This window comes from Heteronotia binoei, chromosome 5, assembly GCF_032191835.1.
Source record: "Heteronotia binoei isolate CCM8104 ecotype False Entrance Well chromosome 5, APGP_CSIRO_Hbin_v1, whole genome shotgun sequence".
NCBI lineage: Eukaryota > Metazoa > Chordata > Lepidosauria > Squamata > Gekkonidae > Heteronotia > Heteronotia binoei.
Genome location: NC_083227.1, coordinates 39,690,695 through 39,762,783, shown reverse-complemented (window position 1 = coordinate 39,762,783; position 72,089 = coordinate 39,690,695). Strand labels below are relative to the sequence as shown.

At 44.6% G+C, this 72,089-nt stretch overlaps 1 protein-coding gene across 1 annotated transcript; it reads right to left on the bottom strand.

Moving 5' to 3' along the window:
- Positions 1-26,866: 26,866 nt before the first annotated feature.
- Positions 26,867-52,998, bottom strand: LOC132572320 (E3 ubiquitin-protein ligase TRIM39-like). Its single transcript, XM_060239229.1, has 9 exons — positions 52,669-52,998; positions 50,490-50,700; positions 46,682-46,796; positions 44,153-44,574; positions 40,425-40,520; positions 39,844-40,074; positions 36,155-36,177; positions 35,332-35,447; positions 26,867-29,827 (listed from the first exon to the last, which is right to left on the bottom strand). Exons 4-9 carry the CDS (start codon positions 44,567-44,569, stop codon positions 29,280-29,282), a joined length of 1,431 nt encoding a protein of 476 aa, XP_060095212.1. The 5' UTR covers positions 44,570-44,574; positions 46,682-46,796; positions 50,490-50,700; positions 52,669-52,998; the 3' UTR covers positions 26,867-29,279.
- Positions 52,999-72,089: the final 19,091 nt, after the last annotated feature.

Here is a 72,089-nt window from a genome sequence, read left to right as displayed (position 1 = left end):
GGACTGGACTGACAAGGGAAAATGTGCTTTGCCAACCTCCAGGAATGGATTGACTGGCGAAAAGGTACTCTGCCAGCCTCCAGGACTGGATTGACAGGCAAAAAGGTACTCTGTCAACCTCCAGGAATGGATTGACAAGCTAAAATGTGCTTTGGCAAACTCCAGGACTGGATTGACAGGGGGAAATAAGAACATCAGAACATAAGAGAAACCATGTTGGATCAGGCCAATGGCCCATCCAGTCCAACACTCTATGTCACACAGTGGCCAAATTTTTTTTATATATACACACACACACATATATACACACTGTGGCTAATAGCCACTGATGGACCTCTGCTCCATATTTTTATCTAACCCCCTCTTGAAGCTGTCTATACTTGTAGCCGCCAACACCTCCTGTGGCAATGAATTCCACATGTTAATCACCCTTTGGGTGAAGAAGTACTTCCTTTTATCCGTTTTAACCTGACTGCTCAGCAATTTCATTGAATGCCCACGAGTTCTTGTATTGTGAGAAAGGGAGAAAAGTACTTCTTTCTCTACTTTCTCCATCCCATGCATTATCTTGTAAACCTCTATCATGTCAACCCGCAGTCGACGTTTCTCCAAGCTTAAGAGCCCCAAGCGTTTTAACCTTTCTTCATACGGAAAGTGTTCCAACCCTTTAATCATTCTAGTTGCCCTTTTCTGGACTTTTTCCAATGCTATAATATCCTTTTTGAGGTGCGGTGACCAGAATTGCACACAGTATTCCAAATGAGACTTATACAGGGGCATTATGATACTGGCTGATTTGTTTTCAATTCCCTTCCTAATAATTCCCAGCATGGCATTGGCCTTTTTTATTGCATTCACACACTGTCTTGACATTTTCAGTGAGTTATCTACCACGACCCCAAGATCTCTCTCTTGGTCAGTCTCTGCCAGTTTACACCCCATCAACTTGTATTTTTAGCTGGGATTCTTGGCCCCAATGTGCATTACTTTGCACTTAGCCACATTGAACCTCATCTGCCAAGTTGATGCCCACTCACCCAGCCTCAACAGATCCCTTTGGAGTTCCTCACAATCCTCTCTGGTTCTCACCATCCTGAACAGTGTACCTTGCCAACCTCCAGGACTGGATTGATAGGGGAAAAGGTAGTCTGCCAACTTCCAGGACTGGATTGACAAAGGAAAATGTACTTTGTCAAACTCCAGTACTGAATTGATGGGAAAATGTACCTTGCCAACCTCCAGGACTGGACTGATAGGGGAAAAGTGCTTTGCCAACCTCCAGGACTGGATGACAGGGGGAAATGTACTTTGTAGAACTCCAGGACTGGATTAGGCAAAAAGGTACTCTGACAACCTGCAGGACTGGATTGACAGAGAAAAATTGACTTTGTCAAACACCAGTCCTGGATTGACAGGAGAAAATGTGCTTTGCCAAGCTCCAGGACTGTATTGACAGGCAGAAACATACTCTGCCAGCCTCCAGGACTGGATTGACAGGCAAAAAGGTAGTCTGCCAACCTCCAGGACTGGGTTGACAGGGGAAAAGGTACTCTGCCATTCTCCGGGACTGGATTGAGAGGCTAAAATGTACTTTGCCAACCTCCAGGACTGGATTGACAGGGGGAAATGTACCTTGCCAACCTCGAGGACTGGATTGATAGGGGAGAAGGTAGTTGGCCATGCTCCAGGACTGGATTGACAGGGGAAAATATACTCTGCCAACCTCCAGGACTGGATTGACAGGAGAAAAGACCCTCTGCCAACCTCCAGGTCTGGATTAACAGGGGAAAATGTACTTTGTCAAACTCCAGGACTGGATTGACAGACGAAAAGGGACTCTGCCAACTTCCAGGACTGAATTGACAGGGGAAAATGTACTTTGTCAAACTCCAGTACTGAATTGATGGGAAAATGTACCTAGCCAACCTCCAGGACTGGATTGATAGGGAAAAAGGTAGTCTGCCATGCTTCAGGACTGGATTGACAGGGGAAAATATACTCTGCCACCTCCAGGACTGGATTGACAGGAGAAAAGACCCTCTGCCAACCTCCAGGTCTGGATTAACAGGGGAAAAGGTATTCTGCCAACCTCCAAAACTGGATTAGGCGAAAAGGTAATCTGCCAACCTGCAGGACTGGATTGACAGGGGAACAGGTAATCTGCCAGCCTCTAGGACTAGATTGTCAGGGGAAAGCGGAGGTTGACAGCCTTTAGCACTAGACTGATGGGGGGAAAGGGAGATTGGCAGCCTCTAGGGCCACATGAACAGAGGGAAAGGGAGATTGGCAGCATCTAGAGCCAGATTGACAGGGGAAAGGGGAGATTGGCAACCTCTAGGAATAGATTGACAGGCAGTGAATTCCACATGTTAATCACCCTCCTTTTATCCATTTTAATCTGACTGCCCAGCAATTTCATTGAATGCCCACAAGTTCTTGTATTGTGAGAAGGGGAGAAAAGTACGGTACTTCTTTCTCTACTTTCTCCATCCCATGCATAATCTTGTAAACCTCTATCATGATACCCCGCAGTCAACGTTTCTCCAAGCAAAAGAGCCCAAAGAGTTTTAACTTTCTTCATAGGGAAAGTGTTCCAAACCTTTAATCATTTAAGCTGCCCTTTTCTGGACTTGCCAACCTCCAGGACTGGATTGATAGGGGAAAAGTTAGTCTGCCATACTCCAGGACTAGATTGACAGGGGAAAATGTACTCTGCCAACCTCTAGGACTGGATTGACAGGAGAAAAGACCACTAATGCTATACTTAGTGCAAGAGGCTGTCTAGTGCAAGAAGTTATCAATCTCCCATTTCCCCTGTCAATCTGGCCCTAGAGGCTGTCAGTCTCCCTTTCCCCTGTCAATCTGGCCCTAGAGGCTGTTCATCTCCCCTTTCCCCAGTCAATCTGGCCCTAGATAGAGGCCTGCATGGTTAACAAACAAAGTAATGGAAGCTGTAAAAGGTAAGAAGGACTCCTTTAAGTGGTGGAAAGCTAGTCCCAGTCATCTACACTTTCCCCCAGCAAGCTGGGTATTCATTTTACTGACCTTGGAAGGTATAGATGTGTTATTATAAGTTTTTGTCTGTGGGGATTTAAAGAGTTAAGATTTTTTGAATATTTGACTGTACTTGTATATCGTTTTTAAAAGTGTAATTTAAAAAAGAGAATGCAAAAAAAAAATGTAGTCTTCAAGGGCAGAGCTTTTTTTGAGCAGAAACGCAATTCCGGATGGCTTGGCTTCAGGGGGTGCGGTCTAATATGCAAATGATCCCTAATTGGCTTTTTCTACAATTTTTTTTTTTTAAAGCCGTGCTCAGAGGTCTGCAAGACATCCCACCGTTTCTTGCAGAATTATTTCTTAAATTAATACATAATCGTTGCGTTCCACAGTAAAGTTAAGCCTCCTTCTCTTTTGGGTTGGACAGGATTACCTTGGAGGTCCCTTCCAGCTCTATGATTCTATGATTCTTTTGGCTGCTGGCTCCAGCAACCGGTAATGTGATCGCTCCTCGGCGCAAAAAAAAAAGGGGCTGGGCCGCAGGGCGGGTCCTCGAGCTGAAAACTGCGGAGGCGGAAAGCAAGTTGAGAGCGCCTGCGAAGTTTTGGAGGTGAACCAATCCCCCCCTTTCCGACATCTGCGGGGTGCACTGGTAGTAAAGCCTGCTTCCACTCTACTCCTCGCTCTCTTTTCTCACGAGTACTTTCTCCCACCTTCTTTCGCCTTTTCTAGTAAGAACGTCTCTCTCCCTCCTTGATTTGTTCCTTTATGTGCCTGCTTATTTAGTGGCCGCGAAGGGGTGGGGGATGGGTGGGTTGCAGGTGATAGAAAACTGGTGGTATAAAAATATGCGAACCAAAGGCTGGCGAGGGGAGGAGGCTGCCGCACCATTGCTACCCAATCCCCCTCCCTCCGTGAAGACGTCCTTAACTTTCGTTTGCTTTCTGCTGTTCTGGAGGATCTTTGTGTGGCGTTGTGCTCTGCTTGGCCACCAAATAACGTTTTGTGGATCGCAGTGGATTTAATTTCTAAGGAAGTATAAGTAGTGAAAAGAGGCGAAAAGTCTGGGAGTTTAAAAAAACAAAACAAAAACCCACTTGTGCTGTGCGATCCAGTACCCGAGTAGGATAGCAGCAGGAGTGTCTAACCACTGCCTGACAGGCAAAATTCAATAGGTGATGTTTCCTTGTGGCTTATCTCCAGCGGCTGTAATTTCTGCAAAGCACGGTAGTTGTGCGGGGAAATGGAGGGGTTCCTTAATTGAATCCACGAGCCCCACCCCCTGACCCCACTCGATTTCAGCCCTTCCTATTAGTTCTCTGCTTGTAAAGGATGCTGTACGAATAATTCTGGCAGAATGCATTGCAGTGGAGAAGAAAAAGTAGACAGGCTTTTGCCTACAGCAGTGATTCTTTTTCCCCTTTGGTATCCCTGTGCTTGTAAGAGGTGGGACCCAGAAAGGAATACTCCTCCCAGGTGTTGGGCTTGCCTAACAGATGCCCCAAGGAAGGGTTGAACTATTTGCAGATAGGACAAGAGTGATGCATTAAGTGTCCCTGGCTGGCCACTGAAGTATCTACACCCTGTGATGAAACTAATATTAATGGGGCCCCATTCTGTTCTGGATTGGACATGATCCTTCTGCCACCCATCTTAATTCCAGAAGAACCCCCCACCCCCACCCCGGAATCTCTTTATTGCATTCTTTTCTGCATTCTCCTGGTTTTCTGTAAAGCAGAGACCAGCTTTGCCTTGGAGAGAGAGAGAAACATTTTCAGTGAAAATGTTGGCAGGCAACTGAGTTCCCTCCTTACATTCTGGAGTTCAAGAACATCCAGTATTCCTTTGGGGGCAAGCCAGAGTTTGTTTGGATTCTGACAACACCCCAGGTTGTTGGGAAGTTTTTGAGTAGGAGAGGAAGCCTTTCCATTTCCCTCAGCCTCTGCTGCTGGTAGATTCAAGGCCCCATCCAATGTGTTTTGCAATTGCCTACAGATCTTAAAAATGTAATTTTCAGGTGCATGGGGGCCTGATTCAGAGCGGGGGGTGGATCTTTCTTCTACATGATACATTCCCTCAACCTGAAATGGACCCTGAACCTTTACTTGCTTACAGAGACACAAAAGTTCATGCCAGTGAGTCAGATTTTGGGTCCAGGGCCATTTCAGTTTGCAGAAAATGGGAGGAGAGGAAGCTTATTGCTCTCATCTTGCAGATTTTTTTGCAGTGAAACTAGGGTTGCCAGGTTCAATTAAAAAAATATCTGGGGACTTTGGGGGTGGAGCCAGGAGACCTTGGGGATGGAGCTGAAAGCAAGGATGTGACAAGCATGATTGAACTCCAAAGGGAGTTCTGGCTATTACATTTCACTGCACACCTTTTAAAGCCCTTTCCTCCATGGGAAATAATGAAGGATAGGGGTACCTTCTTTTGGGGCTCAGAGAATTGGACCCCCCAGTCCAATCTTTTTAAAATGGGGTTGGGGGTTGAGGAGAGGTGCCAGATGCTATGCTGAAAATTTGGTGCCTCTACCTCAGAAAACAACCCCCCAGATACCCACAGATCAATTCCCCATTACACCCTATGGGAATCTGTCTCCCAGCAGACATTTCCCTCCCCCCCCACTCCGCTTTCTGATGACCCTGAAGTGGGGGGAGGGCCTCCAAACCAAGGAATCCCCTACCCCCACTTGGGGACTGGCAACCCTAAGTGAAACTGGGCTTCTGAGTACCTGAAAACAGAGTTGGATATATGTTTATGTCCCATATTTCTTCCCAATGGGGACCCGAAGTGGCACACAATACCAATTTCCTGTCCTCCATTTCATGCTGAATAATAACTTTGTGGTTATTATTGAGTAGGTTACGCTGAGAGAGTGACTGGCCCAAAGTCCCCTGGCGTCCTCACACAGCAGAATGTGGATCTGAATCTCTGTTTCCCGCATCCTAGCTCTGCACACTGCACAGGGAATTCCAAACGCCATGTGCATGTTTGGTTTCTCCCTCTAAAGCAACCAGTGGTTCTTGACGTGTGACAGAAGATTCTGACTAAAAAGAGTGTCTGATCCATCCAAGTGAGATGCGAGCAGGCAGGCAGCCAGCAAAAGAAGTCTTACTTCGGAACACAATGTGCAGGGAGCTAGATGGGGGGGTAGGAACACTTAAGCTGTGCAGAGCTGGAAGCTAAAATGGCTTCCACTGCCAGGCATGTGGTCAGAGTGCCAGATGTGGCTTCCACTGCAGTGTTCCCTCTAAGCTGAATTAGTTTGAGCTAACTCAGTTTTTTAGCTTCTGGCTCACACACTTTTGTCTTAGCAAACTAATCTATGCAGTAGCTCACAAGATTAATGCCAGTAGCTCATGAAGTAGAATTTTTGCTCACAAGACTCCACAGCTTAGAAGGAATATTGGTAGTGAGCTTAAGGTATTGGAGCCATGGGGCTGGGTCCCAAATCTTGCCCTCCCCCAGAGTCTTTTGCAACGGTAGTGACATTGCCAGAGGAAAGGGTTGATCACTTGTGTAATTCCAACAGTGGGCACACACAGGGACCCTACCAGAAGAAAAGCTAAAGTAATGGGGTCATCCTAAGGTAGGCAACCACATACTGTAAAGCTTCACCCAAATCCAGGATTTGCTGGGTTCATGTAGCCATACCAGGTACAATCCTATCCTAACCATTTTTGTAGCACTGGAGTGCTGCAACTACACAATAGGGATATTGTTCTAAGCATACTTAAATAGGGAGGGGGGAAATTCCTTTCAGACTGGTGGAACTGATTGCTCAGTAAACATTGTTTGTCCATGTTGTAACTCCAGAATAGGAATAAAATGTGCAGTCCAAACTGGACAAGAATGCAGTGTTACCTAGCTTTGGTGCAAGCATTGTTGTGCATACAGCTCTTCACCGGCACTCAAAACAACAGTGCTTGGTGCTTTTGGTGTTCAGACTGCTTCACACACATTTCTACTCTAGTCTTTGCATCATCCTTGCAAAATTGGCCAGTATTTTTTGCCCCTGTGTTGACAGGTTGGGAGGCAGGATGCTGAGAGAGAGTGAATTGTCCAGAGCCAACTAGGTTACCAGCCTCAAGATGGGACCTGGAGTTATCCTGGAATCATGTTGATCTCCACATTACAGAGATCAGATCTCCTGGAGGGAATAGCAGTTTAGGAAGACAGACTCTATAGCATCACATCCCTGTGGAGCATTGCTCCTCTCCCCTCCCCAGACTCTGCCTTCATGAATTTCCCAAGCAGGAGATGGCAATCCCTAGAGATGACAGTCATTGCCTGAGCCCATGTTGCAAGCAGGTAAGCCTAAGTGAAGGCCCTTAAACAAAGCTTTGGAGTCTTGTTCACAAATAACTGTTGTGCAGGTCCAGGACATGATAAGTATGTTACTTGGCACGACAAAATACCTTGAACATCCCCTGATTTGCAAGTCAAGAGGGCTTTTTTTTTTTGGTAGAGGTAAATAGGTCAGTACTATATTGAAATGGTTCAGAAAGTTGAATTGGCAAAGGATAGAGATTGTGGGCTACACTACAGCAATGCTGATCCTGGGAACTTAGGGAGACCTACTTATGAATTTCCTGCATTGTGCAGGGGGTTGGACTAGATGACCCTGGGGGTGCCTTCCAACTCTGATTCTTTATAATGTTGCCTGTCAGTGTAAGTATGCTCTGGCAAAGTAGTTTCTCTACACCATTTAACATGTCAAGTTTAAATGTTTATGGTTTGTTTCAATTCTGTTTTAGATTTTTTCTTATTTTCAGCTTTCTGTCTCCCAAACCCTATTGGACTGTTAATTCGATGTCCCATCCTGTTGACTGACCATTGACGTATGCTATGTGAACATATGAAGCTGCCTTATACTGAATCAGACCCTCGGTCCATCAAAGTCAGTATTGTCTTCTCAGACTGGCAGTGGCTCTCCAGGGTCTCAAGCTGAGGTTTTGCACACCTATTTGCCTGGACCCTTTTTTGGAGATGCCAGGGATTGAACCTGGGACCTTCTGCTTCCCAAGCAGATGCTCTACCACTGAGCCACCCACCCTAATGTAATCCGCCTTAAGTCTCGAGAAAGGCACACTATAAATAACCTAAATAAATAATACAGTATTTTAAAACAAATAGAAACAACAGTATAACAATACAATTTAAATCATGGAATTCCTTATCCAAATAACAGTCAGATGTGGACGTCTGCCACAGTTTGCCTGACTTTGGTCAAAGCTAGTAAGAAGTGGCCATTTGTGAGCAGAACCACAACTTTTTGTAAGTGCCTGTAGCCGCTTAGCAACTCTATGGTTCTTTGATAATTTTCAAGGCCATGCTGAAATTTAAATAAATCATTTAGCCAGGGAAGACCTCTCTCTCCCCCAACCTCTATGGAGGTGTCTATCTATTTTGAATTTTGTGTTTAATACAGAGTTAAAAGATGATTTTGTGTATCTGGCAGAGGAGTCTCTAATTTTAAGCCATCTTTTCCTCATCAGCTCTCAACAACATGAAAGACGATATCAGTGTTTGCGAACCACTACTGGAGGCTGGAGACTACGACAACCTTGTACCTATACAAAGACACTCCTATAGAGAGAGGCTCTGGGGTATTCTTCCACACCGTTCGGTGGCACCATGCCTTAACTTATGGAACCACTTCGATTATGGCATGGCCTGTTTCCCTACCAAGACTACAAAGGAGAAGGCTACTTTGACGGAGGTCACTGGGCCTCCAGTCAGGAAAAGAATCTGGGTTTTGCTTCTGGTCCTCATCTTCCTAGCTGTTGTGCTAATTGTGCTGAGTGTCTTCTACATCTTTTTCATGTGGTCACCGTGGAGCCAACCAGCTCAGGCTGAAGTTGATAGGATCAGAGCTTCTGAGAACACTACGGAGGCCATCTTGGTGGTGCCAGAAAAGCTTAGTGTTGCAACTCTTCTGAAAGCTCAGAGCCAAGAGTCACCTCAGGGAGCCATGAGGAATTGCTTGGACGAAGCTGTTCTGAAGTTCTCAGAAGAGCCAGATGTGTTAAAGAAGAATGCCAGGATGGTCCTGCAGTGTAATGGAACAAGGTGGGAGTTCCTGTCTGGAGAAGGAGGAAATGACATCGAAGTGGTCTGGATTAGTGGGAGGGTAGACTACCTTGTCCATGAAGCCAGCCCTGAAGTCCATGTAGCAAGGCTCGGCCGCCATCCTTTGCCACTGAATCTTACCACTATTATTGGAATCCGCAAAGATCTGGCCACCCAAGGTGCCTCAGAGGATCTTCAGGGCTGCCTTGATAAGGCTGTGCAAGAATTTCCCCAGGAGCCTATGGTGGTGCAAAACAATGCCATATTGATGGTATCATGTGGGGCAGCCCTGAGCTTCATATCTGGTGAGGGGCAGACCGAGATCAATGTGTACAGAGAAGGCAACACAGGTGCGGAGATTCAGTATCGAGTGAAAGCTACCGGGTGGTGGGCTTGGTGGGCCAGGCTTTTCACAAGAGGCTCCACCTAACTCAGTGACTGAAGGTGAATGATGACTGAGCAGACTGGAGGAGGCAGCATTGTGAAACTCTGCTCAGGATAGACAGAGTTAATTATAAAGCAGCTCCCTGTCTTCAATATTCAGGATCTCGGGGTGGGAGGAATTAAATCATTTCAGTCTTAGAGACTATAAGATCATTTTTAATGGGCATAATATTTTGGGATTCAATTTTGAAACTTTTTTTTTTAGGGATTCTTCAGATCTTAAGCAGGACTATATAATATTTTATTTTTTAAACTGAATGGGTAGCTTGCTTTTACTTGCTGTGATTTTTTTGCAAATCTCAAAACCATAATGAAGTTAAAAAATTATTGTTAAAACTGAGGGGTTTTTAATGAATCTAACAGCTTGCAAAATCTCTTAAAATTTAAATACATGCTAAGATAAGCCTAAAAAGTTAAGCTGTTTAATTAGAATTTGAACTATTGTAGTTAGAATTACTTATATACATACATATACAAGTTGCACACACATATAAGAAGGCATATGAAAAGGAATATAAAGAAACCTTGATTATTTTTGCCCTTTTTTATAATGGTAGACGAGGAGGGCCCCTATCGTTTATCCTTATGTATTGAGATGTCCGCTAATGAAATAATCCACTGAGAGCTTTTTCTTTTCTTTTGTATTCCAGAAAAGTTAGGAGTGCAGCTTGATGGAAGTGAGATGAATTCTCCTTATAGATCAAAGGTTCTTTTCTTAGTTTAGTGTGAAGTTCTGGGAACAATTAGTCTCTAAGACTGAAATGATTTAATTCCTCCCACCCCGAGATCCTGAATATTGAAGACAGGGAGCTGCTTTATAATTAACTCTGTCTATCCTGAGCAGAGTTTCACAATGCTGCCTCCCTAATTGTTCTTTGTTGTTGGAGATGAGTGCTGTAAAAATTCTTCTCCCGTGTTTATTTTTTTTTCTTAGAAAATCCACCCTTTTTGATTGTTAGAGCTAGCTTTTCAAGTAGGTTGCTAAAGTTATCAACACTTGCTAATAAGACATGCGCATCATAACTGTACCCATTTAATTCAAAGGCCTTTCATGGTTAATGAGAAGCTGGTTTTAGTTTTGTTAACCTTGAGATTCCTTTGTAACTTAGATAAGAGAAATGTTGCCAATATACAGCTGCTGTTGTTATATACAGCTACTTCTTGCCTAATAAGATAGTATTGAAGACCAGAATTTGAACTTTTCTCTCTTTTCTTTTTCTTCTTCCTTTGTTGTTTGGTGTAGATTAAAGATATATAAATGTGGTTTTGTATGAGCACAGATATAAATCCGTAATTTCCCACTAAATAGTAGGATTTTATAGTATATCAAAAAGTTTGTAGACTTTAAAGGTAAATGTACTACTTTTAGGTACTTGCAGGTATAATGAATTATACTTTTTTTTCCTTTCTTGATGTAGTAATAAATGTAATCTACTCTTTTATTTTCTGTACCTTATCCCTGATCCTTCCCTCAATTCCCTAATCTTTCCAGTTAAAACTTAATAAAACTTGTTTAAATATAAAATCATTTCAGTCAGCACCTGTTCATTGCATGGTGAGTAGTAATATAGATATTGTTATTTAGCAGATGAGCAGTTTTGTTCAGTATTTTATTCCAAGATGTGTCTCCTGAAGGGACAATGCAGAATCTCAAATTTTAAACTAATGATTTTTGACTATAATAAATGAACCAACAGGAACAGAAATGATGTCAAGTCGGCAGATTCAATAACGAGTCATTGTTGATACAAAGAAACTACTTTATTGATACTGATACTTGAGGTTATACCAGCTTTGAAAAGACTAAAGAATAACCTGTAAATGCATGGCATATAAGGGACACTTCAAAGGGATTCCTAAGGGGGGAGGATTATGCAGGGAACATTCAGGGAGGATTATGCAGGTGGAGGATTATGCAGGGAACATGGAGGGGAGGCCGCCGCTCTCCTGGTGTCCAAGACATGCCAAAGCGCCTCCTGCTCTCCCTCGTAGGGAAGCTCCCCATCTCCCGGAATTTTTTCGGCCATCTGGTTACAAAGTTGCCAGGGCGGTTGAGCTTCAGATCGGGAGTCTTTTCAAAATGTCAAGTCGGCAGATTCAATAATGAGTCGTTGTTGATACAAAGAAACTACTTTATTGATACTGATACTTGAGGTTATACCAGCTTTGAAAAGACTAAAGAATAACCTGTAAATGCATGGCATATAAGGGACACTTCAAAGGGATTCCTAAGGGGGGAGGATTATGCAGGGAACATTCACACATTGATGTTACCACTACGTTCTCAGGCTTGCGTGGCCTTGATCGTCATGGGCTCCTGACTCCCTTCCGAGAGCCAGGCCTGAGAAGGCACAGATAAGACTTTCACAGCTTTCCATTTCAAAGCAAGGCTATTCACTACAGGAAGGGAGGGGTAGGGAAGATACAAGCTAGCAGCAGTTGAATATACTTTGGTTCTACCCAGAATCTCTTTGACTGAACCAGAATTACAGACAGACTTGACAAATGATAGAAAACTAAAAATATACACACATAGGTTCAGTGCTTCATAAGAAATCCACAGAGCTTGAAAATATTCTTTTGCTTTTCTAACCCATCAAGCAGAGCGCCTGTAAGGATGTTGGAGAAAATCAATACAGGTAAAATGTACTCCCTCCCTCCCTGAAGTGAGGATCAGTTCAATCTTAGATCAGATGGCATTTTTAGGCATTGGTGGGATATATGTGCTGGTCAAAGATGCATGGGTGATTCCTGACCTGGAACTCTTGACAATCTTTTTCTTTCTCCTGAGCCAAAATATGGATGACACTTTCCATATTTACATTCTGTATTTATTCAATCAGAGTTTTTAAAGTCTTTTCATCACAAGTCTGTAAATGTGATGGTTTGTTATAAATGGTTTGTCAATGAATGTATAGATTTGGGCACCTTGTTCTTTATATACTAATCTTACTTTTCTCTTTCTTTTTTTGTTATGACCAGTGGTCCAACTAAGTAGGCTTCTATCTATTGAAGGGCTTTCAATAAAAATTTCAATTATGACTTGTTCCTTTTGTACTGTACAATATGTTCAAAAAAGTTCCCTCCTTACTGTCTTGTAGTTTATTGAATAGATGATTAACCTTTGTTCTTTTTGTCCACTCCATTTGGGATCAACTTAGGATTTCTCTGTTGTAAAAGTAGTCCTGTGGGAATTTGTAATATGATGGTGGGCTTTGTTTTGTTTTGTCCTATAATGCAGTCCATCATTATTAACATTCCCATAACACGGATTGGGTGTGCTGAGGCAAACTTGCCAAAGACCTAGTTAATGGCTGAGGTCAGAACTTGGGAGCTTTGGAACTCATGCTTCTTCCATGCCTTTATTTATTTATTTTGCTCCTTCAGTGTTTATTTTGCGATCCACAGTTCTGCCCTCCTCTACAGTTTGGTGTAGTGGTTAAGTTCTTGGACTCTTATCTGGGAGAACCGGATTTGATTCCCTACTCCTCCACTTACAGCTGCTGGAATGGCCTTGGGCTAGCCATAGCTCTCATAGGGGTTGTCCTTGAAAGGGCAGCTTTCTGGGAGAGTTCTCTCAGCCCCACCTACTTCACAGGGTGTCTGTTGGCGGGGGTGGGGGAGGTAAAGGAGATTGTGACCGCTCTGAATGGAGGGCAGAATATAAATCCATTGTCTCCTCCTCCTGCTCCTCCATTTTATCCTCACAACAAGTAAGTCAAGGTAGGCTGATTGGTTCAAGGTCCCCTGCTAAATTTCAGTGCACACACAAGGATTTGAACCAGGGCCTCTCCCACTACACTAGTCATCAGGTTAACTATCTAAATCTCTTGTCATGTTGTAGGATCATGAGTCCCTCTGTCTCTCACACACACATAGATCAACCAGCACAACTCATCAAGGCAGGCAGAATAAGCTGGTCATGAGCTTGGTGGATCAGAAGACTTCTAGTCCTTCTGTTAAGGGAGGAAGGCAAAGGACTAAACTGGGTGCGATAACACGTTTTTATTCGCTTGCAATGCAAGGTGTGTTTTTTCAATTTAAAAAGGAGCTCAAGGTTGAAAAGAATGAATCCGTGCCCTCTCCTCCACCTCTAATTGCAACATCCTGTTGGTCAAGCTGGAAAATGAAGTAAGGCAGGTACAGGGGCAGAGTTTGGTCCCCTCACCCTCAAGTACTCCGCTTTTGGTAAATGCAAGAGAACCTATCTCCTGCTTTACATTTGGGGATGGTGTAGAAGCAGAAGAGGTGGCAGAGGACAGAAACAGTAGCATTTTCACTAATGTCTTCAAAGTCATGGAATTGGGGGTGGAGTAGCCATATGTAGTTGGGAAGCATTTTGGCCAATCAAATGCTGCCACCTACTGGGTGGACATGTACTGTGGGAGGGCCTCCTATTCCAAGGAGGAGGAATAATGTTGACAGGGCTGTTCTGATTTCTCTTTGCTACAGTTTTACTAGCAAGTGGCCAGTTGCAGTGCCTGCGGTGGGGACTTTCCTCAAACAATGCAAAACGGAATTATTTAAGAGGGCTTTTCTGCGCAGGCAATAGAGTTGCACTTTACTAAATCTTTCACAAAGTTACATAGAAAAATTTATTAGGGACTAGATCCAGAGGAGTTAGCCGTGTTAGTCTGATTAATCTGATGAAGAGAGGTGTGTTTCCTGAAAGCTTATGCTACAATAAATAGTCTTAAAGGTCCTACTGGACTTCTTACTATTTTATTAGGGACTGTGAAACTAGAATCCTGCTATAGCATTTTTGCATCATTCAGTGTGTCACGTTAATACATGTGCTTTGCTTCAATTCTGGTTGGTTCTGCGGCCTTAATCGCATTGCATTGCTTATTGAATGTCCTATCCTGTTGATTGCATTTTGACTCACTCTGTGCCATCTGCCTTGGGTCCAGGTGAGAAAGGTGGACTAGAATCATGTAAGTAAATAAATAAAATGACACTTGAGTGTGATGCATGGGAGGGTGGGGGACTGAAAATGAAAGATCGCCTTCATACCATTCCCCATACTTTCCCACCGTTGTAACCTCCTGCACCTTGAGCACTGAAAGGATGTGGCTGAGTTTCCTGCATTACAAGAAAGACTCCCATCACCACTACCACCACAGCCCAAATGCAAGGTGAAGTTGGTTCCCTGGCACTTTTGCGTGTATTAACTCTTGCAGTTGCTTCAACCAGAGGTTAGTCTTGGCTTTTGAAAAGATAAAAGCTAGGAATTCAGAGACCCTGTTATACGGATGGTTATAACATGCCAATATTTAATTGCTTTTTTTTAAAAAAAAGCCCCCTGGTGGTTAGAGGGAAGGTATGGCCACCGTGGGGGAGAGGATCAGCAAAAATGGTTGCCATGCAAGCAAGAAAATCTGAACTTTCCCACCCACACGGCAGCCCTCCAGGCTTTTACTATGATTGTTCTCAAAACTTCACTGCAAAGCAGGTTTGAAAAAGTTGTGAACTGCCAGGGAAAGTCAGGAGGTACATGAATTAGGGTTACCAGATATCCTCATTTTAGAGGACACATCCTCATTTTTTTCGGGGTGGGGGAGTCTGTCTTCTTTTGGGCTCTTTAGAAAAACTGGTGAAAATGTCCTCTTTTGGGTTTGGAAGGTTAAGAATATTCCTAGTTAGTAGCAATTATCACAGCTTTACAGTGTAGATGACTGGCGAAGGCAATGGCAAACCATGCCGTAAGAAATGTGATGCGACATCATTCCACAGTCAGAAACGACTGGTGCTTGCACTGGGGACTACCTTTTTTGTTTCACCACAGCTTTAAACAGTAGAGGTATTTAAAGGAGATTTGTAATACTGTTCACTGATTTGAAGTAGGCAGTCCAGAAATATGTCTTTTTTGCTTTTCAAAAAGTGGTAACCCTAGCATGGATGCACCACAATGCTGTGGGGAAGCAGATAGATATGTTTATTCACAGTCAGTGACCAACTCTTAAAACGCACATACATGAAATGCCATGTTAGGGCCATAAGACAGCAGTAAAATCATCCATAATATACAGATACCATGGTAATAGATTTTTTAAAATCTCAATAATCCACTACATGATCTGGATGGGAGGGCAATCTGGCTGCAACATCTGTCACCCCATTGATCACCAGGGTTGATTTGGCTGATCTGTGGGGAAGCAGAAAACCCCACTTCCCAACAGCATTGGACCTAGGGCAAACAACCCCTGTGGAAATGGCTTACAATTGCAAATGAGTGTTGCGATACTACAACACTCAGGGATCTGCCAAAGCATTTTCTTGACAGCCTCCCTCCCCACTTACATTTGAAATACTTATATTCTTCCCTCATCCAAAACCAAATGAATTATATAGCATGAACCTGGAGCAAAAACCCCAAAGAAATGGAAAGATCACTGCATATCTGTAATTAGGATCAATAAAAAGTAATGGCATTTAAATTTTTTGGAAGGCTTTAATGTGGTTTGAGGGAACTGTGGCAGGCCCAAGGTCACCCAGCAGACTTCATGTAGAGGAAGAGAGGGGTATCAAATCCGCTTCTCCAGGTTAGAGTCTGCCACTATACCAGACTGCCAGGTGTTCTTTATTAGAGGAATCCAGGAAGATAAACTACAAGTCTTCCCCAGTTGACTTCATGAGATTGTATAAGAGGGCAAGCAAATCTTGCCAGAATAGGAGCGGGAAAACCTCAAAGAGGAGTGGGAGGTACAGATTTCACAAAGGAAGAGGTGAGGATATTTCAAAATGCCAGCATCTTTCTAGAATTTTTCATTGCACATATTGTCACTGCTACAGCAGTTGACCTTTATATTCTGTCCATAGAAGTGCTTTGAGATCCCACAGCGATGAGATTTAGGTCTGGAGCAGCCATAGACTTTATATAACTTCTGATTTTCTGTAAAGATAAAAGAAGCTATACCTGTTAAGTTCTTCCCATCACATCCTAGCATAGCTAGTTCAAATCTGAGTTTGTTGGTGGCATCAGTGGGGACCAGATGTGTGTATTAAGAAGTGGAACCATGTTGCTTCCTATTGGCTTCTAAAACCAGCGCAACCACTGATTTTCTGCTTTATCTTCTTTTTTCCCCTCTCAGTCCAACATAGCCTCAAAACCTTCTTCACCATCCAAGAGACCATCCAAGGCCAATCCACCATCTTTTCTCCTCTACTTACCCCTACAACTGCCACCCTTCTTCTTTCATAAATCATCCCTGTGTCCTTACACAGATGAGACAGTTTCAGATCTATTGTCAGCAGGCACTTTGTGAAATGGGGAAGTGTATGTAGTGTTACTGTTGCTGGCTGGCAAATTCCAAGGGGACCACTAGCTAACTGTTCCTTTTTTAGGCTATGAGTCCCCAACAGTCAGCTGATAAAATGCAGGGAGATGATCTCTTGGGGTGTGTTTGTGAGTTGGCTGAAGAATCTGAGGACCTGGAGAACTCTCTGAGGCCTGGGAATTTAATATGGGGAACAGCCTTGCTTCCTTGTTGGAGTGCCTGTTTGTTACTTAAGCTCTGCTTGCATGTTGATAAGTAAAGCACCCTAGATCTCCAATACTCTGTCTCATCTGAAGGAAATGAAATCCCATTATTACTGTCCCTGGAACTTCTCAACACTTGGGGAAGTGAGGAGCATGTGGCAATAGGATGAACAAATGAAATAGCTATATACTGAATCAGACCATTGGTCCATTTAGCCTGGTATGTCCCCCTAGTTTGCCCTTTAGGGTTGCTAGGAAAGAGCACGAAAAGAAATACATCTTATCAACTCAACAGGACAGTTTTGTTGTTGTCTGGTTTAGAGTTTAGGTCCCAAAAGCCAAATTATCTGGGTTGTTTCTTTAACCAGAACTATTTAATTTTTTTCAATCTTATAACATTTCCATCCCACCATTTTAATAGGTGACCAACACCACCAATTATAGAGGAGTCCTAAGAAGAATCATACCTTTCTGCACCCATTGAAGCCAACAGTCAGTTTATGCAGATTGCCAAATCTTGGCATCATGGGCTTATCTTGACCTCCCCAAAGCACCACTTTGTCTGGATCTGGATGTAGACTGAGTTGAAAGAATCCAAGAGTATCACTTACTCCTAGTGATAGAGATAGTCATGCATTGTTGTCCATCGTGGGTGGTACAACTGCCCCTACCAGTAAGACACCCAACATCATGAATTTCGAATAAGCATTCTTTGCATTCTAGGCTCTCTGTAAGAAGAAAATACAAGATGACTGAGAATTACTAAGAAAGAATGGTCAGAAAATGGTTTTGTTTCAGATACCACTCAACAGGGCTGCAGCCTTGGTAGGGCTCATGGGCAGGAGCAGACACTTAAGAGGGGGGAAAGGACATTGTTGAGTTTCCAGTAGAGTTTCATGCACCTACAGCATGTAATTTGTATTGAACTCTTTAGGTGCTCTGGCTGGTAGCTATTGCTGCACCTACTTTTCATTCATTGATCCAAGTCTTTTTCAAAAGATAAAAAGAGGGAGTAAACTCTTCAAAGAAACAGGCAGAAAAATTACAGAATCATGTATCACATATAGATAGAAAAATATATGCAATAAACTACTAGTAATGTACTAATTGAAAATAATATACTAATTAAAATTGAGCCCACTAATTAAAAATAAAATGCTAAAAGAATTTATGCACTAGATGATGTCAGAAAGTGCTGTCAAGTCACAGCTGAGTTATGGAAACCCTGTAGGGTTTTCAAGGCAAGAGACGGTCAGAGGTGATTTGCTATTGCCTGTCTCTGTGTCATGACCCTTACATTCCTTGGTGGTCTCCCATCCATATACTAGACAGGAGTAACCCTGCTTAGCAGCAGAAATCTGACAAAGATCGGGCTAGCCTTGGCTATCCAGGTCAGGGCACAACAGGAGATAATGCCATCAATTTTTACTACTTTCACTGTACTTGAATAGTATAAGGTGCATAAAAGAAGCATTCAAAATGAATAAATGACAAGTGAAAGGTGATTTAAATACAGTTCATCCCAAAGAGCATGAGAGCACGCTAACCAACTCCATTTTGAACATTCTCCTTCAAATATTCTTTTAAAAATGCCATCTGAAATAAATCAAGTGCTCTCAAGAACACCGTAACTGGAGTTTATTTTTCATTCAATGGGTTTTCAGCTGCTCTCCACATTCTGTGCTGCCTAAAGCATGTTCATTCCTAATCTATTTTATAGCCACAACATAGTCCTGTAAAATGAACCAAGAGAAAGTGACTAGTCCAAGGTCATGTGAATGTAAGATCTCTGCTAGATCCAACCTGATAGAAACATTCAGCCATTAATGAGAGTGAGGACATAAAATGACACCATTAGACTATATAGTTAAAACTTCATAAATACCCAGCAAGTCTTTAAAAAATGGGTGTTTATTGGACGGCATGTCTTACAGGACTGTGTTGTGGATATAAAACAGATTATTACGACTGAATATGTTCCAGGTGGCAAAGAATGTTGAGACCAACAAGAATCCATTGGAGGGGGGAGACAGGAAATCATCCTGCTCAAAACGTTTAGACAACACAGAAGGGCAGATTGAGCGGGGGTTTCCAAATTATTCCCCTCCTGCAATTCCTCACAGGGTTCCAGGGTACCAATATGGGTTCCAGTCCTCGGGTGGGGGCAGGGGATATTCCAGTTTGGAGGCCCTCCCCCACTTCAGGGTCATCAGAAAGCAGGGGGTGGTGAAGGAAATGTCTGCTGGGGACTCCATTATGCCCTAAGGAGACTAATTCCTATGGAGTATAATGGAAAATTGATCCACGGTTATCTGGGGCTCTTGGGGGGGGGGGCTATTTTTTGAGGCAAAGGCATCAAATATTTAGCGTAGCATCTGATGCCTCTCCTCAAAACACCCTTCAAATATCAAAAAGATTGAACCAGGGGGTCCAGTTCTGTGAGCCCCAAAAGAAGATGCCCCTGTCCATTATTTCCAAATGGAGGGAAGGCACTTATAAAGTGTGCAGTCCCTTTAAAAATGATTGCCAGAACTCCTTTAAGAGTTTAATGGTGCTTGTCACCCTCTTGCTCCTGGTTCCACTCCCAAAGTCCTCAGATATTTCAGACCTGGCAACCCTAAGTACCAATAATAACCAAGCTAAATTATAGATAGCTAGAATGTATTCAGAAATCTTTTTATTTGGACTAGTTATCCTGCAGAGTTAACAAGCATAACATGTTTGGGTTAGCCTGTAATGAGTTAGAAATTACCAGTTGTCACAAGGCATAAAAACAGACCCTAACTGCTGCAAAAACTTACGTCCCAGAGCCAGGCAGAGCAGAATAGAGGCAACAAAGAGGAAAGTCTGAGCCATGTCAGAGTCCTCTTCTTCTTCTCAAGGAGGGATGATTGAGAACAGCTCTTTATAAAGCATTGGTTTCTGAATATGCTAATTTATCTCCAGCAGCTATGACTGGGTCACTATGATTTTTATTTTGTACAACATTTTAACTAGAGATTGGGAATGGCTTGACCTAAAATAGAAAACACACAGAAAGGAAGAAAGAAAAGAAAAGAGAGAAGAGAAGAGAGAAAGAGAGAAGAGAGAGAGAGAGAGAGAGAGAAAGAGAGAGAAAGAGAGAGAGAGAGAGAAAGAGAGAAAGAGAGAGAGAGAGAGAAAGAGAGAAAGAGAGAGAAGAGAAGAGAGAAAGAGAGAAAGAGAGAAAGAGAGAAAGAAAGAAAGAGAGAAAGAGAGAAAGAAAGAAAGAGAGAAAGAGAAAGAGAGAAAGAGAGAAAGAGAGAAAGAGAGAAAGAAAGAAAGAAAGAAAGAAAGAAAGAAAGAAAGAAAGAAAGAAAGAAAGAAAGAAAGAAAGAAAGAAAGATTATGTGGGAGTTGTTTTCATAAACGGTGGTTTTCATATAGTATTTACAGCGCTTTTTTGTAGAAAAAGCCCAGCAGTGACTCATTTGCATATTAGGTCACACACCCCTGATGCCAAACCAGCTGGAACTGCTTTCCTGTGTGTTCGTGCTCAAAAAAAGCCCTGAGTATTTATAACTGGTGGTTTTCATATAGTATTAATAACTGGCTATCCTTTAAACCCTGAAGCTTTTTTCTTGTAGCTGGGCTCACTTCCATTGTCACTCTTCTTTTTCTGGTGCAGTATGAGTCCTGAAAAAGGCTAGACAAGGTCCAGTCAAAATTAAACAATCCTAAACAGAGTTAACACCCTTCTAAGTCCTTCTAAGAGCCCCATGGCACAGAGTGTTAAAGCTGCAGTACTGCAGTCCTAAGCTCTGCTCACGACCTGAGTTCGATCCCTGGTGGAATCTGGGGTTTCAGGTAGCCGGCTCGAGGTTGACTCTGCCTTCCATCCTTCTGAGGTCAGTAAAATGAGTACCCAGCTTGTTGGGGAGAAAGCATAGATGACTGGGGAAGGCAATGGCAAACCACCCCATAAAAAGTCTGCTGTGAAAACATTTTGAAAGCAACGTCACCCCAGAGTCGGAAATGACTGGTGCTTGTACAGGGGACCTTTCCTTTCCTAATTCCATTGAAATGAACAGGCTTACAAGAGTGTAACTTTGCTCAGGATTGCATTGCAACTGAGCCGTTTTTGCCATAGTTGAGGGTCCCACTCTGCATCACTTTTAGACCGCTGTATTCATATTTGCCAGATTGTTGCCCATTCACCCATTTTGGAGAGATCCCCTTTATCTTTGCAGACTGCTTTAGTTTCATCATCCTGAATTATTTGGTGTCATCTGCAAACTTGGCTACCTCACTAAATAATAATAATTAGGCATTGTGAACTCACAAAGCTTGTGGGGTTGTCAAGGTAAAAGAGGAGCAGGGGTGGTTTGCTGTTGCCTTCCTTTTCATAGCAATCCTGGTTGCCCTTGGTGGGCTCCCATCCAAGTACTAATTGTGGCCACCCCTGCTTAGTTTCCCAGACTCAGGCTAGTCTGGGCTGTTCCGGATGTTACGGTGGCATCAGTGATCACACTCAATTCTAGATCATTTATGTTCAAATTTAATAGCACCTGTTGTAATTACAGGGCTTTATTTGTGTGGGAGCGCAAAGGAGTGGAGTTCCACCTGAGCTGAGGGCTCTAGCTGGCATGCTGGGGAAGGCACAGGGAGGTATCTTTAAACACCTCCCCACTGGCTTCAGCACTGGGACAGCACAGGGGAGCTCCTGCTGGGCTTTTCCTACCAAAAAAAAAGCCCTGGTAATACAGATCCACCTTTCTATGACTTAATTCTTCAGTGACCCTCCCTAAAATAGTAGCTACAGGATACATACCTACCCCAGAGTAAAAAAAAAAAGGTCAAACAGCTCCCATTCAGCTTCTCTGAAATCTTCCTGTGTTGTTAGCAATCCAATCTCTCCTTTGCAGCCTCATTGCCCAAGCCTTTCCCTAGCTGACTTCCTGCTTGAGATAAAGGTATAGAAAATATCCACCAGTGTTACAGACACTGTATGTTTTCATGCATTATAGAATGACTGTCAGATCTGTTAGACAGAGGAGTATATATATTGATAGACAGCTTCATTTGCCTTTTAGAATTGAGAAAGGATGGAGCTTCTGAGGAAGACAAGTCAAGCTCAGGATCCTTCTCTCCTATTTGGAAGCTTGTCTCTTGTTCAACAGAAGTCCCATTGGCTAGTGGAAGAAAGGAGGAAAGCACTCTCTATGGGACTATATTTGTAGAACATCTGTTTTTGGATTGAAAAGGGTTTTCACCATTCATAGATTGTAACTTTATCAATATTGTTTTACTGTTCTACACAATGATATATATATATATGTTTGGTGTGAATTGCATGGTCTTTTCTTTGTGTTTGTCTAGCTTGGAGATCGTGGTGCCTTGTGTTTTGTTAGCATTAGCAGAGTCACAGCAGATTGTTAAAAAAAAAAGTAGGTGCAGAATTAAAATGTCAAGCATCTGCAGTTGTCCCCTCTGCTTGTTTCCTTCTAACCCTGTCCTTGTTCTTTTCATATCTACTGAAAGAGGGACGCTCCCTCACAAAGATCTTTCAGCATCATCCCCAGCATTACTCCAACAGGTATCCTAGTGTGCAGATCTTCAGTCCTCAAGTAAACCTTTAAAAGTTAGATCCAGCAATCTACCAGTGGAAGATACTGGTAGGCATGGATTTTAATTGCATTCCCCCTTCCCATATAACAGTCCTTTCCGGCTTCCAAAAGTTGACTCCAGGGTCACAGAACCCATATGGATAAATGGACATCAGCAACAAAGACAGGAAGGGGTAGGAATCACCCCTCCTCCTCTTTCTTTACTGCAGCTGTGCTTGAAGAAGAGGGAGCGGTTTTGCCCCCTTTCTCCTGTTCACTGCAGCCCTCTAACCCATGTTTGTCTATGCAGGCCACCCAGCTGCAAGAGTTCAAGAGTTCAGAAAGGATTGCTATGGGAATGAGAAAATGGCAAAAATCTACTCCTTCTGCAGAGAGGTTGATGGACCCAAGTCCCAGATCTGTTTTCAGCTGGTTAATGCTTGAGAAGCACATTGTATTTGTAATGCAGACTCATTATTCCATCAGTATTCATGATGACCTTTTGATTCAATCCACCTCCACTAAACTTCTAATTCCTTGGTGTACAACAATGAAAAGCGAACACAGTATTCTGATAAAACAAAATGGTGTGTATGCATGAGTATGGGTGAGTTGGCAGTCTTCCAGTTCTGCTAGGGCAAGAGTGGCCAAACTGTGACTCAGGAGCCACTTGTGGCTCTTTCACATGTATTGTGTGGCTCCTGAAGCCCTCCACATCTCATCCGCCGGCTTGGAGAAGGTATTTCTATCTTTAAATCACTTCTCCAGGCCAAGCCAGGCAGCGGATTCGAGAATGCATTTATTACTTTGCATTTAATGTTGCTTTCTTTCCCCCTCCCCCATCTATGCTTGTCTTGTGGCTCTCAAACATCTTTCATGTCTTGTGGCTTGGCTCCTCAAGCACCTGACATTTATTCTATGTGGCTCCTATGTTAAGCAAGTTTGGCCACCCTTGTGCTAGGGTCTTCTGGTTCAGCTAGGGGCCAGATGTAGAGTCTATACCTCCATCTGCCTTTCTGTAGCAGATAGCCCTTCTAAAGTGCCCAAGCTGGCTGCCTTATTGGTACCATCAGATGTTTCTTCAAAACTAAGCACACATTTCAGTCAACATTTGCAATGGTAAGCAGAGTCAACAAGATGACAGTAATAGAATTAGACTGATTGACAAAAGATTGGTTATTTCACCATTGCTATGTCTAATAGTAAACTGACTGCCCCCCATGTGAATATTCTGTCCTAACATTAGCCTCTTGCACAACAGGGCCATCCACAGACAAGATGTCTCTGCATACTCAAAGGAATTCACAGGGATGCAAAATGGGTTCAGATTAGAGCAACAAAGGTGGTCAGGAATCTGGAAAGTGTCCTATGAGGACAGGTTGGAGGAACTTGGTATACTTAGCCTAGAAAAGAGGAATCTGCTTGCACTCATCAGATCTCTGAAAGGCTGTAATATATGGAAGGTGAAAGGCCTGTTTTTTAATGTTCCAAATGGCGAGTCTTGATCTGATGGTCTTAGGTTACAAGAAAGTAGAGGACAGCTGAATACTAACAGAAACTACCACATGGTAAGACAATGCGGCAAGCAATCTACCTACTGCTATGGACTAACACGACTACTCCACTTGCTCTAGAAACAACTTGAATTAGCACAGAGGAACAGTTAGCCAAAGTAGCAGCTGAAAAAGAGAAGGAATTCAAATTAGAAATGTGGAAATAAAAGTTCAGAGAAATGGAACCAGTGCCGAGAGTGGTGATGGAGGTGTGACCAGTTTGGATGACTTCCCCTACTGAAAACTATACAGGGGGTGGTGGCAAAATGGTCAGGGAAACACCTCAGGGCAGAGAAGTGACATGGAGAAAATATTATCAGTGTGTTTTTGGCAATGTGATGTGCAGGTATTATGGAGGCTGCTTTATTTATCTTCTTGCACAATTGCCCCCTTCCACTTTGCCACAATTTCACTTCTTCAGAGCAGCCCCTACTGGTTGTTCCTTCCTGCAAGACTTAAGTGTGAATGCTAGGCTGTGAGCATTCTGATAATGCATTGGGAAGCAGTGTTCCCTCTAAGCTGCAGAGTCTTGTGAGCAAAAATTCTACTTTGTGAGCTACTGGTATTAAAGCTGTGAGCTATTGCATAAATTATTGTGCTCTGGGGTCATCCTTCCTGAGCTAAGACAAAAATCTGTGAGCTAGTTCATGCAAACTCAGCTTAGAGGAAACACTGTTGGGAAGACCATCTTGCTGAGTGCTTCTGGTGCACAAGGATAATTTGTTTAATCTTTTGCCTGTCTTCCTCTAGCGACACCGTAGCTTGCCTTGAGACTAGGAGAAAGGCAGGTAAAAATGCTCTAAATAAAGCTCCTGTTTTCTTTATCTGTGAGACATTTCCCTTTTGAAAAGAAAGCCCTTTTTGCCCTCACTTTCCAAACTGCAATGGCTTCCCTTTTGACTACTTTACAAAAAATAATATACCAGCTTCTTGAAGGCATTTGACCTCCCACCACCCTGAATTTGTGGTTTCCTCGGAACTTATCTCTTCATACTTCGATATTTGCTTTATCCAAGTTAAATATGTGGGACACAGCTTTAGTTGGAAAGGCCACAAGCATGCTTAAGTAACATCCTTAAGGGTTAACACATAGCTTGGCCTGACTGAGAAGCAATAAAGACAGAAGAGATACCAACATTCCAGTCTAATCTATAACAGAAACATAACTTGCACTATGCCTTACTGCATTTCTACTGTTTATAGGTAACAATAGAAGTAGGGGATTCTTACCAAATTGGATTTATCTGGTCAAGGCACATACGTAGAATTTCTTTCTGAGACATAAATCCTGACCAATGAACTGATGTCAACCTGGCAAAATGTATCAGTAGTGTGTAGTTGGCTCTCATGAAGAAATTATGCTAGATCAGGGGCGTCAAACATGTGGCCCAGGAGCCGAATCAAGCCCTCAGAGGGCTCCTATTAGGCCCCCAAGCAAATGACTGTCATCCCTTCTCCCTCTCTTGCTTCCTTCTAACAGCTTGCTTTGCAAGGCTTGCTCAGTCACACAGGAGGTAGAAAAAAGTTTATTTAATTTAATTGAATGTATTTAACTATTTTAATTGTCTTTTATTGTAATGACTGGATTTTAGTGTAATCATGGTGTAAACCATGTCATGTAAGCCGCCCTGAGCCCGCTTTGGCGGGGGAGGGCAGGATATAAGAATAAATTTATTATTATTATCATTATTATCTCCATTGGCTGAGGCTCCTCCCTTTGGGAGGAGGAGGAGCTTGCTTTGCCAGGCTCTCAATTGCACAGCAGAGCTACTGAGCCAAGCCTCTCTTCCTTCTATTGGATGAGGCTCCCCCCTCCTGGTCCCCTAGGGAAGGAAGGCAAGAGCCAGAGCTTCCTTTGCCCAGCTCCCTGGATTGCATGGGAGAGATACAAAGGAAGCACCTTTAAGACTAATGAGTACTAATGTTTTAAGCATGTTTTATTTTAAGGTGTTTTTTAAAAAAAATATTTGTCTGTATCCTTTATAAGGTTTATATCTCTGCTGCCTAATCTTAAATAGGTACACACATGGCCTGGCCTGACATGGCTCTGTCCAACAAGGTCTCATTTATGTCAGATTCGGCCCTCATAACAAATGAGTTTGACTTCCAAAGAATCATAGAGTTGGAAGGCACCTCTAGGGTTATCTAGTCCAACCCCCTGCACAATGCAAGAAACTCACACCTCCCCCTAAATTTACAGCATCTTCATTGCTGTCAGATGGCCATCTAGCCTCCAAAGAAGGAGAGCCCACCACCTCCCAAGGAAGCCTGTTCCACTGAGGAATTGCTCTAACGGTCAGGAAGTTCTTCTTAATGTTAAGCTGGAAACTCTTTTGATTTAGATGTTGTCGCCAATTAGTATGCGTATATGCTAACATGTGTCAGTGTGTCTTCAAGACTATGTAACTACTGACCACCTTGAAAGCGGGTAGAGTAGCTTAGTATTGCAGGCTTTGGCATAGCTTTGTTCTCCCTTTATTGCAATAAGCTATCCCCCACCTTCCTCCTCCATTGGACTTTGCTGAGTGTTTCTATTGGTCAAGAGCACAGATTTGTGTAACAAATATGATTGTTGGTCTGAGCAATTTTTCATCTTACCTACATGGACCCAATTCAGGCAGTGCTACCAAAGTCCCATTATCTAACACACTTCCAGGATCCTCAGGGATTTTGGCTCTTAGTAATTCTAACTCTGCAACCTTACTTCCTCAGCCCCCTGCTGAATATACCATGAAAAAGTCACACATACTCCGCTAGTCAATAAAACATTTTTACTAATAACTTTACAAGCCACAACGTTAAGTTTCTTGCATTAAGCTGTGGATTGCCAAAGAACTGCCAACACGTCAGTCACCCATGCACAGGGGTTCAAAGTAGCCACACTTGATTACTTTTCGTTGCTCTCACTGGCTTCCCATAGCCAACAGGAATTCAAGCAAGAGCCACCAGGCTGTCCAATGGGAGGGGCTTGTCAAAATAATTTGCAGATGAGCTAGATAGTCTGTTCCCTGTGGAATTACAGGGCTTGTTTTGGTTTCAGGTTTTTTTTAGCCCTGCCATGCTTAGAAGGCAGAACTGCAAATCATGTTCTCCAACTCAGTGGGTTTTTTGTTTGTTTTTGGTATTCTAATCACACACACTCAGCTCATAATGGTTTTTGAACTAACTTACTAAACCAGCCTGGGGAGGAGTGCTCCCCTCCCTGTCTGGTCTTCCTGTTTGTGACCAGCAAATCTCCTATCTTCTAGGTAAGACTTGCCAGAGATGAAGGAAATTTTTTCTGCATTAGCATCCAATCCATGATCTTTCCACTCCCCTCAAATCCTCTGTTTAGCTACCATCTGTGGGGTTAAGACCCATGAAAACAACCTCAACTTTAATCCAGAGAACTCTGAACTTCTAAAAATTAGACCTGAGCACAAGCAAAAGTCTGTTCCACTTTCTAACAACTCCAGCATCAACCCCTGTAGCTATGATCTCTTCACTTTTTGGAACGATTAGTTTAATCTTCTTGTAAAAAAAGGTGAGGAATCCCTTTTGCAGTAATTTCCAGAACATCTTTTAAAAGAACTTTGCTTAACTGAAAGAATAAATAATTGTCCCATAAACCTGCTCAAACTGCACCTGAAAGAATGTTTCAAATTTTAGGTCAAAGGGAAAGGAAACGGGGGCTCACGGAAGTACCCCACTTAGCTCTTATCTCTACAGCTTTGTACCTGCTTCTTTCCCCGATCTGCCAGGTTCCAATAGCTTTAAAACATAAACAAAACAGGCTTCTTCCTAAGACCATTCCAGTCAAGCAGGGGTCACACGGGCGGCATTCAGACGTGTCAGCATGCACCTTAATCAGATCTCCCCCCGCTCTGAATGGGCATTTCTTTTTAGCCTTTTTAGTTACTCCTCTATTCAATCACCAAAATGAGTGTGTGTGCATGTTGGGGGGTAGGGAAGATTACATGAAAAGCATCAGGCATGCATGCACACACACACATACTTTCCAATGTAAAACATGCTACAAAAGTGAATTTCCAAAAGAAAGAGGTCTGGAGAGGAGCCTCTCTCTCCATTCAAGTGAAGTACTGGAAGACATTCAAGCCCCACTTGGACCCACGGTGGCTCCCTGTCTGTGGTAAATATCAGGGGGCAGCGGTGCCCATGGACAGAAGTCTCAGCACTCCATACTGCCAAACTCACCACTGCGGAAGGCTGTGACGGTGGCTTGGGGGGGGGGGCAGGGTCAGATGACCTGAACGCCCTGAGCAGGAAACTGCCATGGACAAAAAATGAAGCATCTACCACTGGGAGACTGTAAGCCCTGGCCTTTCAGATACAATCAAAGTCATATTGGGATCTTGAGATCAGTTTGTCCAAGATGGCTACCAGACAGCTTCGACTTTCCAGGGAGAAGTGGGGAAAGAAGAGTCCAGGGCACCAATTCCACTTTTCCCATCTTGGCAGTCCAAACCAGCAGGGCAACTGAAATTCCCCAAGCAGTTGATGGGGTTGAACAGTCTGCATAGGTGACCTCCTGGAAGTACATGGCTGTACTAGAAGAGAAGGCACCTGCCTATTCCTGAGCTGTTTTCCTTGGTCCCACCCATGCACTATAGCACTCCATCAACAAAAATAAAACCTGCAAAACTGGTTATACGCACAAAAATCCATAATTCATCTAGTTTTCCCACAAGTGGGTCAATTTAATATTCTCCCTGCAGCGTGTGCCTTCAGTGTTTCCCAGAGGGCTGCCCTTTTGACCTGCATAATTCCTCACCAGCTCCGCCCATGGCTAGTGCACACCATGTGGCCCTTTTGCCTAATACCAGATTATGTTGGAGTGTCATTGTCTCTGATTTAACTCCCCTATAGGGGGTTAACATTGCAGAAGGAAACGAGACTTTCATTGGCTCTCACTATTTCCCATTCCTTTTTTTTTTTTTTGCCCAATGACATCTTCCTTTACTTACCGTCATTCTTTTAATAGAAATTAGAATTTTTGCTTTTTTGAGAGAGAGAGCGCACAATCCCTGCAATATTTCCTTCTGGTGTCATTTTTGTTCGTAGCTGCTGGAGAGACACTGCTGGGACCCCAAGTTGCCATTCCCCTATCCCACCCTTTTCAAGTAGAGAAAGCCAGGGCTAATCCTACAAGGCTGTAACATGTCTCTGTCGTCACTCCCAGTCTGTGGGAGGCCTGATGATGAGGGGGGCAGCGTTCTTGCGGCCAGCACGGATCCCTGGATAGAAGAGAGGCCAAAGTTTCTCGGTGAACTTGTCGATAAACGTATAGATATGGGAGCGGTCTGTCACATTGTAGAACGACAGCTTGCCAGCCTCATAGTCTAGGAAAACGCCCACTCGCTTGGGTTTGACAGTGACGTTGAGTGGCGTGAACGGGGTAGTGGTGGCTGCGTACTTGTCCCCATTGAACAGTCTCACTCGCCAGTAGCCAGTCTCTGGCAGAGAAGTTGTCTCCCCTTTGCGGCTTACAGAGTCATTACAAACCCCCAAAGCCCAGTGGGTTTTTTCACCCACTTCCACCTCCCAGTAGTGGCGGCCTGAGGTGAAGCCTTCAGTTGCCAAGACGCAAGGGTACACGCTGAAGCGCCTTGGGCTGTCCGGCAGATCTCGCAAACGCTGCTCCACAAACTTGACGCTCTTGCGGTCCTCGGAGAGCACGAGGTTGGGATGGGCTGTTTCAGGGTCCAGGGTAAAATCTCCTACAGGGAAAGAGAGAGACTTGTCTGTGCTCTGTTCTAAACATGGGTAGGCAACTGCATCCTTCCCTGCCTTTGTACTAATTACCCTTTCCAAAGGATTCAAAAAGTATCTCTTAAAGGCATTTTCCCCTACCTCTCTGGCCACCCCTCAGACTTTAGATTTCTGCTTTAGCGCATGGCTACTCTGACCATCAACATCAAAATTCAAAATGTTTCTCTTAAAGGAAACATCAAACATATGGCCAGTGGGCTGGAAGCAGCCCTTCCAGGGCTCTTATCTGGCCCATGAGCAACTAGGGGGAACCCAGTCTGCATATAGACTGGATGGGCCTATATTAGGGTATGATATCCCCTGCTAAGGTCCCTTCCTTCCCAAATGCAGACCGTCCCCCAGATCGCCAGGGATTGACCAACCCAGAGTTGGCAACTATAAGGGTTTCACCCCGAGCTCTGTATAGCCAGCCCTGTTGGGGCCTGCCTGCTGCCCTTGGCCAAGGCTTTGGGCTGCCTGCCACTGACACCTCTGGCCAGAGCATGTTAGGCTTCTGCTGCCTGGCCGCGGGAAAGATGGCTGACTGCTCGTGTGTGGCAGACAGGATCTCTTTGGCCCTATCTCCCCAAGCCCAGCCGAGCAGCTTCCCACTTGCAGGCAGACTGGGGAAGTTTCTTGTGGGCACAGGGACCTGTGGAATGCTGCTGGCCAGCTTGCCAAACATGCCTGCTTATATAAGCATGTTAATGGAGTGACTGGCTGGGCCCAGCCTGCTGTGAGCTGCAGCCCAGGTTAGAGAAATATGTAAGAGAGTCACAGATGCAGAACACTGACGGTTGGGGTGGAAGAAGCCTGCCAAGTCAGGTGATCGAGTCTGCTAGCCCACTGATCCAAATGTGTTCTGGATCTGCCCCAGCCACAGAAGTGTGGGGAAGATTAAATAAAAGGGGAAGCTGAAATGGCTCCCTGCACACAAGCACTGCCTTATGTGTGCATTCATAAACAGTGAATGGAAGTGTGGGGTGGGGCAACCACAGGCAAAAGTCAGGAATGGGAGCAGGCATTCAGAAAAGTGTGCTGGGTTTGCACACAGCAGAGGCAGGCATCTGCATGTGGGGAGTAATATTTTGGGTGGTTGGATAATGTTGTGGAGTTGGCATGAAATTAAAGTCTGCAAAAGACAATTAAAGTGGAGTTGGCATCTTTGGAGAGTGGCAGTGCTTGAAGACTGCTTGTGGTGCTGGGGGGGCACTGCAGTTCCCCTCGTGGTTCAAGCTTGTTGCTGAATTTGGGACTGACAAAGGGAAGCATGGGATTGTGTGGCTGCCTCACCCCCATCCCTTCCCCAAAGGCTGCTGAGCGTAGCAGTTTCTTTAAGACAGGGCTTGTTGGGTTCCCCTGGCCAATGCCACTAGACCACCTGTCTTCGGCTGCTACACCTGCAGCAATGGAATGCAGTACTTCATGCTCCAGCTCATTGAAAGCTGCTAAAATTTACTGAGCCTCTAGGTGTTGCACCTTGACTGTCAGGAAATAGCTCCCTGTGCTGTGCAAAACTTCTTGCGCATGCCAAGCAAAGGGTGGTTAGTTAGGTGCTGAGGAAGGGTGTAGGTCATGGTCAGTGGTAAAATAACTCCAGTACCTGGCATTATATTGTATGGCACACATATTCTGGCCCGACAAAGTGACATTTATGTCAGATCTGGCCCTCATAACAAATGAGCTTCCAAGATCTGATGAGATTGGGCTAGTCTGAGTTATCCAGGATGGGGCTGAGCCCAAATGCTGGGTCAGCAATAGTACTACCAGAGGGAATTGCATCTCACTGGGAGCAGATGCACAAGGACAGAGATCCTCTAGCATAACTCTTTAAAGGTGGCTTTGGAGAAAGTAGAAGACTATCACCATGAGTAGTGAGCAACTAGGCTGAAACCATGAAGTACCCAGGATATCCCATGATAACTCACACACAATCACACCTGATGTGGACTCTCTAAGGGTTGTCAGAGCAATGCTCCAAACCTGATGGTCTAACCAACAGGCCTGTGGTCATAAAGGCAGAAAAACCCTTATGCCCAGAGTGGAGTAGTGGTTGAAGGGCTCAGCCAAGGAACTGCAAGACCCAAGTTTGAATCCCCAGTCTGTCATAGAGGCTCCCTGGGCCAAGTTGTTATAAGCAGGGGTCATTTTGTAGAAAAATAGGTGGTGAAGCTCATCCAGGGATTGTTATACAGCTGCACCTACTATTCAATGGACAAGGAGGTGGAACTCTCAGAAAGGTTCAGGAGCTGTGCTCCTGTGAGCTCCCACTGAATCTGAGGCCTGGTTATAAGTACAGAAAGGAGGAGGAAAAAAGAACACTGTAAGTCCATTAGGGAGAAATGCAACATATAAATTTCTAAATTCTCTCTCTCTAATGGATATTTCTTCCATTATGTCCCCTCATGCTTGCAACATATTCCCTCTCTCCTATCTATAATATTTCACTCAATCAATTCTAATGAAGTCTGCTAAAGGCTTGGACAGGAAGCAATTTCCTTGGACTACAGGAGTGGAAAATGAGCTGTGCTGATTGTGGCCCACATAGCTAAGTAAGGCTTGGCTCTATCTAGAAAGGACATGCCCTGACCTGGATGGCCCAAACTAGCCTGATCTCATCAGATCTCAGAAGCTAGGCAGGGTCAGGTCTGGTTAATACTTGGAAGTCCAGGGTTATTATAGAGAGCCATACAATGGCAAATCACTTTGGTCTCTTGCCTTGAAAACCTTGCAGCAGGAGTGTCAAACATGTGACCCGGGGGCCAAATCAGGCCCCCAGAGGGCTTCTATCTGGCCCCTGAGCAACTGGCTGTCATCTGCTTCCTTCTGAATCACAGCTTGCTTTGCAAGGCTTGCTCAATTCCACAGGGGCTACAGAGCAAAAACTCTTATTTTCTCCATTGGCTGAGGCCTCCCCCCTTGGGGAGGAAGGGGGGAAGATAAGCTTGTTTTTCTAGGCTCTCTCAACCACACAGCAAGACTACTGAGCCAAGCCTCTCTTTCTTCTATTGGCTGAGGCTCCTTCCCCTCCTGATCCCCTGGGGAAGAATGGAAAGAGCCAGAACTTCCTTGGCTCAATTCCCTGGATCCCATGGGAGAAATACAAAGAAAGCACCTTTAAGTGCTAATGTTTTAAACACATTTTAAGGTTGTTGTTTTTTTAAAAAATATTAATTTGTGTTTATCTGTGTCCTTTATAAAGTTCATATCTCTGCTACCTAATCTTATACAGGTACACACTTGGCCTAGCCTGACATGGCCTGGCCTGACAAGGTCTCATTTGTCAGATTCGGCCCTCATAACAAATGAGTTTGACACCCCTGCCCTACAAGGTCCCCATAAGTCAGCTATGACTTGATGGCACTTTACACCACCACCAAGGTTATACCCACATGTGTGAATGGGTCCCTAAGCCCAGGACAGGAGCGTAGAGTGGAGGACCATTTCTATGCTATCTGGCCCAGAAAAGAGCCAGGAGGAACAACTACCCTCCAATTACTATTCTGCATTACCATGCTTCTCTCTTATTGACATTAGTTAATTATTCTAAGGAAGAGGACTCCTCATCGCTTGAACTGGATCAGGACAGATTACACTTGGCATTGGATTCCTTACCCTGGCTTTCAACACCTACACAGATAAAAAAGAAATCAATACTGTAACTCAGCTTTTCGATATGCAAGGTCAGTACTAAAACTTTTTAATCTTTATGCAGTGCCTAGTTATTTTAGCACTTTATCCAAAATAACAAACAGTAGAAATTAACTGCATAATCTTGGCGCAAACTACTCCACCATAAATAGCTTAGCTAGAATAGTAATGGTCCCACTTCAGGAACAATGCAGTTTTCTTACAAATGTTTGGTTTTGTTCATTATCGGGCTTGTTATAACATAGCTAAAAAAAAACCATTTTGGTCAATACTCTAGTTGAGGGATTTCCTTCTTCAAAATGAGAGGCAGTAGACACAATTCAGCAGATGACAATCACCAATGATGGATAATGACTTTACCTAACCAATGGCCATTCTTAGGGAAATGTATAGGGGGGGGACCAAATTTGAATGACAGAAGGTAGCCATAACAGTTTTCTAGAAAAAATTATCCATCATTGTAGAATATAGGAAATGGTACCCTAAACACCCACAAGAAACGGAGGTAGCTCTATGTCAATCGGCCTGTGGCACACACAATGTATCAGAAAATAAAGCTAGGAGGCTCAAAACTGACCGGCAACTTAAGGATGATGATGGCAGTTACAGGGGCAAAAAAAGGAAGAGAATCAGGACATATTGGCCCAGGCTACCTCCAGCATTCCACCTCCTCCCCAACAAGCTATTTGCAATGGAAGCTCTGTTTGTGGCAGGCATAACTAGTCAGGGATCTGAAAACTAGCTGCCAACGTCAGGACAATCATGGGAACTGCAGCGCCAAAAGTGAAAGAATTAAACTTTGTTGGTCATAAAGGTGCCACTGGACTCAAACTGTGCTGAATTAGCTCCAGACAGCCCCCTTTCCCCATACTATTTAAATCAGCAGTGATGGCGGTTGGTTTCTGGCAGGCTGAACTCCTCAGAAAATAATGCTAACATGATCTTCAAATTGGCCACCAAGATCAAGATGATTGTGGAATTCCCATGCCAAAAAAAGGAAGGTAATCAGAGCACCCTGGTCCAGGTTCAGCAGCATTTAAGAGTGCCCCAAAATCCAAAATGCATTAACATTTGAACAGATTAACATACAAATGCTTGCATGTGGTTAAACTCAAATATTCTAGTTGATTTCTTTTACAGATGTGTGGGGTTTGTTTGCAAAAAGGTATTAAAAACAGTGATCATTACAGAAGGAAAAGATGGTCAAACACAGTTTTTGGAGTTCATCTGCAGAGCAAGCAGAGACAGAGTTAAATGGCTAGTGAGTTGAATAAGAGGATGGGGCCTAGTCCCTGGGCCTTCAATTTCTATTGTCTGGTTTTCACAGTCCTGTGAGATTTCTTGACCTTATAAAAGTGACAAGAATAAATTCCTAATGAAACGACAATAACTTATTTACTTACACGTTTCTTATAATGGCTTTTTGCCCCAGATGGTATCCTGCCAGAGACGTTATTTCTGTAACATTGCCTGATGTGCCATAAATATTATATCTCTGTGTCTTTAAAAGAATTCCTTAAGGAAATGTCTCTGTCCATCAGGGCTGTCGCTATACCTTCTTTAATTTTGCTACAAACAAAGTACAGACTTCTTACTTCCTGTTTCCCTTGCAACACCATATTTCTGTACACAACAAGTTTTAAATGCTGAAGCAATCTGTTTCAGAGTAAAAGAGATACAAAATTGCCTAGACTTTATTAATCTGTCAAATTCATTGTGAACAGAGGTTTCTTAGCATTGGGATAAATCTGCAAAGAGAACGAACGAGACCATCTTCCCTCCTCCTGTAGGAATAAAATTCAGTTCAGTTGCACTAACTTACCCGTCAGCCCTTTGATGATTTTGCGCAGGATGAAGTACTGTCGAGGGAAGTTGCAGAAATTCTTCTCCAGCTCGATAGAAATCAGAGCCGGCTCTTGGGCTTGAATCTCCTCACATCTATAAGGCAATGGAGGAAATGCAAGGGAGGTGAGGTCACTCCTACAGAAGTCCCTTAACGATCTTCCATTTCATGCTCACCAGAAAATCAGATTTCAAACGATTCACAGTTGTGTTGGCTACATCTGGTGGTGAAACTGCAGCTGTTCAGTAAGGGTGGGCTGGATTTTCTAGGGATCACAGCTTCAAAGCATTTTGCCTCACGCCACAGCCACCAGAATAAATGATGTACATCCTCCTAATTTAGATGGTTTTAGAGAAGAGTTTGACAATTTCATTCTGCTCCAAAGTTATGATACCTACATCTTCAGATACAGTATGCTGCTAAATACTAGATGCTAAGGACCACCAGTTGGTGAACATCCTGGGGCAGAAGGCTGGCCTGCTACTGGGAGACAGAATGACAGAGCAGAACCATCAAGAGCTTGTGTTCTTGGTGAGTGTGTCTCTTTGAGCCTAATAATTCATCACAAGCTGCAATATTCATCTTTTCCACATGGACAGATTTGGCCTTTGTGGGAGCAGGATTCTCATCCTTTCCAATATTTAAAAGCTCCAGCATATAAAATATACTGTAACATCTTTTACACCATTAGAGCTACTGCTGTGACTTTCCCATTGGCATTTTGGGAAAAGGATGGCCACACAAAGCTACAATAGGCAACCACCAGGATACTGGGAGGAACAGAGAGGGATCTGGTCCTTACCTTTCCAGAGTGTTCTTGACATCCTGCATGAGAAATAAAGGAAGTAAGACTGGTCAGGATTCATCTGATCATGAAGAAACTCACCCACTGAGCCACAAATATTCTGTTCAGTTTAGAAGGTGAAGTTGGGAGGAAGATAACCTATGTTATCTTTAGCCAACACAAACCACATCTTTCCTCTTTTACATTTATATGAACACAAGCAGGGGTGATGCAAGGATTTGTGAGGGGCATCTCCTTTCCCCCTCCTCCACTATTTCATCTTTCCCTTTCCTGAAAGCCCCCATGGCCTCTCCCTTTTTCCTGCTTCTGTCTCTTTCCCACCCACCAGCAAACCTACCTTTATCTGCCCCCATGTCTTCAAGCTTTCACTCCCTCTGGCTGCCTCTACCAGTTGTGTTGTGTCAGCTGCCGAGCTGGGCCCTGCTGCATGCTGCAGAAACTGCAAGGACTTGTGGATGGCACCTTGCTTCCTCCTACATCCCCTCACCCCACACAGTTTCCTCCCCCCTCCCCAGCAACTCCTGCATTCTCACCTTTCCTTGCTTGCTTCTCTCATTCCCTTACCTACATGCCTTTTATTTGTCTCCCCATGACAAATAAGCTATACTGATTATTTATTTACTTCATTTATACCTGTCCTTACTCCTCATTGAGGAACCAAAGCCGCTTACATAATTCTCCTCACAACAACCCTGCAAGATGGGTTAGGATGAAAAGGTATAATTGGCCCAATTTTGCCAGGGTCACCCAGTGAGCATCTATGGCAAAGTGGGGATTCAAACCTACATCTCCCAGATCCTAATCTGAAACTATAACAACTAACCTGTTTTATGACAAAAGATTGAAGGAGCTGGGGATGTTTAGACTGGAGAGGAGGCGGCTGAGACGTGATATGATCACCATCTTCAAGTAGAGGATGGTGTGGAATTGTTTTCTGTGGCCCCAGAAGGTAGGACCAGAACCATTGGATTGAAATTCAATCAAAAGAGTTTCCAGCTCAACATTAGGAAGAACTTCCTGAATGTTAGAGCGGTTCCTCAATGGAACAGGTTTCCTTGGGAGGTGTTGGGCTCTCCTTCCTTGGAGGTTTTTAAACAAAGGCTAGATGGCCATCTGACAGCAATGAAGATCCTGTGAATAGAGGGGGAAGTATTTGCGAGTTTCCTGCATTGTGCAGGGGGTTGGACTAGATGACCCTGGAGGTCCCTTCCAACTCTATGTTTCTATGATTCTAACTATACACCACTGGCTTTCATGGGATGGCTGCTGATAACCTATAGTGAGTCATGCAAGTCAGGTAGCAGTAAGTTGCCTGGTAGCTGCTGGTGTGCCTGGCCTGAGTGAGTCCTCTCTCAAAGAACAAAACAGTCCTAAAGAGGGCCTTGCCCCTACCCCTGGCTTTTCCTGACACAATCCAAGGTTTCAACTGGCAATATTGTTGTAGCAACAGACACTGACAGCATGTTAACTCACAAAATATTTTCTATTAGATTTCTTTCTTTCTTTCTGAAAACCTGTTGCTTTCCTCAGGATTGTAAAAGATTTGTTCATGGCTCCAATCTCTGGTTTTAAGTATCCACAGACTGGGCCACACTGAGAATTAGATAAATAGATACGAAATGGCCTTGAATTGTTAGGTTATTTTCCATCTAGCTCAGTGTTGTCTACTCTGATGGACAAGGGCTCTCCTGGGTCTTAGGTAGAATGACATCCTTTCCCAAACCTGCTACCTGAAAATCTTTATTTACCATATTTTTATCTCTCCCCCTTTCCCAGTTATGTACAGAAAGAACACCCAAGACGGCTAACTAGAATGTTTTTTAACCTTTTACCTGGAGAAGCTAGGGACTGAACCTAGTATCTTCTGTAGGCAAGACAGATGCTCTGCCACTAAGCCACAACCCTTGCTTAGCTTCACAGCATAGGCAGTAATTGAAAGTGAGAAATCAAAAGCATGGAAAGGTCTCAAATGCTGGACACTAGGTGCAAATCAATTCATCTCCATACATGACTCTGTAATGTTCAGAAATATTAGTCCTGTGCAGATGTTCCCAATTGTAAGCACAGTGCAGGAAACAGAACCTCCCCAGCTGATCTCATCTCCACACTTCTCAGTGGCATTCCCATCCTGCCCTTGTGCTATCTAATGATCTTTTCAGGTAAGAACCACATTTATAAGAAACATCATTAACAGCCTGAAAGAAAATTATCTAAAGTAACACTTAGGCACAATAATCAATTACACAGGAAGACTACTGGTATGGCATACCAAGTGAGGTTTTTAACACTGAAACACAGTGATGGCTAGAGAACCTTCTACTACATTTCCCACAGGTTAGCCAGAGTAATTAGAGTTCTGAAAATCTGCCAGCTTTCCTTGCTTGGTGTCAAAACTTTTCCATTGGTGCAACATCACAAATTTTTATCGTGCTACTAGTTGAAAACATTCTTTATTTCCAATAGCTCACTATGGCCGTCGCAGGTGAAGTAAGAATATGTAACCACCAGGGCCACTTTATCCAATTGGGAAAAGGGGAAACTGCACAGGGCTGAATGCCAACAGGGACCACAAGAATACGAACTAGGCAGAGCATGGGCATCACATCCATTCTGCAGTCACTCCATTGGCTGGCCATCAGTCACTGGGTTTAGTTCAAAGTACTGGCCATCACACGCAAAGCCCTTCACAGCCTTGGATCCTCATATTTGCAGAACCATCTCTACCACTACAGCTTTTCTCAGTTCAGCAGGGCTTTCCGATGGCGTTTTTATAAAGGGAATGGGACTGTGAATTGCACTGCTGCAAATATTGTCTATTGGCTGTATGTATTATCTTGTTCTCACTGCACTATTTTCTACTTACATAATACTGTTTTTCTACATTAACATGTAATATACTAACGTATAATGCATATATTCCATTTTCAAACGTTCTATAATCCTAGTTGTATTACATTGCTTATTAAATGCCTCCTCCAACTCACAGCCTTAACAACATGGTGTAATCCAACATTGTGAGAAATGCAAGCTTATGAATAAACTAAATAAAATGAATCTGAGAGACCAATTCCAACCACACAGCTTTACTAGTGGACAGGGCTACATGCACAGAAGAAACACGGGACCAGCCACACTGACCAAAGTACTCTGATGTGTTCATCCAAACCAGGAAAGATCGCCAATGAGTGTAGGAAGCCAGTGCTTGTAGGCATCATCTCAGTGGTCAGAGCACTGGAAAAATCTGAAATTCTTAAAAATGTGAAGACATGGCTGCCACATTCAAAAACCAAAACCCACAATCTGCAGCATAGCCATGGTCATGCAGAAAAGTACTGTCTGTAGCAGTTGATGTCAAAGATTTGAAAGAGCCTTCTCCTGTATGACTGGGAGCATCCAAGATCCTTGATCACTAAGCCTCCTAGAAAACCAATATGCCCTGTTTGATTTCTAAACCATTTTTTAATCTCTGCCCTCAGCTGTACATGGGAGCAGGGACAGAACTAAAAACCTCCCTAGCCCCCACAGGTCCTCTCTCCCATTGCTCCCCAAATTAAGCACCTCTCATGTTTTAGCACCTGGATGAGGTTAAGGCTCTCTTTCTATTCATTCAATTCAGCCTTAACTTGCTAAGGGTGTAGGAGCTGTGCCAAAGACCTCCAAAGGAACCCAAAGAGAGAAGTCCTCACCTTGAGCATCTCTATGCCTGACTCCAAGCACTTCTCTTCAATCTCCGCGATGAGGTTGTTGAGGGAGAGCCGCTGCTCTGACAGCTGGGTCACGTTATCCTTCAGCTTCTGAAGGATCTCCTTCTCCTCGTCCTCCAGCCGTGAAAGCAGAATCTGCTGCTCCTCCCCCAGGAACTGATGCAGCTCCTCAAACTCACTGATGATGAGCTGCCGGCGGCTCTCAACTTTCCGCTGCAGAGGGAGGGCAGAATTTTTGCATGAGAGCATAATTGGCAGTGGCAAGGGTGTGTGTGTGTGTGCCCCAATGAAACTGATCGACTGCACAGTGTGGACTAGTAATGTAACGTGTACTTGAGACACAGCAAATAAAATGCCACAGTTGGTTTTATTTTACAGCAGTCTGCTCAGAGCCTCTGGGACTAGAGGAGTTAACAGTCCAAAATATCAATCAGTTGTATACATCCTTATAAATTAAAGACCAAATCGGGTTCAGAACCAGAGCCTCCTGCAGTACTTGTTCCAGAAAAAAACATATCTGGCTCCCAGTGACAGAGAAGGAACAGCAAAGAGGTGCCACTGACCTTAAGCTCTCCAGGCTTCTTTTCCTCCCGGGATTTGCAGTTAGCAATGTCCTGAAGCTTCCGTTCCAGCGGCGCCAAACATTTCTGCAGCTTTTCCTGCACAAAAGAGGAGGAGGCAGCAACATTGAGTCTTAGTGTGGCACAGAACAGAGAGGAGTTAAGCTGCCATGGGAAAGTGATACAGAAAATGTTACAATAAATAAAAGGAGCAGGGAACTGCCTGGTTAAGATCTCACCCTGGATGTTAAACTGATTAGATGGCCTGACCAGGCAATCCCCCCCCCCCCGCACCCTGCTGTTTTTGGCCAAGCACTCTCCTCTGCCTTTGGGTCATACCTCTGGGGAACAGATTTGCATGCAGAAGGCCCCAGGTTCGGACCACCCCCCCCTCCTTTCCTCTACAGAGAATTGAGAAAACAAGACAAAAGAGAGAGTAAGGAAGTTTCTTTTCATTCCTGCTGACCTTTTGCAGGAACTGGTGGCACATGGTAATTTTTGCAGAAGGCCAGCCTGCAGTTGGGAGAGAACTCCTTTTCCCTGCCAAGAAGGAAGGAGCCCTTTCATTCTTCAACAAGCAGAGCTTATGCCCAGTATGGCCGCCCTGCAGCACCCTTATAATATATAAAGCTCCATATAAATTACCAAACCATCTTCAAGACTAGGAAACCAATGCCCTTTTAAAAGCAGTTGAAAAGGGTGTTAACTGTTAAGAGAGTTGGACTAAGGTATGAGGGAATACATAAGAAGTGCCCTGCTGGATCAGACCAATGGTTCATCCAGCCTGTCTCACACCAACCAGTTCCTCTGGTTGGCCAACAACAGGGCATAGAAGCCAAGACCTTCCCAGCCATACCCTCAAGCCTACCTTCCCTCGCAGGGGGGCTGAGATGCTAAAATGGAAGGGGAGAGAATGATGTAAGCTGCTTTGTCCATTCAGGAGACTGGTGTGGTATAAATGAACCAAAGTAAATATATAAACACATAAAATTGCCAGAGCAGCATAAACGCCCTTTTATTTTATGTCTAATTGAAATTAAAATAACGCTTTGATAAATTCAGTGACTTTATTTTAATGAAGAATTATGGGCATGCCTACCAGGCATCCACTGGCAGAGAAATCTGGCACTTCAGCTTGAGTTGGGCATCTCTGCATAAGGCACAGGGTGTCTGAGCCTGTATCAACCTGCTGTAAGTGCACAACCTGACACAAAGCACTGCCTTTCAGAATGGTTGCCGCAGTTAGGGGGCAGGGCCTGCCAGGCACCCTTTAACCCCTACTGGCCATACCTTCAGGCTCCAGGGATGATAAACCCAGCAGCTGCCACCAAGGTTTTGGCATATGGCAAGGGAGGGAGACACCTTGACTTTTCACCCTCCCAAAGGATCTTAACTTGAACAACTGTAGGGGAGACAAACCTCACACCCACTGAGTCCCTCTTCCAAGACTACTTGTCAAACAGATGTGGGGAGAAAAATCAGATAATTATTGAGGGATGAAAAAGAACTCAGGGTCAGGATGAATTAACACAAACAAATCTTTAAGAGGTTTGGGGAAAATTTACCTCCCTCACGTTGAAAACAAATAGGAAATCAAAGCCAGTCCTGCCCCCCTCCCCCAAAGAACAAAACCTAACCCTGCAGATTAGTTCAAAGGCTTTTTACATAGTAGTAGAAGAAGAATTGCAGATTTATATCCCACCTTTCTCTCTGAATCAGAGGCTCAGAACGGCTTACATTCTCTATACCTTCTCCCCCCACAACAGACACCCTGTGAGGTGGGTGGGGCTGAGAGGGCTCTCACAGCACCTGTCATTTCAAGGACAATCTCTGCCAGAGCTATGGCTAACTCAAGGCCATTCCTGCAGGCGCAAATGGAGGAGTAGGGAATCAAACCCGGTTCTCCCAGATAAGAGTACCCAAACTTAACCACTACACCACTGGGTCTCCAACAATGAATTTAACTGAATGACTGTTTGGTAAAACAGCCACTTGGAGTGACTAATTGCAAATTACCTGATTGTTAATTCAAAGATTTAAAAAAAGCACCCAACAGATAAACTTAATCTTTTCACTGCCTCATTCATTGCTTGGATGATAACATGAATTGTAAAGTGAACACTTAGTTGTCTCAATCTTCTGAAATTTCAGTTAGGACCAAGATCCTAACTTCAGGCAACTAATTTTTAAGGTTTTCCATTCCTCCATCTTTGGCTTTTGGTACATTTAACAATGAGGGCTCAGCACTAATAAAGACAACCAAAAATATAACTTCTGAAACTCACTCAAAAGGTGAGACCTCCCCCCCCACAATCCCCCCCCCCCCAAACAAATAAAAGACAGACTGAGGCTTGTTGATATATAGCGTTTGCAAAACTGGCTGAACGAAGATCTTAAGAGAATTTCTTGTAACTCTGGTGGGTGGGGCATGGGTATAGGTGAGGGAAACTATCTTAGTTCCATCTGTGCCCTAAAAAGGAAAATGTCATGGGCCAACAGTCCCCAACCTTTTTGACATGGTGACCAACAAGTTTAACTTTACTTGGTATGACGACCTATCTGGGGCTGGCCCAAGAGTTTTTCAGTCCTAGGCAATGATGTGGGCACCCATCTAGTTCAGCATTCCCTTTTTGACAGTGGTTAACCAGATGTTTCTGAGAACCAACAAACATCACACAAAGGGGCAAGGCACAAGCTGCCCCCTCTACGGACCCCCAAAAAGTAGCATTCCAATGTACAGGGCCCTTGCACATGCAGATTGCATTCCAGCCTTTCACTACCCCCTCCTCCATTACTTTCTCTAGACTCCAGCCCCTAAAATTCTCACTCACTCCAGGGACCATTTGACATTTTACTTGACAGATATGTATACGAAATGAAGAAAAAAAAAAGGAAGCTACTGTTTCCAGGATCAGATTGTGGTGTCCAAGTTACAAAAGACAGCAGTGGAAAGACGACCCACAACCCACTTGCACAGGCTTCACAACCCACTTCTGGGTCCCAGCCCACAGTTTGGGAAACAATGTTGAGTGCAATCAGCCCCATAGCATTCTTATGCTGCATGATGGGGGTCTGGTGGTTCAAGAGCCATGTATCTGTTTCTGAACCCTGGAACACTGCTCTTTACACTCAGAAGCTTCACATAAAGAAACTGTCCTACAGAGCTTAAGACTGGAGGTGGGTAAGAAACAACCCTCCCTTTCATGCTCCTTGACCCCATGTCCATAGAGTAATTTCAATATGGAGCTGAGGTTAAAAGGTACTTAAGGAATGAGGAGTGGGGGGAAGGATGCAACATCTTGTTGCTGGTTTCCACTTGTATTTCCCTCTTATGAACATATGAAGCTGCCTTATACTAAATCAGACCTTTGGTCCATCAAAGTCAGTATTGTCTTCTCAGACTGGCAGCGGCTCTCCAGGGTCTCAAGCGGAGGTTTTTCACACCTATTTGCCTGGACCCTTTTTTGGAGATGCCAGGGATTGAACCTAGGACCTTCGGCTTCCCAAGCAGATGCTCTACCACTGAGCCACCGTCCCTCCCCTTCCCAGTCCTGCTGTGCAAACTATTCTGCTACTGCGCCAAACCATGAGGGAAGGGCATACCATCAAATACTGGCAGATACGTATACATGCATGAAATGCATACGTCACAGTATCAGCCATATTACTCTCAATGCTCTCCAACAGCACCTCCCGTCCCCCCTGAAAACTTAATCCAGGATTTGTCCTACCTTGTATTCAATGGAGGCATCATCCAAGGATATGACTGTGTGGGACCGGTGCTCATGGGAAATCTCACACACCAAGCAAACAGCCTCCTGATCGTCCTTGCAGAAAAGGCGGAGCTCCTCATGGTGCTTCTCACACAAGTTCTCGTCCCGCACCTTGCGCTTGTTGCTGACCTGCAACTGCTTTGCTATCTCCACCATGTTGCCCAGCTGCCGGTTGGGCTTCAGCATGCGGTGCCGGAAAGTCTTGCGGCAGACAGGGCAAGGGAAGTCACGGTTCAAGTCCTCCCACCAGCGGGTGATGCAAACTCGGCAAAAGTTGTGGCTGCAGTCGATCATCACAGGGTCTTTCAGGTACTCCAGGCAGACGGAGCAGCTGGCTTCCACCTGGAGGTTGTCCAAAGGGTTTGTGGTGGCCATGACTCCTAAAGGGTCTGGTGGAGGGGAGGGACACTGCAATCAGAACCAAGCCAGCCTCAAGGTTTTCAATTCATTTTTAAAATATATCCTGCTTCTCTTTAAGAAAAGACTAAGAGAAACTTACATATGTCTCTCAGTGGTTCCCCTCACCCAGGCACCAATCAGTTCCCAATTTCTTTAGCACCTCAATTTCTACAGAAATAGATGTTTGCAGTCAAATCACTAAGTGAATGAATATTCCAGGCAAGCCGAAGAAATAGCAGGTGAGTCTTTCTCTTCCACAAAGGGTCTAACTGAAGCATCTCCAAGAAAACAATCTTTTGGGCACAATCTCAAAAGAGTATTCAATGCACATTCAATTCTGCTGGTACTTGGAATTAAGGCAACTAGAAAATCAATTTTACCTTATCCTTTAATTACACATTTGTGTGTTATACGGAGGTTTGGCTTTGTATTAGCAATAATATAAAGCTTAGAACAGGCATTTGTTACAAAATAGTTATATATACGTCATCTCTACATACAAGAGTACAGAAGTTGTCTCTGCAGTGTTTACATACACAAAACAGGAGTCGCAGATTTGAGCTGAGAATCTAAACACCATGCAAGATTAAGAACATCAGAGCAGCCCTGGATCAGAGCAAAGGCCCACCTAGTCCCACATTCAATTTCCCACAGCAGACAATCAGATACCACTCAGAAGCCCATAAAAAAGCTTTCTTTTCTGGAAAAAGAAATGCACTCTAAAAGGAAAAAACTAAACAGGTTATCTTTCAGTCTTGGAATGAACAGTACACAACTATGAACTTTCTTGTTCTATATTTCGTGAAGATGCACACCTTGGCAATTAATTTATGTGGTCAACTCCAAGTCCCCGGTCTGGAAGTTGCACTTCCATCCAAACAGGGTCGGGTTAAACCCTGTGGAGACCCTGAAGCAGTCAAAATCTTGGCGGCCCCCTTGCAAATTATCTTAAGTCAGAGTGCCCCCACCACTGCCCATGGCCCCTGCTGCAGCCTGCAGGCCCCTTCTCAAAAGCCCCTTTGACAAAGTTGTGGGGGAGAGGTAAACTTGGCGACAATGCCAGCAGCAGCCACACCAGGCAAGTTGGGCAAAGAGCGGCTCAGGTGCTGGCTGTGCATGCAGCCTGGGAGGGCTGCAAGCAGGTGGAAAATAGAGGGGGGGGGGAGCTGGCCTGGGGCCCCTAAAGGTGTGTGGGCCCATAGGCCAGTGCGAACTTGGCCTAATTGTTCATCTGGCCCTGCATCCAAACTAATATACTAAGGGTGACTGCTTATTGTGGGATGAAAATTAAACTGACCAAACCCCCTTTAAAGTTGCTGAATGCCTCAGACAATTTCACATTCAGTACACTGGGAGAGCCCTTAGACTGGAGTGCAGCTCCCAGAGGAGAAAACTGAAATAAAATTGACCAAGGATCTCTTAGCTGCAAAAGTATGAACTTTCAAGAAATACAGGAGAGCTAATAACAACAAAACAAAAAGTAAAGGTTCCAGGCTGCAGAAAGCAGCCACAAAATAGCACATATAATCTAATACTAAAAGAGGCATCAAGACTCGTGACCTGAAGAATACTAGTCAAACATGTGATTAGTAGCTACCTGGCCAGGCAGATGTCAAAGTCCTTGGAATACTGTTCATGCTGAATTGTGAGCAGATCTTCAAGGCGATCAAATAAGGGGGTACTTAACTAAACATGGCACGTCCAAATGCCAGCTGCAGTTTTTGCAATATCTGCAGCATCCTAAGAGGTGGCATCTCTTTCAGTATCAGATGCTGGGGACCAACTACACAGGGAAGCTGTTGACTCTGTCTTCGGTTTGTGAGCTTCTCAGGAGCACTGATCTGGCTGGCTGTTTTTTGGAAACTAAACAATGGGCTAGATGCATATTTTGGCTGATCTAGTATGGCTCTTACAGTGATCTTATTTCTTTTTTATATGTAGGCTTGGGTTGTTGTCTCACGATAACAAACCCGATGTAATGACTAAGATTTCAGCTGCACACCCTGATCTTACTGCAGGTGAGTGCCAGGCCGGATCAAGGAATGCAACAATGGCCATTCTCTGGACAAGGAGACTGGATGTACTCACCCTGTGGCACTGTTCCGCTAAGAGAAATCACTTAATCCACAAAGATCAAGGCAACAGCAGATCCTAACGATGTCAGGGGGACACCTGAGTTGTGCAGGACTTGGGCAGTCGACAGCTGAGAAAATACAAACAGGGAGTTGTGGCTGTTACACATGGGGATAAAAATGAGAGGAAAAAAGAATGAGTCAATTGCTCAAAGCACAGCTCAGGGAACCTGCCCCAAAGCAGAAGCAAGTAGATCAGCTAACTCAAATTAATGTTGTTTTCTTCATTTCCTCCCCACCCAACAAGTCAGGCTAGGCCAGCTTGGCTTCTCTAAGATACCTTCCACAGCTCAATCCAACTATATTATCACAGTCTCCATTGACTAGTCCATGACTCAACAAATCCCAAGCCACCATGCACCTAGAAACTTCATTGCAGTGCCAAGCATTTTCAGAAATGATTCTATTATAGTGTTCTTGTCTCTGCTCATTTATATGTTTATACTCTTCAATCATAGCGGATGAATTAATTTCTCAACCAGTTGCTTTCTATGATGTCCTCATGCACTTCCCTTCCTCAGAGACAAAATGGGGATGGTGGCTCAGTGGCAGAGCATCTGCTTGGTAAGCAGAAGGTCCCAGGTTCAATCCCTGGCATCTCCAACTAAAAAGGGTCCAGGCAAATAGGCGTGAAAAACCTCAGCTTGAGACCCTGGAGAGCCGCTGCCAGTCTGAGTAGACAATACTGACTTTGATGGACTGAGAGTTTGATTCAGTATAAGGCAGCTTCATATGTTCCCTGTTTTTCTTTCCCTTTACTGATTGAGCTGTCCTAATAATGTGTTTCCTTCTCTGCTGAAGAACTCTGGCTATCCCCACCCTGTCACAATGTCAGTATAACATTTAGCTCAGCCCAGGAATCTGAGGGAAGGATTAGGAGACCCTTTTTAACTTTTATGGCACCTGAGATTCTTTATATTCCAAATTAACAAAATACTTTATTCAACATAGAGGGAAAAGGTCAAGCGAAATTAGGGGTAACATTTCTGAGGTAACTCAATGTATGCACAACTTTAGTTCTTATATTTCAGGCGAATGAAAGTTCCTTAAGTTATTCAGTTACTTAAAATATTTATATTGAGAAGCTTTTGTTCTAGTGTTTTCCAAACACTCCTGCACACTTTGAGTATTGTCTGACTCTTTTGGTTTCCAGAAGGCTCGTACACTCTTTCCAGTATCCAAACTTCTCTTAAAACACCAGTATTTGTCTTTTTAACTGACTCTAAAGGCAGTTTCTAACTATACCAGACCAGGGATCTCTGCATTCTACAAAGCTAACTTCCTATTTGACTGGGCAAGGAAATCTAGATCTATCTAAACTGTCAGTACTTGACTCTTCTCAGCTAAGGCTGAAATCAGACTCAATTCCCCTAAGCACCCAGTTCAGAAGCCTTTCTCTGCTCAACCAATGCTAGCCAATCAGATTTCTTGGAACAAGCTGTCACTCAAGGCTTTCTGGACTCCACATGTGAAGAAACCGTTTACAGTCCTTTATCTGTTTACACAGCACTTCTAAGCTTTTAAAAGTGCAGTCAGTCACACTTTTTTTCTGTCCTGGTTCCCAATGTTCAATTAAATAGAGATTTTTTAAAAAAGCAATAATGAAATTACAAGAAATTGTAGAAAGATTAGGATAGAGGTTGGCTGTTTGTTGTAGTGATGATAACCAGCATTACACTCCCATATTTACTGATATATTACAATGCTTTTGTCCCAAAGATCGGTGAAGAGGCTAGAATTAGGCTTTGTGTTATCAATAATTAGACAAAAGGTGATGGTTACAATAAAATGAGTCTGGTTCCTAGAATTTTGGGCTGCCTCCTCAAGCCAAAGAAAATTTGTCTAGGCTTGGACCAATCAACCCCTCCTCCCCAAAATTACCACTCTTAATATTATAGATTACATCCCATTAAGATTTATTTATTTCATTTGATTATGAACAGTCCTGTGAACAGGGCTCAGGGCAGTTTACAACAGAATATATATAACAAATAATAAATTAAGACCTACATTTCAATCAATTCCAAATAAAAGTCCCCATTAGAGGATGGTGAAAAAAACTGTAAATTCTGAGCCTCCTGGGGGTTCTTCAAGTAGTGGGGGAGAGCGTGAGACTGTACACTGTTCCATCGCTGTCCTCAACCAAATGCCTGGTGGAACATCTCAGCCTTACATGCCTTGCAGAAAGGTAGTAGATCCTGCAGGGCACAGATGTTCTCTGGCTGAGAGTTCTACCAAGCGGGGGCCAGGGCTATAGCTATAGAATTGGAAAAGATAAGGACCATCCATATGATATGAAAAAATAAGAAGGATCATCGATTCCATCTGCCTGCCCTACCACAGGATATTCACTGCTTATAGCATTCCTGGCACATGCCTTTTCACAAATTTCCAAGAAAGGAGATTCCAGAGCCCTTTAAACAGTTGTGGGTGGTGAACTGATCCAACTGCAGCATCGGTGAGGAAACTCTTTGTCACTTTCATGCTTTGGTAGGTTGCTTCACCCTTTGCCTTGAGACTTTGTGTGTGTGAATAATTGCTGTTTAGCCACACATGACTTATGGCAACTACAGCAAAGGGCTTGCAAGTCAGAAGCCAAGGTGGTTTGCCATTGCCTTCCTCTGCAGACTTCCCTGGTGGCATCACTTCCAAGTTCTGGACAGAAGTATAGTGTCCAGATCACACAAAGTGATGGTATCATTTTACTTTGCTCCAGTTAGACCTCACCTAGAGTATTGTGTTCAGTTTTGGACACCACAATTTAAGAAGGATATAGACAAGCTGGAACATGTCCAGAGGAGGGCAATGAAGATGGTAAGGGGTCTGAAGACCACGTCCAATGAAGAAAGACTGAAAAAGCTGGGTATGTTTAGCCTGGAGAGGAGATGACTGAGAGGTGACATGATTACCATCAAGTACTTGAAGGGTTGTTATATAGAGAATGGTGCAGGGTTGCTTTCTGTTGTCCCAGAGGGTCAGACCAACCAATGGGTTGAAATTAAATCAAAAGAATTTCTGGTTAAACATCAGGAAGAACTAGCTAGAGTGGTTCCTCAGTGGAACAGGCTTCCTCAAGAAATGGTAGGTTCTCAAACAGATGGTGGTTTTTAAACAGAGGCTAGATGGCCATCTGAGAACAATGCTGATTCTATGAACTTAGGCAGATCATGAGAGGGAAGGCAGAAAGGGTTGTATTGGTGCTTTGTTCTTGTGGCCCTTTCTTACATGCCCAGTGAAATGCTGATTGCTGCTTTGGGGACAGGCAGCAGTTTTTCTCCAGGCCAATTTGGCCAGGGATCCTGGAGGTTTTTTGTCATCTTCTGGACATGGAACAGGGGTCACTGGGGATGGGGGGGGAGGTATTTGTGAGTTTCCTGCATTGTGCAAGGGGTTGGACTAGAAAACCCTGGAGGTACCTTCCAATTCTATTATTTTACTAACCCTGCCTAGCTTCCAAGATCTGACAAGACCAGGTCATACCATGTCACTTTTCCTCTCTCCTTGAAACTTTGGCCAAAGGAAAAGAAGTTTCTTTGGAATTTTCCTTCAGCAGTCAGTTTTAGCACAACATTTTTTTTTAGAAAGGAAAGCAACACCATGGCTGCCTTGCCCCTTCTTGACCATATGCTCTCCATCCATTTTATGCAGAAAATGTAGTTGCCTTTGAATCTGCACTTGCAGGAGCATCCTTCAAAAGCTACAATGCCTTTTAAAAAAAGAGTCTGGACAAAAACCACAGAGCACTTTGGGGCTCTGGCACCTACCTGCATCTTGCTTAAGTCATCTAGATCTTCTTGATTGGCATGTCCATTTTCTTTGGCTGTGGTTTCAGATGGAAAAGAGTTTTCATGAGGGAGGGCTTATGGGAAGACGGTCCAAAGACACAGCAGGAAAAGGGATACATCAGTTTGGAGTTCCCTTGAGCGCCAAGTAATCATATGAGATGGTTACTTTCCTTCAGGCGTTATATGCTAGCTATGCAACAAAAGGGGAGGAAAACATAAATCAGAAAACAATACTGCATTTGCATAGTGTATGTTTGAGTTTTTAAAAGTATTTCACCTACATTATCCACATACTCTTTAAGCAGCCTTGAAATCCCATAGCATTTCCCCATATTGCATAGATAGAAAACAATGGATTCCTTGAACTAATGGTGGCAGAGGCAAGTTCTAAATTGGAAACTTCCTGGCTTGTAGCCAGCTAGAAACCACCAACTGGCAATTAAGGGTCTTTCTAAGAATCTGTTTACAATATCATAAATGCAGTTGTTGGTCATTTGCTGTGCAGGCCAAACTGGTCTTTGGCATCAGAGATTCCCCCCTCCCCCCATTTCCCTAGTATTCAAACCACAGCCTGGTACTACTGGAAAACTTAATTTTTTTCCTAAGCATCTAAGGTTAACCGAATGGTAGTCCTATGCATTATAGCTGCACATACTGGGTAATGCCTATGGCATCACTGGTGACAGATCAGTGAACTACATTCCCACATATCTATGATGCAACCCTGTGATATGTCAGTTTACAATAAGAGGCTATCTGTAGATTTTCCTTCTGCTTCACATGGCTTTCCTCTCACCAGCTCTGACTTGCTGGTGGGCAGACAGAATTTCTTGAGGCAGATGGAGTCTCTCCTCAGTTTCTGCCACCCTTTAGGGAGCACCAGAGTCGTGAGAACACCAGGACCAGTAAGTTTCACTCCAGTGAATGTTCCTTTTTTTGGGTATGCTGCATTCTGCTATTCTGTATGAAGGTGCATAAAATCCAGGGTGGGTTGTAGAGGGGAAGCACTAGAAAACAGCAGGAAGGCAATTCCCTATGCAACCACATTGACTTGCATCCACTACATGTGGCCAATATATTTTTCATTTGTTTCTGAATCAGAACTAATTGAAAAAGCTAAAATGCAGCAGAGGCACACTTCTAACTAGTTGTCTGGATAACAATCTTCTTTCTGAATAGCGCATGGTGGACATTTTCAGTATGATTAACAATAACTATCAGCCTGCATGGTGCTTTTTGTTTTAAAGCTTTCACAACACTTCTCAGTCAGTGTCTCAATCTTTACAATGACCTTGCAAAGTATGTTAGTATTCTTACTCCCATTGTAGCCAAAAGGCTCCTGGAGAGCAGCTTGTGGCCCGGAACTTCTCAGCTGACGCTATTAGCCACTTTCAGCCTGATACTGATAACCAAGGGAGGTCTGAAATACACCTACAGCACTCTGGTAAGGAACTCTTGGAGGGTTAAGTGAAGCCACGACAACCTCCACAATGGCCTTGCAGAAGGCTATTATATAAAAACTTAATGGACTGCTTGAATAGACCAATCCCCAGGTGGGGGCAGGGGATCCCCCAGTTTGGAGGCTCTCCCCCCACTTCAGGGTCATCAGAAAGCAGGGGGAGGGAGGGAAATGTCCACTGAGCACTCCATTATTCCCTATGAAAATGGATTCCCATAGGGTATAATGAAGGTATCCACAGATATAATGAAGGTATCCAGATATCTGGGGTGGCTATTTTTTGAGTTAGAGGTACCAAATTTTCAACATAGCATCCAGTGCCTCTTCTCAAAATACCCTCCAGGTTTCAAAAAGATTGAACCAGGTGGTCCAATTCTAGGAGCCCTCAAAGAAGGTGCCCCTATCCTTCATTATTTCCAATGAAGGGAAGGCATTTAAAAGGTGTGCACCAGAAATCCCTTTGGAGTTCAATTATGCTTGTCACAACCTTGCTCCTGGCTCCACCCCCAAAGTCTCCTGGCTCCACCCCCCCAAAGTCTCCAGATATTTCTTGAATTTGACTTAGCAACCCTATGCTTGAAGAAGCCCTTGGAATGGACCGGTCTGCACTTAGTGACCCGAGAAGCTGAGGCCGGGGGTGGGAGAAAGCCGTTTTCTTAAGGCGTTTGGGAGATAACAAAAGGTAGGCCTGAAATATACCTGAAACACTGTGCAGAAAGTGTGTGCAGAAGCTTAGGAGAAGTAATGACGGCAGGCCCCACAAAGCGTCTTACTCCTCCAGGCAGCCCGGACACAAGGTGGGTAATTATACGGGAGGTTCCGAAGTCTTTCCCCGCTCACCTGCCCCTCCCTCCTCCATCCCTCCTTTCCTTCGCCCCCCAGATGCCCTGGCGCCGAGATAACCGGGGGACAGCCGCTTGTACCGGAATCCACCCACCGCAGCCCTGCGCCGGTTCCGCGCAACAAAAAAAACACCTTTTCTTTTACCCCCTTCCCTACGAACGCCTCCACCGGAAGCGGTTCTGACGCGATCGGAAGTTGTTCGCTGGAGATTGCCGACCATGGAAGTAGAGGTTTGGGTCTCTATGACAACGCAGAGATCGGGAGGAAGGCAGGCCGCCCGGCGAGAGAGCAGAAGGGGACAAGGACCGTAGAGACTGCGAGGCTAGAGCGCCGCGCCCTCGTCCGGTTTCTGATGTGGCTTGGAAGGTTCGCGAAGGGCTGTCAAACCGGCGCTTGATTGAGCGCCGGCAGTGAGAGGGGGTGATTCAGAGGAATGGTAGAACAAAGTAGGAGTCAAATGACACCTTTAAGACCAACAAAGTTTTATTCAGAATGTGAGCTTTCGTATGCATACATATTTCTTCAGACGAGGGGATAAATTGGCTGAAAATACATGTAGCTGAGGGGTTGAGAGTCAAACTCATACAAAGTTAGGATCAAATGGCAAAATAGCGTAATAAATTAGAAGACCATTTGGTCTGGATAGCAATAAAAGGTAATAAAACTTGTCTGTTAATTGCTGTTGCTGCATGTCTAGGTACAACAAAAGGACATGTATTTCCTAGTATAAAGCAGTCGACAAGGGCACCTGTAAGACCAACTAAGTTTTATTCAGAATGTAAGCTTTTGTATGCTCTTAAGCAGACTTCATCAGACAAAAATGGAATGGCAAGCAGCAGTTCTTAATATAAGTGGGCAGTGAGTTGGTATGTAGGATCATGGGAATGTTTTTAGCAGATTAAAAGAATCACAAATAGGGATCTGTGTTTGTTAGTGTTAGAACAAAGCAGGGCTGAAACAACAGTGGAGGGTGATAAAAAGCAGACTGCTGTTGTAGGTGTGAAGTGCCATAAATCTAGGTAACATTCTGGCTTTGTTAGTTTAAATAGAGGGCATGGTTTCTCAAGAGGTTATAATATCCATTATAGTTTGCCATTAGAAAAAAAGGATCCTATGGTGGTTTACGGGGTGCTGGTCATGTCTGGAAGGGGCCAACGATGGAGGTGTCAGGAGATTCTGTGCTGCCTGCGGGGTCTAGTTCCCTCTGCAGTGTTTTTAAAGCACCCCCGCTGCTTATTCAGATGCTTTCTTAAATATGTGATAACGCTGCTGGTGACAGCGACTGAACTTCCTTCCATGATGTCGCAAGCCAGCTTACAGTAAGGAAATGCTCCCGCTGGACTGCAATTCGCTCAGCCAAGCCCTCCCACCGCATGTGGTGAGGAGCAATGTTCCCTCTAAGCTGCAGAGTCTTGTGAGCAAAAATTCTACTTTGTGAGCTATTGGTATTAAAGTTGTGAGGTACTGCATACATTATTGTGCTCTAGGGCCATTTTTCCTGAGCTAAGACAAAAATGTATGAACTGGAGGCTAAAAATCTGTGAGCCAGCTCACGCTAACTCAGCTTAGAGGGGACACTGATGAGGAGATAATTAATGACTACTGTTGCCGCACAATTCTTGCAGTGCTTGAAAACCACACATCACATTTGGAGAACAAGAAATAAGATCTGAATGACAGACATCCTCTTACAGATTGCTTTGTTCTTAGATGGTGATTTCCAGGTTGCCAACTCTGAATTTCTAAATGCATGCGGACTTGAGGGTAAGAATGGAGTCTAGGGAGGGAAAGGACGTTGGTTGGGTATAATGCTATGCAGTTCACCTACCAAAGCAGCCATTTTCTGCAGAAGTGGAATGAATAAATAGATTTTGTTTAATTTTTTGTTTAATTTTTTTTTAAAAAAATAAACACGTGATTTATGTAGTCAGGAGATCAGGTGTAATTTGGGGATTTCTCCAGCATTCACCAGGAAGTTGGCAACCGTAAAAGTAGGAGACCATGACAACTTGGTGGATAGAGTTATTGCTTCAATAGCCAGTTTACATATTATTTTTCTCGGTTGACTATGGCGAAATCACATAGGTCCAATATGTGCACACAGCTTATTGCAGATTTCCCCAGCCTTTTAAGTTTGATTTCGGATTCTGTTTCCACATTACACACCAATATTTTTCCTCCAGCGTACTCATTCTGCAGCTACATTTTTTTTAAAAGCACTTTTTATAAACTGGTGTGGAAAGTCACTTGTGACATGTGGGGGATGGTGTCCAAAGTTTATCATTTTTATTATTATGCAGTTGTCCTGTTGCAGTTGCACAATTATTTATTATTTTTTATTTTTATCCCACCCCACCAGTTGGATAGTTTGTTGAATGACAGGGAACAGGCAAATGCGGGGGGAAGCTCAGTCTTGAAATTGTATAGACTTTCCCTGCAACTGACAAGCAGCTGTAAAGCCCCTTTTTCAGCTTACCGAGCACTAAGAGATTTTTTGCTGTGTTACCGGCCATAGTGAAAAATGGGAAAGTGTCACATGATTTTATAATATGGGAGAACATGATGAGTGTACAGAATGCACGGTAGAACCCACTGACACTGGCATTGCAAGTTGTGATTTGTCAGCAACGTGTGTGTATGTGCTCCCTGCTGGTGCAGATGGGCTCGTTTGTGTAGGGAACTGATGACTCCCTGGAGGTGCAGCTCTGCTTTCTCCTCCTGCCACCCAGTTTAAACCAGGCAGCAAGAGAGGGCAGCATTAGTCTCATTTCTCTAGACTCAACATTGCTTGTAAAGAAAATTTAAATGTAAAACAATGAGGGGCACACTGATAAATGGCAGAAGGGACAAAGTGGGCAGAATGACCTGGATGTGGGCGTGAGAGTGGACTATGAGGGGCAGGGAAACGGGCAGGGAGGGAAAAACGGAATCTGCACGCTTTGGAGTTTTTGGCTTGGAAGAGAAGCAAGGGGAAAACCAGCACAAAAGCACTCTCAGAAAACTTGGAGAAAGAGCCAGTGGGAAGTGAACTGAGCATGGAAGGGAGGAAAAACAATACAGAATGAAAAAGAAAACACAACTGACACGCACGGTGGAAGTAAGGCAAAACACCCATGCAGCTATTGCAGCCTTTCCCCTTGCTTTGTTCTCATTGTTATACCTTTGTTAGATTCTGGTGATGAAGAATGGGACTAGGAGTTGCTCATGAAGTAGTTGGGGGTTAAGACTGGTAGACTAGGCATATGTGGATCATTGAAACATTGCCTTTGCCTGTGAAGCTTATATCTGGGAAAGCAGCTCTCACAAAGTGCAGTTAGTAAGTTAAAGGTCCTCTGAATGTTGTGTATATTAAGTGCTAGCTAGCTAACAGGCATGGCTACAAGGGAAGGACCTGCCACAAGCTACAGAGGAATCAGTGATATGTTAGGCAAGCCTGCCAGTTTCAGCAGCCTCAAGATCACAAGAGGGAAAAAAGTTAACATTTGAAGTTGGGTGGCCCGGATTCAAAAGGCCAGCACTGATCTCTTTGATCACATTCTTTACCCACCTCCACAAGGACAGATTAAAACATAGGTGTGCTTTATGATGGTGATCGAGGGCGGGGTGGGGGCCTGCCCTGCTTATTGAAGACAGCTTAGTGTCTCCTTTCTCGTCTCCTTTCTCGACTGTCTTGTGAGGTAAAGCTTTTGGGACTAGGCATGGCTCAGACTTGGATACTTCTAACCTGTGTTTTTCTCAGCCTCACAACAGGAGGTAAGTCCCACCAACAGGAGGTCTAGGTATGCTCTGTGATGTGCTCCCCCCATCTCAATTTCTCCTTTTAATAGTGCTGTCCGAAACAGGATTCCACCCTTCTCTGTCGGTGGGCTAAGAAAGGGTAGAAGTGCGCCACAAAAATAACAAATCCCCTCATTGCTTTTTGTCAATGTCTACTAGAATTTAAATAATAGAAGCAGATACAATAATAGTGTCCTTTCGCTGGAGCTGTAATTACTAAGCTTCCTAACTTACTAAGCTTACTAATTACTAAGCTTACTTACTAAACTTACTAAGCTTACTAATTACTAAGCTTCCTAATTACTAACATTCCTGTTGTTGGCCCTCCAGAGCGACTGATGATATTGATATTGGATTTATATCCCACCTTATATTCTGAATCTCAGAGTCTCAGAGCGGTCACAATTTCCTCTACCTTCCCTCCCACAACAGACACCCTGTGAGGTAGGTGGGGCTGAGAGAGCTTTTTACAGCAGCTGCCCTTTCAAGGACAACTCCTGTGAAAGCTATGGCTGACCCAAAGCCATTCCAGCAGGTGCAAGTGGAGAAGTGGGGAATCAAACCCGGTTCTCCCAGATAAGAGTCCATGCACTTAACCACTACACCAAACTGGCTCTCACTTAACCACTACACCAAACTGACTGGTTAGCTGACATGAGACAGGCTGTTGGGCTAGTTGGATCACTGGTCTGATCCAGCAGGCCTCCACTTATCTTCTTTTATAAGCATCAAGAATCATACACTGACCAATCTAAACCAACAATGCACCCCAAATAATGCTTTTAAATTTAGGTCTGTTTTAAATGGTGGGTTGGCAATTCTGTGGGAAGGGGCCAACTTTCTTAAAGGTCTAACTGGGAACAAATTGGGAATATAAGCAGAACCTTGCTTGCATGCCATCCTTTATACTGGAGAGTGGCCATTGTAAATGATAATTTAACAGCCCTTTGAAGATGGGACCCAAGGATGTGATAACCAGGTTATCACTGATTTTTTTTTCCTGCCTCTTTGTCAAGTGCCACAAAGACAGGTTTGCTTCTGCATGGAGGTGATTTTCCATTTTGCTCTCACCGCTTCTGCAAATGCCTCAGCGTTTGCAGCAGCAGAGGTTCTCCCTATCTTATCCCCTTGCGTCTGCCACTCCCCCCCGCCTCATCTCCGTCTCACCTTTTAAAGTTTGTAGTAGGAATATTGGTACAATTATATACCTGCAACTGATGCCCAGGGAAGCCCCCCTGCCAATGGGGGGCAGTGGGGGATAGGCACAAGGAGAAAATAGCATCAGATGTCATCAGAGGTACAGGAATATGCACCTTGTATCCTGTCCAAACCTATCACAGTAGACTTGGGGACTAGCAGCACAGCCAGGAAAAGCCTCAAATGTGGGGAAATATACAATGAAATTGTGCCGAAGCCGACAGGAAGCCTTCTGCCATTGGTGGATGAGAGTGGAGCAAGATCCTTAAGTGTTGCTGGTGATCAAGGTCATTCCTACTATAGCATTCTCCGTTATTGTGTTGGGCAACGAAGAAAGCCCACAGGAAGAGCATCGAGTCACCTGAAATTGGTATTGACAGAGAGTTTTATGGATATCGTGGACCACCAAAAAATAAATGGGTCCTTGATCAAATCAAGCCAGAACTCTCTCTCAAAAGATAAAATTTCTAAACTACTATACTTTTGGTCACATTATGAGAAGAGGACGCTCACTGGAAAAGACAATAATGCTAGGAAAAGTTGAAGGCAGCAGGAAAAGAGAAAGGCCCGCCATAAGATGGATGGATCAGTCAAGGAAGCCGCAGCCCCCATTTTACAAGATCTAAGCAAGGCTTTAAAGATAGGATGCTTTGGAGGTCATTAATTCATAGGGTCATTAATTCACACTTAACACACATACAACATTACAAGCCCCATTCACACATTACAGTGGACACACTTGAATCCTGCATGTATGTGCATACCTCTGTAAGAAACAGCCAATGGGTATTCACTTTTCAAATTAACTAGGGATCACTACCTGGATAAATGTGTGACTTAAATCACACATTGAGCTGTACATGTGTTGAATGTAACGTGAGACTTAACACACATATAAAGAAAAATCCAGTGTACACAGGACATAACTTGTGAGAAAGGCTACAGATTTGAGGGTGAATCTGAATACACGAAATAACTATTCTGTCTATTCCAGAGGCAGCCAAACTGTGGCTCTTTCACACATACTGTGTGGCACTTGAAGCCCCCACCACCCCATCAGCCAATTTGGAGCTGGCATTTGTCTCTTTAAATCACTTCACCAAGCCAGCCGGCAGCTTAGAGAACACATTTAAAGGTAAAGTTGCTTTTTTCCCACCTCTCCCTTCCCCATCTATTTGACTGCCTTCCTGTCCTGTGGCTCTCAAACATCTGACATTCACATCTTGCAGCTCTCAAATACCTGATGTTTATTTTATGTGGCTCTTACATTAAGCAAGTTTGGTTGCCCCAGTCTATTCTATAAACAAAAACATACAAAAAAAAACCATGACAAGGCCAAAATAAAGTCCTAGGATCCCCCTGTCAATTAAAATAGGATACCAGATAATGTGACCATTCCACTAAGGGCCTCTGTTCACTTTAACAGCAGGTGCTGTGCTCTGCCGACGCTGTTCTACCATGCAGCCAGAGGTGCCATGTTTTCCTCCCAACAAGATGTGTGTTGCCACCAAGAACATGGAGGTTTGCATGTCCCTAAAAGTCTATATAGGTAAAGAGACTGTCTGGAGTACATCCTCTCTTTTCTTAACATGCAGGTTGTGCCTCTCAATATCCCAAGGACTTAACTTTGCTCACTTGTGTTTTGTAATCATTTATTTAGAAGAAAATATTACTTTAGGTCCATCAGTTTTGGTAATTTGGCCACCGTGGGAGCTTAAACTGACTGGAGGACCTTAGACAAGATGGCCTCCCTGAGCTTCAGCTCCCCTCTACGATACAAAGAGAAGGTATGCTACTTTAAAGGGTTGTTTTAAGTCAGTAAAATAGGGAGAAATGGAGAGAATCTCTGGGACTTGGTAACTCCTGGACATTATATCTACAGAAACAGGGAAGGGCACAATGGACTAGGTGTGGCTCTGCATGATAACATTCAATAAACAGAAAAGAGGAATACGTGTCTCACCAGAACCACTGGGTGTGGAAGTAGTATATTTAAAAAGTGCTTCAGTACTTGAGAGAAGTGTTCCCTCTAAGCTGACTCAGTGTGAGCTAGCTCACAATTTTTTTAAACCCCAGCCCACCTTTTTGTCCTAGCTTAGGAAAAATAGCTCCGGAGTAAACTAATTTATGCAGCAGCTCACCTTTAATGCCAGTAGCTCATGAAGTAGGATTTTTGCTCACAAAATTCCACAGCTTAGACGGAACATTGCTTGGGACATACCACCATTTCCTTGACTAGAACTCTTTAGTGTAAGGAAAATAGCCTCTGTGGCCAACATGCTGGAGATGAAGGGTGGGGGGAAGATCTCTAGATTTGGATAGTTGGTAGGACATGTCATGGCCCAGCCTCAACTTGGGAGAAAGATTCCTCAGGGGCTAATAGGGTTGCCCACTTTGGCTCTTTTTGACAAACAGATGTATACAGTTTGTAAATGTGCTCAGTGTAAATGTGAACAAGGCGTGTATAAGTGTTCTTCGGAATGCACTGTCAATATCTGCAGTGGGACTTTCTGAAGTCCAAAAATGAATGCTAACTCAAACTCCTCCCTGTTACACAAAGCCCTGATCTCCCATCCTCTTCCTCCTTCCATTTTAGCGAATAATCTGTCGAAAAAATTATTAGGTTGTGCAGAAGTAGATGACGAGAGGTGTGAAACTGAAGTGGTGGATGAGAAGAGTGGATACATGTACCAGTACAAATGCTGCTCTACAGATGACTATTGCAACAAGACCCTGTAGAAGACAGTGTGTCTCCACCTTGACAAGCTGCTCATGTGTACTTTGGCATCTTTGTTAAAGTCAGTGTGAAATTTAGTTAAAAACTTGACCCCCGCCCCCCAAAAAAGGAACTGGACAAAATGGAAAAGATCACATCATTACATGAAAAAATAAAAGTATGGAAAAGACAATCTTTCTGTTCTAATTCCCTACTATAGTTGGCAGTCTACTGCATACTTCAGAATGCTTATCAGAGATCAACTTCTCAATGCTCTTGAAGCACTCAGTCATTCATTACAGAGGTTGAATGGTGGACTTCAGTGGATACAAACAATGTAGAAAATATCACACTGTGACAAAGAAACTATATTCTTCAATAGAATGGTAAATCAATCCCAACAAATAATTCTCAAGAATGTTACGATTTCAGAATAAATCCTGCATTCCTAAAAGTCCAGATGTTTTCAATAGAAAAGCAATTCTTTCGTGATCCACTCGGACAGTAAAGAACAGAGAGCAATTCCAAATGCAACACAAACAGCTTGCTAGGTAAAGTGAATTGCAGGGAGATATAGTAAACCAGCGTCGATTGAGTACACTATAACAGTTTTAATGTTTTCAAGGATGCTGGCAACGTAAGCAGTAGTAACAAACATGCGACAGAGATCTAGATAAACTCCATTTCAGTCTCTTGTCTTCTTCAAGCTTCTTTTGTTCCAGCAATCTTATGACTTCTTCAAGCCTCATGATTTCAAAAACTCTGTTTTCTGCAGTTTAGAACCAAGCCTGCAAATCAAATTATTCCTGAAGCTTTTGGTGACCATCTTCTTCACAATGGCTATAGCCTTCCAACCTTCTAATGATGTCAGGTAGAAAGTGTCTCTCTCCAATTATTCTCTCTGGCCAAGTATCCATCATCTGTACACACGGAGATGATGGATACTTGGTCAGAGACAGAATAGGAGACAGAATAATTGGAGAGACACTATCCTCTTTGTGGGTTTGCTCAAAATTATATATAGGCCAGATTTTCATCTGCAACCCACTCTCTTATCGAAATACTACAAACCTGCCTGGCTCCTAATTTTTACAATTTAAGTGTGTGATATTTAGTTTTTGGGCACTGAAGATGGTCAGAGCCAAACATGTCTGGTCTAGTGATTTTTTTATGAGATATTTTGGTATATGATTTATGTTCAGTTGATGTGGAATTTCTATAGCTTGGATTTTAGCACTTCTGTGTCTCTATCTTGTTTGTAATTGTTAATTGTTACACTTTGTAAATAATACTCTGTCGTATTTTTAAGTTTGTTATACTCAACCTCCTGAGTATCCACTCTCTGTGCTGAATTTCTTCCCCTTCCCAGGAGCAGAATGACCACACTGAGTTCCTAATTTCATAAAAAGGGGGGTGGTGGAGAAAGAAAAAATACTTGAAATTAAAGCCACAGATTATGAAAATGGAAGAACAGTGAGAATCTAAGAATGGGGTCTACAGACTATAGCAGGGTTTGGCATCCAGCCATTATTTTTGACCAGCCTAATCCTACCATACTATTACGTTATAAAATAATTCCTAGACTTTTACTAAACATATTAATAAAAAATAAAGCAATTCTTGAAAACATAACATTGAATGTGTGTGTTAACACTGTGCTGTACATGTTGTATGTTTGAAAGATATAGATCTGCTGTTACAAGGGGCACTGCAATGTGTAATTTGAGTTCCAGAGCCAAAGAATTAATTACAAAAGTGAGAAAAAAATCCCTCCTCTGGTTTTTGCCAGATAAGTACAAATCCTCTTCTGTCTGCACTTTTTAAAACTTAGGACTCTCTGAAACATAAACTTCCCAGATATACAACTTTCCTGCATCAAGACTGGTTCCCTCCTGGATTGGATTGTTCTATTTCACTAGTTTGGAGTCAGACCAAAATCACTAGGTTAAAAGAATCGTCCTGTAATCAAGACCTCTTGCCAAAGTCGCTTCAAGAAAGGAAACTTAGTAGTGCAATCCCCTGGAGTGTTTTGGTTTTTTTAAAAATTTCAGTTACAACCAGTGTTCCCTCTAAGCTGAGTTAGTGTGAGCTAACTCAGTTTTTTAGCCTCTGGCGCACGCTTTTTTGTCTTAGTTCAAGAAAAACGGCCTCGGAGCAAATTAATTTATGCAATAGCCAAACTGCTGGCTCAACTTTAATGCCAGTAGCTCACAGAGTAGAACTTTTGCTCATAAAACTGCACAGCTTAGAGGGAGTATTGATTACAACATACTACATCCCATCGGAAACTCTCCTCAATTCTGTCCGCTCCTCAAACTGCCTTTGAAATCCTTAGGAAATTCTGATGCCAATTCAAGGGGTTTGATATTGCAAGTTTATAAACTCACAGAGAACACTAAACCTAAACTGCTGTCATACCAACAGTCCTGGAACAGAGACTGCTACAGTTTTCTCTGAAGGACAATGGTCCTCCATAAGGTCATCTACGCTTGGTAGTTTTCCATCTAGACACACGAAATTACAGAATTTCAAAATTCTTAAAAGATGGTCTTCAGCCCCTAGCGAAGTTGCATTAATTAGCATCCTATCCTTCAGCCTGTTGGGAAAAGTGCGGTAACATCAGCTTCATTACATGCCGCTGGTGGCAGTGCCCGATCATAGAGGACTTCTGGGGAAATTTAAACTTCATACAAGTAAAGTCATATTTGTTTTTCTGTGTACTGCTCCAAATTAGTTTACTATTTTGCATTTAATTGCCAAGTGTATTCTCCCTTTTGAAAACCTAAAAATCATTACTAAAGTTGCATGTTATATTGGTTACTTCCTTGTTCCTGATGAATATAGAAGTTGCAATAGTTTGGAAGATCCCGTCTTTTCCTTGTGGAAAATAGTTTGACTCAAAAGAAGTTCCTAAGCTCTTGAATTCAGGGACTGATTTAAATTACCAGAACATTTATTTTCATCAGGGCCCTGGGGGATCTTTCCCAGTTCTGCAGGATCTGCAAGACTACATCGTTCCAACTAGCATAATTAAGACAGGAAAGAGCTGCCAAACCTCTCCGGAAAGCTGATTGTTTGCATCACCAATATTGCACTTCTGTGGGCCATTGACTGATGTCATTGAAAATCAAAGAGAACTATGGAAACACCACCTAGCCTGTTTTTTTTACATCCTCTATCTTTATGTAGCACCAATATTTTAACTGGGTTTTTAATGTTTTATTTTTAAAATGTTTAATTATTGTGTTTTAATATGCCAGCTTGTTTTAAGAGGCCAGTCTGGCTTGTTAGTCACCCTGAGCCTGCCTACAGGGAGGTTGGGATATAAATGGAATGAATGCATAAGCGTGTCTGCCCATGCAGTGCAGATAGGGTTGCCAAGTCTAACTCACAAAATACCTGGGGACTTTGAGAGGGGGCAGGATACTTTGGGGGTGGATCCAGGAGACTTTCCCATTCCCTAAAACAAGCAAATAAAAATACAGCTGTACAGTTCCCCTGAATACAGTTTTTATTTCCCCAGCAGCTGTCTGCACTTCCACTCTCTCTCTCTCTCTCTCTCTCTCTCTCACACACACACACACACACACACACACACAGACCAGCCAAAACCGCCCCGCAGTTTGGAAGCACTCACTTTGTGGTCTCGCTGGGGCAATTTACTCACCAATTTACTCTGCAAACAAGAAACAGAGGGACTGGGCTGCTTCCCTTCCTCCTTCCCATGTTGTTTTGCAGGCCCACCCTGCCCCCATTCAGCCTAGCTGAAGGTTTAAAGGCGCATATACCTTTCAAAGAGCTAACTGTTCCCAGTGTCTTCTTAAGCCTTCAGAGGTTTGAAGGCACATGGAGGCTGTTGGGGTCAGGCTTCTCCCCCGCCGGCCAGCTGACTGGGGGTGGGAGTCAGTCTGCCAAATGGGGGGATCCCCTGCTGGGACCTGGGGATTGGCAAGCCTAGGTTGGGTAAGGTGGAAACTATTAAACATACTCTCCTTGGGTGTAGCCTTTATAATGAAATATGCACCAAATACCTATAATTCATATTTGTGAAACTTAAGGGCCTCTCGGAATCCAAAACAAGGAATATAGTCCTAGCAGATTCCAATCCACCAGACACTTGAGTGTTCTAGATTTCTGCTCACAGCTTCTAGAATCCACAAAGATTATCTAAAAGAGCCATCCTGAAGTACAAAGGACTTCTGTATCACTTTGTCATTGGCTCGATATCAGTTCCCTTTTAAATTAGTACAATATTTTATGTAATTATCTGTATTACATACAGATTGTGCTTCTTTGATTGTATTCATATTGGCTGTGGGCTGTAATAGTAATACATTTGAATTTGATTCTAAATTAGTTGTTGTTTTTAATGGAGCATAATAAATTTCCGAAGAGGTATGGTAATTCAAAGGGATTTTAAAATTCCAGTAGCAGAAATCCAGATTTTAAATTTTGTTAAAGGATCTTTGGCTCCATGGTTATTTTAGTTATATGGTCTCACTCTGTATGTGAGATATGTGTGTTTGTGTGTGTGTGTATGTGCAGAGTGGTAAAGCTGCAGTACTGCAGTCCTAAGCTCTGCCCACGACCTGAGTTTGATCCCGGTTGAAGCTGGGTTCAGGTTGCCAGCTCTAGGTTGACTCAGCCTTCCAAGGTCAGTAAAATGAGTACCCAGCTTGCTGGGGGGAAAGTGTAGATGGCCGGGGAATAGGGTGACCATAATGTCTGAAGGCCAGCCAGGGACACCTTGGGGGGGAAGGGGGGAGGCAGGGGTGCGCGTGCGCCGCCAGAAACAGGAAGTGACATCACTTCCGGTGACGGCACCTCTGGTGATGTCATGCCACCGCCGGAAACAGGAAGTGACGTCACTTCCGGTGACGGCACTTCCGGTGATGTCATGCCACCGCCGGAAACAGGAAGTGACACCACTTCCTGTGACATCATTTCCCCGCGTCACCTGCCAGAAACGGGAAGTGACATCACTTCCTGTGACATCACTTCCCCCAAATGACATCATTTCCCCCAAATGCCACTGCCGGAAACAGGAAGTGACTTCACAGCACTTCCTGTGACGTCCCCAAAAATCCCCCAAATATCACCGCCGGAAACAATTTTGTTCTCAAATCCTGTATATACTTCATCAGTATATGGGATAAGGCACTTTCTCAACTGTGCTGCATAATGCAGCCTATTTATTTTGTCCTGTTTGCTCTGTTGGCTCTATCTGCGCCACCTTCATCACTTTCAGGGTGTGGATCCCCCAGTGGGGTGGTCTCCCGACTCCCTCCGCCGGCTGTTTCTGATAGCCCTGCGTCCCCTCTTTCATTTGATATGTGTCCCGTGCGGGTGCCACCCTCCCGCCGGGAGATGCCGCAAAATGAGCCCCCTTGAGGCTTATGGCGGCAGGGCTCGGGGGAAGCGAGCTAGACTGCTGTTCTTTTGAGGGGTTATAGAGTGTTTTGAGCCCGTCCCTGTGGCATCGGTCCCATCATTGTGGGACCCAGGGGGCCGGCGCAGCGGCCCGCCGAAGAGGCCTGTCACTAATAACACAGGTCGAGATGCAGGACAGGAACCCGGAAGTGACTGACAGGCTGCTTCAGCGGGCCACTGCGCCGGCCCCCTGGGCCCTACAACGATGGGACCGATGCCACAGGGACGAGCTCGAAACACTCTATAACCCCTCAAAAGAACAGCAGTCTAGCTCGCTTCCCCCGAGCCCTGCCGCCATAAGCCTCAAAGGGGCTCATTTTGCGGCATCTCCCAGCGGGAGGGTGGCACCCGCACGGGACACATATCAAATGAAAGAGGGGGCGCAGGGCTATCAGAAACAGCCGGCGGAGGGAGTCGGGAGACCACCCCACTGGAGGATCCACACCCCGAAAGTGATGAAGGTGGCGCAGATAGAGCCAACAGAGCAAACAGGACAAAATAAATAGGCTGCATTATGCAGCACAGTTGAGAAAGTGCCTTATCCCATATACTGATGAAGTAAATACAGGATCTGAGAACAAAATTGCACCAGAAGACACAAACACAAGGCTCCCTTACACTGAATCAGTGCTTGGGTCCACCAAAGTCAGTATTGTCCACTCCAGTCACAAACACAAAGCTCCCTTACACTGAATCAGTGCTTGGGTCCACCAAAGTCAGTATTGTCACATAAGAACATAAGAGAAGCCCTGTTGGATCAGGCCAATGGCCCATCCAGTCCAACACTATGCGTCACATAAGAACATAACAGAAGCCCTGTTGGATCAGGCCAGTGGCCCATCCAGTCCAACACTCTGCGTCACATAAGAACATAAGAGAAGCCCTGTTGGATCAGGCCAGTGGCCCATCCAGTCCAACACTCTGCGTCATATAAGAACATAAGAGAAGCCCTGTTGGATCAGGCCAGTGGCCCATTCAGTCCAACACTCTGTGTCACATAAGAACATAAGGAGGGAGGGAGGGAGGGAGGGAGGGAGGGAGGGAAGGAAGGAAGGAAGGAAGGAAGGAAGGAAGGAAGGAAGGAAGGAAGGAAGGAAGGAAGGAAGGAAGGAAGGAAGGAGGGTGGGAGGGAGGGAGGGAGGGAAGGGAGGGAGGGAAGGGAAGGAAGGAAGAAAGGAAGAAAGGAAGGGAGGAGGGAGGGAAGGGAAGAAGGAAGGGAGGGAAGGAAGGGAGGAGGGAGGGAAGGAAGGAAGAAAGGAAGGGAGGAGGGAGGGAAGGAAGGAAGGGAGGGAGGAGGGAAGGAAGGAAGGAAGGGAGGGAAGGAAGGAAGGAAGGAAGGAAGGAAGGAAGGAAGAAAGGAAGGGAGGGGGGAGGGAAGGAAGACCGCCCCCTCCCGCCAGCCCCCCCCGCTTTCGGCCCCCACCCTCCCTGCTTACCTTCTTCCAGGGTGGGTGACGGCCTCTCCTCCCGGCGGCTGGTGCTGCTGGCGAGGCTGGCGGCGGCTGCGGAGGCCGGGGAGGGCCTCCACTGGTCTCTGGAGGACCTCCAGCGACCAGCGCCGGCCTCTCCGCGGCCTCTGCGGGTCGGCGCTGGTCGCTGGAGGCCCTCCAGAGTCTCTGGAAGGCCTTCCGGGACCAGCGCCGGCTGCTCCGCGGCCTCTCCGCGGCCTCCGCTGGTCGCTGGAGGCTCTCCAGAGTCTCTGGAGGGCCTCCAGCGACCAGCGAAGGCCGCAGAGAGGCCTTCGCTGGTCGGCGCTGGTCCCGGAAGGCCCTCCAGAGTCTCTGGAAGGCCTTCCGGGACCAGCGCCAGCTGCTCCGCGGCCTCCGCGGGTCGCTGGAGGCCCTCCAGAGTCTCTGGAGGGCTTCCAGCGACCAGCGGAGGCCGCGGAGAGGCCTCCGCCACCGCCGCCGGGCCCCGCGCGCGGGCGGGGAAGGTGGCGAGTGAGGGAGGGAGCGTCCCTGCGCGTGTGCAGGGGCCCTGCGCACGCGCAGGGACGCTCCCTCCCTCACTCGCCGCCTTCCCCGCCGGCACCCGCGGCCCACCGCCTCCGGGGCTGGCTAAACTGGGACCTCTAAATGGTCCCGGTAGAGCCAGCCCGGGAGGCGGGAATAGGGGGCCAGAACCGGGACATTCCCGGGCGCCCGGGACCGTCTGGCCACTCTACTGGGGAAGGCAATGCCAAACCACCCTGTAAAAAGTCTGCCATGAAAATGTTGTGAAAGCAACGTCACCCCAGAGTTGGAAACGACTGGTGCTTGCACAGGGGGCTACCTTTTTACACACACACACACACACACACACACACATATATAACACACACACAGAGTGAACCCATATAACTGTTTTAGCGGCGCATGGCCACTTTCAGCTTGAAAATGGCTGAGCGATGCTAAAACACTGCGCTCTTTGTAGGCTTCTAAGGAAGCCTCCGAAGAGTGCAGCGGCTGAACAGAGCCTTCCTAGGAAGGGACAAGGGGAGTAAGGGGGTGCATCGTGGCATCCCCAGGTGGGGTAGCGCCCTAGGCAGCCGCCTACCCCGCCTACTCCCACGCACTGGCCCTGTATACCAACTAGGGTTGCCAAGTCCAATTCAAGAAATATCTGGGGACTTTGGGGGTGGAGCCAGGAGACTTTGGGGGTGGAGCCAGGAGACATTGGGGCGGAGCCAGGAACAAGAGTGTGACAAGCATAATTGAACTCCAAGAGAGTTCTGGCCATCACATTTAAAGGGACAGCACACCTTTTTAAATGTCTTCCTTCCATAGGAAATAATGAAGGATAAGGGCACCTTCTTTTGGGGCTCATAGAATTGGACCCCCTGGTCCAATCGTTTTGAAATTTGGGGGATACTTTGGGGAGAGGCACTAGATACTATATTGAAAATTTGGTGCCTCTACCTCAAAAAACAGCTCCCCCAGAGCCCCCGAAACCTCCAGATCAATTCCCCATTATACCCTATGAGAAGACGTTTCCCTCTCCACCCCCCCTCCCCCCCCGCCCCCCCCCCCCCTTTCTGGGAAATCTGATGCAGGGGACAGAACTCACTCACCTCCAGAGGTGCAAAGGCACATGGTCCTTTGGGGGCGTGGCTGGGCTCCCCTCCCTTCACCGGCCAGCTGACTGGGGGCGGGAAGCAGCCTGAGAAAATGGAAGAGCTCTGGCTGCTGCGATCGGGGCTGGGTGGGAAGGGCTGCCGTTCTCCCCCTCCCCCCCCCGCTTTCCCTTTTATGGCCAGCGGGAGGAGGAGGCTCCAAATCGGGGGTCTCCAGGCCTAGCGGGGGATTTGGGACCCCTAATACCAACCACCCTATTTTTTTTGGGGGGGGGGGTCTTGTTAACCAGGATATATATCCTTTATAGAATTACAGAAGAGAGCCAGTTTGGTGTAGTGGTTAAGTGCGCGGACTCTTATCTGGGAGAACCAAGTTTGATTCCCCACTCCTCCACTCGCACCTGTTGGCATGGCCTTGGGTCAGCCATAGCTCTGGCAGAGGTTGTCCTTGAAAGGGCAGCTGCTGTGAGAGTCCTCTCAGCCCCACCCACCTCACAGGGTGTCTGTTGTGGGGAAGGGAGATAAAGGAGATTGTGAGCCGCTCTGAGCCTCTTGAGTGGAGGGCGGAATATAAATCCAATGTCGTCGTCTTCTACAGTCCACTCTATACCTAAACAGGTATACCTAAATAGATATTTGATTAACTGGATTAATTCTGTATGCTCCATACTAGAAATTTATATGTTTCGGAATTTCTGCATTAAAACAATTGTTTCTAAGGCTGGACAGCATTACTGATATAACAAAGACTTCGGAGGATGGTGGAAGACAAGAGGGCCTGGCATGACTTTGTCCATGGGGTCGCAAGGAGTCGGACTCGACTGTGCGACTGAACAACAACAAACAATAACTAATTATTCTAACAAATACTTCCTAAGGTAAAGCCATTGTCTGGTTGTCTCTCTCTGTGAAAACTCTCTTGCCAGTCCAGCCCATAGAGTGTTATTGAGGGGTCCGAGGCAATTTCCTAGACCTTGAAATCCCCAAACAGTGCTGCCATTTATTTTATTGTTTTCAGTCTTGCTTCCCAGCTCCTTCACCTAATGCTCCTGTCAGGGCTGGATTAACAATTAGGCCAAGCAGGCACTGGCCTATGGGCCCCCATGCCTTTAGGGACCCCGGGCTGGCTTCCCCTCCCTGGTTTCCCCCCCGCTTTCAGCCCTCTCAGCCTGCATACGCAGCCAGCAACTGTGCCGCTCTATGCCTGACTTGCTTGGTGTGCTGGCTGCTGGCATAGTTGCCAAGTTTGCCTCTCTCTGCCTTTCCCCCACAGCTTTGTCAAAGGATCTTTTGAGAAGGTGCCTGCAGGCTGCAGCGGGGGCCGCAGGTGGTGAGGCAGGCACTCCGAGTCTGGGATAATTTGCAAGGGGTCCCCCAAGATTTTGACTGCCTAGGGGCCTCCACTGGTTTAATCCAGCACTGTCTCCCATGTACCTTTTAGCATGACAGAACATTCCATCTGTAGGTACTGGGATGGGAAGTTGTTTTAATATTGCTCTACTGCTGCGGGCACCATATGCTGATCTGCTTTACAGAATGAAAGTATGAAAGGTACCTAGGTTGTAATGGAGCAGAACAGCCTGATAAGAAGATGGGATCTGGCAGCACCAGCAGCCAAGTGCTCCAAGTCAGAATGCCCACATGAGGCCATAGAAGGAGATGGAGCTGATTAGAGAGAGAACTATTCTTGTTCACCCAAGGCCAGTTCCAGATAAAGACATCACAACACAAGAACATGATCTGATGAGAATCTTGTGCCCTTCACAGTGGTCCAACAACAGCTCAGTCATGTCTCAGCTGTGAAGGAATCAAAGTCTCATTAAGGGGCTAATGGTGCAAGAAAAAGTAGAGCTCGGTGCCTTCCATTTCAAGGCAGTGCTAAGCTTCATTCCTGAATTACCTTATGAGGTCTCCTAGTATTAGGGTTGCCAGCTCCAGACTGGGAAATTCCTGGAGACTTGTGGGGTGGGGAACCTGGGGAGGACAGGAACTTCAGTGGGGCACAGTGCCATAGAGTCCACCTTCCAAAGCATCCATTTTCTCCAGGGGAACTGATCTCTGTAGTCTGGAGATAAGCTGTCATCCCAGGGGATCCCACCTGAAGGCTGGCATCCCTATAGCATCCCTATATCCCTATTCCTGCCCCTGCTGCCTTTGTTTGCCATCAATCAGCTAGAGGAGGTAGGAGGAAATTGTTGGATGAAATGTGAGGAGGTCTGTATCACCTGGTGCAATGATGCCACTTCCAGAGGGATCCAGAAGTGTCATCATCACATTGGGTAATGCTTTAGTTCACACAGTCACAAAAAACCCTCTATGATTAAACCATAACACATCATCACCCAGTGCAACGATGTCACTTCTGGCTCATGCTGGAAATGAAATTATTGCTCCAGTGACATTGATTGCCCTCTCTCAACTCAAAGTCACCACCTCTCCCATTTTCTTTTGGTGGCCAGGACACTCCATCTCATGGATTGGCCATGGGCAGAACTTCCACAGAGAAGCTCTGTCCTCAGCCATCAGAAGTTGTTTGTGTGCCAGAATTTTAAAGAGCTGGGGTGGACCTATCAGCCACATAAATCTTTGTAGTCTTCCTAAGGAGCACATTGATCTTCAGTGCATTTTATGACCAGGATGTAAGACCTGAGACATCATGAACCACACACAAGATGTCTTATCTCCTATCCCCAGAATAGCTTGCAAGCAGAGGAAATTGCTGGCCAGATTCTGCAGCGTTATCTCTACGGATCTCTATATTAGTTCAGCTTTCATGTCCAACAGATTAATTCAAATGACTGAAAGAGCCAATAAGGCCCCATCTAGCCTTATATAACAGCTCTTTCTTGACTGATCTTCTTGAGTCAGTTCTGCTGCCAGCAAGCTGACCTACATGTCCAACAGCACTTCCTTGGATGGGGCATAAGTCAGTTGACTGTCGTCTCAAGAAGCATCAATCCTTCTTGCCTAAAGGCTATCTAATGGGGCACAGCTTCTTTGTGGGGTTTTTGGGGCTACGCATGGCTCAGGCTTCTTTACTGATAGCCTGTATTTTCATATGCTTCCAACCAGGTAAGTCCCAGCTGCAAAAAGGTAAGACTAAAG

Bases quoted from the DNA above. Each gene is read 5' to 3' on its own strand.
- LOC132572320 (XM_060239229.1), bottom strand. From the start codon at position 44,569: ATGGCCACCACAAACCCTTTGGACAACCTCCAGGTGGAAGCCAGCTGC. The intron at 40,521-44,152 runs GTAGGACAAATC...TCTTTTGTGCAG, and splicing joins ATGCCTCCATTGAATACAAG to GAAAAGCTGCAGAAATGTTT. The intron at 35,448-36,154 runs GTAAGGACCAGA...ATTGCCTTATAG, and splicing joins GTCAAGAACACTCTGGAAAG to ATGTGAGGAGATTCAAGCCC.